This window comes from Vombatus ursinus, unplaced genomic scaffold (genome assembly GCF_900497805.2).
Source record: "Vombatus ursinus unplaced genomic scaffold, bare-nosed wombat genome assembly UNPS02003292.1, whole genome shotgun sequence".
NCBI lineage: Eukaryota > Metazoa > Chordata > Mammalia > Diprotodontia > Vombatidae > Vombatus > Vombatus ursinus.
The window spans coordinates 13,234,253-13,306,341 of record NW_020943070.1 but is presented as its reverse complement, the minus strand read 5'-3'; positions in this window follow the sequence as shown (position 1 = coordinate 13,306,341).

Genomic DNA, 72,089 nt, shown 5'->3' with positions numbered 1-72,089 from the left:
AAGTAGATATGTTAAATATTATTATCTGAAATTAGGGAGTGAGATGGCCTGGTGGATAGATATGGGAGTTTGGGAGACCCGAATTTGAATCTTACCTTATATTCTTTCTAACAATGTGATCCTGAACAAGTTTCTTAAGCTCTCTCAATCTATTCCCTTCCTATATAAAATGGGGTTAGTAAGAGTACTTACCTCACAGGGTATTGTGAAGATAACATAAGGTAACATTTATAATATGTTTTGCAAAATTCAAAGTACCTTATAAATGGGGAAAGTGGGGCCCAGGGAGGAAGCATTTGTTTGCAAATGTTTGATCTGAAAAGGTCAATTAGTCATGAGGTTAGCCTGAGGATTGACAAATTAAAGCTTGAGTGCTATGCTGGTACCCACAGAATGTTAAAAGACCCCAAGGGAGGCCTCCATCTCATTGGGTGGATGCTTTGTAGAGGCCCTATGAGAAAACCTGGACAAGAAAAGCACAGAATGAAAAGCACAGGTGGGTTGTGGTCTGCACTAACGGACGTAATACCTACATCGTTGAGATCATAGAGCCCCTGAAATATTAAAGCTGTGAGGGGATGACTTTTTTCTTCTTTGAAGAAATTATCTGTTCTTTTTGCCATATGTGCAGTAAAAGGTCATAGACAGTGTAATGTGGGAAAGACAGTATATGGAATGTTGGACATAGAATCAGAATGTCCTGGGTTCAAATCCCACCTAAGATGTTTACTAGCTGTGTGATTCTGGACAAATCACTTCACCTTTCTCAGCCTCAGTTTCCTCATCGAAAAAATGAAGATAATAATAGCACCTCCTTAGCAGGGTTGTTATGATAATCAGGTCCAGCTTTTGTTTCAACATTTCCATTTGTGATGATATATGTAAAGCCTTGTAGTGTAGTAGGTAAAGAACTGGCCTCAAAGCTAAGAAGATTTTGGTTCACATCCTGCCTTTGACACACCCTGGCTCCATGGCCCTCAAAAAGTTCTTTAATCGCTAAGTACTGTAGGCAGTTAAGACTAAGTTGTAGAGAAGGTGCCATCTTGCATTTGTAAAGGAAGTTTACCAGTCAGAAAGTTCTGAGTTCAATTTGGAGCTTAAGGCATTTATTGGATGTGTGACGCTGGGCAAGTCACCCAAACTTCTGTTTGCCTCAGCTTCCTCAAGTGTAAAAAAAGGATAATAATAGCACCCACCTCCTAGGGTTCTTGTGAGGATAAAATGTGATAATTGTAAAGAACTTAATATACCCCCTAGCACGTAATAAGTGCTATATAAATGTTAGCTATCCATGGTGGTAGGAAGCAGGATTTGAATTCAGATGTCTTTTGACTTCAAGATCAATTCTTTTTCCATTGCACCATAGTGCTTCTTAAAAACAACAACAACAACAACAAAAATCCCACAAAATAGCATATATTTGCATAGTACTTTAAGATTTGCAAAAGTACTTTGATCATAGCATCAGTCAGGGGTGGGGAACCTCTGGCCTCAAAATCACCTGTGGTCCTCTAGGTGCTCAAGTGCTGCCCTTAGACTAAATCAGTGCTGTGAAATTTGGATTAAATCAAAGGGCTGCACTTGAGCACCTAGAGGGCCACATGTGGTCTCGAGGCCACAGGTTCTCTACCCTGGTCTAGACCCAGATTGTGTTTTTGTGGTTATAATAGCCTAGGTGGTAAATATACATGGTTTCTTTTCTTTATCTTGGCCCTGTAGCTAGGCAAAGCTAAATAGAACTGTAGCTTGAAGTGTATTTCATTTGAGGCAAAATGCAGGAGTGCCGAAGGCTTCAATCCTACCCCAAATCTACTTATTGGTCTTATCTCCACATTGGGACCTGCAATTCTTTCTTTCTTTTTATTTTTTAAATTTTTTTTTATTTTTAGGCAATTGGGGTTAAAGTGACTTGCCCAGGATCACACAGCTAGGAGGTATCAGGTGTTTGGTCTGAGGCTGGCTTTGAACTCAGGTCCTCCTGACTCCAGGGTCAGTGCTTCATCTACTGCACCACCTAGCTGCCCCCAATTCTTTCTTTCTGTCCCTGGGTCGTTATGTCCTCATCTGTGCCCCTTTGGGTAAGGAAAGCACTTCTCTGGCTACCTTCCAATGTTCCTCTGATGGACTTTAGGAATTCTACATTAACCTTGAAGAAGACTTCTTTCTTCCTTCCCAAGGGACCATATGATCCTGGAGCCCCTAACAGTTACCCTGCCCTAATCTATTTTTCTATGACTTTTGTTTTGTTGACTTGCATTTACTAGCAGGTTGTTAAAGCTGAATTTATCTCATCTATTATTTTCAGATAACATATGAGTCTACGGTCCTAAAGTAGAACTCTGATCTTGTTGCTCTTCCGCTTAGAATTCTTCCATAGTTGATCATTGTCTACCAAATAAAACCAAAACTCTTTAATTTGGCATTGAAGGCTCTTTGTGGTCTACATTTCCAGCTATATCTTCCATGACTTTTCCCAAATGTCGTCTATGATCCAGTCAAACTTGACTTCTCTTGCTTCCTACAACATCTTTCCTCTGTTTGGAATGTTGTTGAAATCCTAACCATTTCTCATGGGCTAGCTGCAATGTTGCCTTTTCTAGGAAGCTTTCCCTCATCTTTCCAAGTTATCCTATCATAGAATCATAGAATATTAGCATTGGAAGGGAAATGAAGGAATTAGTGGTCAACCCCTTGTCCAGCAGTTCACAATACCCCTGACAGATTGACCACTTAGTGATGTCTAATAGATAGCTTGAAAAACAGGTTTGAAAATGGAAAAAAAAAACTCACTGAAATAGAATGTGTTCATCATATTTTATGTGTGTATAAAGATAACTCAAAGATGGCATTTTTGAGATACTGATAATCCTTCAATATACTCACAGTTCTATGATTCCATTGGTATTGGTACCCTTCTCAGTGGTACAGATCTCAATTTATTCATGTTATCCTGAACAACTCTTGCCTCTGTTCTCCTTAAAAATTCTCCACTGGTGAGAGAGGTTGTGGGAAGTTCTCATCCAATGTACTGGAAGGACTTCCTCTGGGTCTTTTAATATTAGAAGATCACCAATTAAGGACATGGGCAATCTACCAGGTATCCCTCAGTTTTGGTGTTACTGGTGTACTGTCCTTTCTGGTCATATATCCAGATATTTGATGATATCTTTTTATGTATTCATGTCATTACTGTTGTGCTACAGGTAACTTATGATCACCACCTGCCTCTTCATTGGCCTTTGGGGAGCCCTCAATATTAATTCTTTGGAGATTACACTTCATAATTCACAGCCATACCACGTATCTAGAAGGATACAGGTTATTAAAACACAGAGGTTAGCTTTAAGGAGGCATTCTAAAGTGCTATGGATTTTTGAAATTAATTCAGATCCTTTTCTTCCTGTTATTCAATTCTGGGCTCTTCATTCTATTTCTGCAGTGACTATTCAAGATATACATACAGATGGACCAGGTGTATGGGCTATCTATCCAACTGTATGATATATCAAGTTGTAACATCTGTAAGAAGTCTAGACTGTAAATTCCTTGAAGGTTAAGGACTTTGTCTCATTCATTTTCTTAAATTATCCTCTTTTCCTTTTCTCCAAGGCTGTCAGTAAATGCTTACTGAATTGTTGACCTAAAATGCAAGTATTCAATGTCTAACATCATCTTTTCCCTTATAAGTGTCTCTATTAAGCTGTGCAATATTCTCCCTTGTAAGTTAAATTGTTACCAGTTCAAGCACTTGTTCTAGAGAATTTTTCCTCTTGAAAATAATTTAAGAGTGCAGTTGCTAAATGTCCAATGTCTTTCTCTCTAGTGCTCATATTTAGTCAGTTTTCTGCTTAGAGTCTCGTTGACCAACATACAAAAGGATGAGAGAAATAGCCTGGCATAGTGAGAAAAGCACAGGATTTGGAGATAGAAGACCTGGGTTTGAATCCAAACCACTTCAGCTGTCTGAGCATGTTTCTTAATTTGTAAATTAGATAGAAAATACAATCTCTGAAGGCTTTTCTAAATTATGTGAACCAATGAGATTTGTGTTGGGGGTTAAGCTCAGGGTGGGTTGGGATAGGAGAAGCCTACAGGCAAATGGTTGATAGAATCCTTTTCTGAGGTACATGAGAAATGTGGAGGGATGTAGTGGAGGAAGGGGGGCCATCTCTCCCTTGTGCCCAGGGAATGTGAGTTCTTTGAGGAGAGAAAGGAAATAATCGGGTTTGTTGAAATATAAGCAATTATATACTGTTGTTTCTATTCTTATTCCTCTAGGAAGCCAAAGGAGCCTTTGGACGTGGCCTCTAACCAAATTAGCAGCAGGAATGGACTGGGGAGTGAGTTGGGATTTCATTCTTGTTTGCACATGTGAGATTACTTGTCCTATAGACTGGTCTTTAATACATGCTTTCAATCAATCAGTGATCAACAAACATTTATTAAAGTCATCCTGTATGTCAGGCTTTGTGCTTGTTTATGGGAATACAAAGGCAAAAGTGATGTATATGTGTATGTAGGTGTGTGTATATATACATATATAAATAACAATTTACAAAATAGATATAAGATAATTTTTGAAGAAAGATAGTGGCAGCTGGGGAGAAGGGGCTAAGGAAGGCTTCATGTAGAAAGAAGGTGATACTTGAATTGAACCTGGATGGAAGTGAGGAGGTAGAATAGAGAAGGCAGTGAATTCCAGCAATGGGGAACCATCAGAGAGGGAAAATGGAGTATCACATGCAAGGAACAATGTGGTCAGTTTGGCTGGACCATAGTGCATGTGAAGAGAAATAATGTGTAATATGCCAGGAAATATAGGATAGGACAAGGTTGAGGAGGGCTTTAAAAGCCAAACTGAGAAGTTAATATATGATCCTGGTGATAATAGGGAACTATTGCAATTTATTGAGTAGGGGAAAGACATAGAACTGTGTGTTATGGAAATTGCTTTGGCAACTGAGTGGAAGATGGATTGGAGTCAGGAAGGGCTTAGGGAAGGGAGACTAACGAAGAGGCTATTGTAATTGTCCAGGTGAGAGTTGTTGAGGACCTGAACTAGGGTTGTGGCATTGTGGGTAAAGAGAAGGGGTGGATGTGAGAGAGGCTGTGGATCTAAAAATAGCAAGATTTGGCTTTTGATTAGATATGTGGGTCGAGTGAGAGTGAGGGGTGGAGGATGATTCCAAGGTTTCAAACCAGGGTGATCAGAAAGATGGTGCTTCCCCTAAACAAAAATAAAGAAATTTAAAAGACAGGATGATTTTGAGGGAGGGGGAGTGAACTGAGTTCTGTTTTAGACATGTTGAATTTGAAATTCCTACTAGATATCTAGTTTGCAATGTCTAATACCTGATTCATGTAACATAACTAGAGCTCCAGAGGGAGACTAGGGATGGATATACAGATCCAAAATCATCAGTGTAGATGTAACAAAACAATGGTGAGCCAATGAGGTCACCAAGAGCAGGTATATAGGAGATAAGAAGAGGTTCCAGCACAGAGCCTTGGGGTTCACTCACAGTTAGGGGATAGGATATGGATAAAGATCCAGCAAAGGAGACTGAGGAGCTATCACACAAGTAGAAAGAGAACCAAGAAGGAACAGTGTCATGAAAACCCAGATTAGGGAGAGAATCCAGGAGGGGAAGGTGGGCAACAGAGTTAAATTCTGTGAGAAATTAGGAAGGATGAGAGCTCAGAAAAGACTGTCATGTTTGGCAATTAAGAAATCATTGGTGATGCCTTGAGAGAATTTTCACTTGAGGGATGATGTTGGAAGCCAGATTGCAAAGGGTTGAGAAGAGAGTGAGAGAAGACTCATGAGTGTAAATGACATTTTTCAGAAGTTTGGCTGAAAGGGAGGAGCAGTATAGGATGATAGCTTGAGGGGATGGTCAATCCTTTGTTGGGTTGTTGGGGTTTTTAAGGCTAGACAAGGATTGGGAACATCTGTAGGCTTCAAAGAAGGAACAAGTAGATGGAGACTGAAGAAAATGGAATGAGGGGAGGATTATTGTAGGTGCAAGTGATTTCCTGAAGAAGACAAGATGGGGTGAAATCAAGGATGCATGTGGTATGTTTGGCCTTAGGATTGAGAAGGGCCACCTCTGCATCAGAATGTGATGATGACTGTTCTCTCATAGCAGTTATTCTGAGCCAATCATGTTATGCTTTACTATCTTAGAGGCATCTAGATAGAACAGTGGATAAAAAGTCAGGCACATAGTCAGGAAGACCTGAGTTCAAATATGACCTCAGACACTTACTAGCTATGTAATCCTGGGCAAGTCACTCAACCTCTGCCTGCTTCAGTTTCTTTAACTGTAAAATGGGGATAGTAATAGCACCTACTTTGCAGCGTAGATTTGAAGATCAGATGACAAAATATTTGCAAAGTGCTTAGTATGATGCCTGGCACATCGATGGTACCTAATAAAATTTGTGTTTCCTTCCTTAGAGTTGGAAGGCCTTTAGAGATCTCCCAATAGATGATGAACTTTTTGAGGGCCGGGACTGATTTTTGTTTTCTCTTTTTATCTTCAGTGCTTAGCACATTTTAGGTGTCTAATAAATGCCTGTGGAATTGGACTATATCTACTCTAATCTCTTTATTTTACAGATGAGGAAACTGAGATTGCAGATTAAGTGACTCATCCAAAACTAAAGAGTTAATCAATGCCAGAACAAGGGAAAAACAAGATTTCTTGATTTTCGGTCCAGGGCTCTTTCACCTGTATATCTAAGGACTCAAAGACAGAAGGTTGAGTTCTTATAGGCTATAGCTTATATTGTTTTGTGTTAACCAGATGACCAGTTTATGAGAGGTACAGCTAGGGCTGTTCCTAAGGAAATTTAGTTAAAGCTTCCTTTCGGTATTCTTTTCCTTTCCCCAAACCCAAGTATCCAGTACCTTCCCAGCTTCCCAGGAACCCTCCCTAAAATGCCTCACCCAGCCTTACGCTCTGTCCTAGATTTTACCTTTCTTCCTCCTAAAAACTTGACTTACATCTGTTCTGTTGCCTCAAGGTTTTGTCAGATGACTAAAGTGAAAAAACATTTGTGCTAAGATATTATTAAATGATAATGACTTTAATGTGTTACTTATTCCAGATGACATGTTTCAATTCCTTAAGGATCTTTAATATTTGATGGTGTGGAGATTCCCTCCACTGATACAGATTGCAACTCCTTTATAACATGGTAGATGTTCTTCAGCAGTTGCTATGGACAAAAAATTCTTTTTTGGAGATGATCTTCTCCAAAGTGGGCTAGACTAGTCTATGGACAACAGCTATCATTGGCCTGTACCCCAGTTTTTCTAGCTTGGTTGGGGCTTTGGTATATTCTTCCAGCATCATCTTTGACATCCTAAGATTATCATCGACCTCTGTGAAGATTCTGAGTAAGGTCTTTGGCTTCAGGCCCCTATCTCAGAGGAATGACACTATAGGACTATGAAGAACAAAGAGATATTTTAAAGTTTATTGGGGCCCCTTAAATCATGCCAGTTAGGTAAGTGGTTGCTTGTTTATTCTGCTTATTTACTTATTGTATACATTATCTAAATTTCTTTGAAAATATAAATTTATCTGTAAGAGGTCAATGACCTGGGGGCAGCTAGGTGGCATAATAGATAGAGCACTGGCCCTGAAGTCAGAGGGACCTGAGTTCAAATCTAGCCTCAGATCAAACACTTGACACTAGCTGTGTGACCCTGGACAAGTCACTTAACCCCAATTACCTAAAAAAAAAAAAAAAAGAGGTCAACGACCTGCTCAAGAAGGAAGTTCCATGAAAGCAAGGACTATTTCATTTTTTAAAAATCTTTTTATCTCCAGTGACTAACCCATAGTGGTTGCTTAATAAATACTTGTGAAATGGTCATGGCCTTAAAGGTAGAGGTACATGCCTCGCTTAGGTATATTTGGTAGCATAATACTCTGATTACTTGTTAATTCCTTTTGCAACTGGCATTCCTCCCATCTTGTATATTTGTATAGGACAGGGTTTGTTATTGTTGTTCAGTCATTTCAGTTGTGTCCAATTCTTTGCGACCCCTTTTGGGGTTTTCTTGGGAGAGATACTAGTGTGGTTTGCCATTTCCTTTTCCAGTACATTTTATAGATGAGGAAACTGAGGCAAGCAGGATTAGGTGACTTGCTCAGGATCTCACAGCTAGTAAGTATCTGAGGCTGGATTTGAACTGAGGTCTTCCTGACTCAAGGCCCAGTGCTCTATCCACTGTGCCACCTAGGATCAGAAGCTCAGCTAAATTCTGTCAACATCTAGAGTACAATTCATGGATGTGGAGCTGGAGAACATGGGTTCAAATCTTTACTGCCTGTGTGACCTTGGGCAAGTAACTTTCCATTTCTATAAAATGAAGATGTTGGAATAGATCAGGAATTCTTAACCTCATTTTGGGTTTGGCACTCTAGTGAAGCCTATGGATCCCTTATCAGAAGTATGTTTTTAAATGCAAAACAATCAAATACATAAGATCACAAAGTAAATCAAATATATTGAAGTAGTTATCAAAATACACATGTTTTAAAATTCATAGAACCTATACTAACAAATCCTGGATTAGATGATTTCTAAAGCACCTTCAAACTCTGAAATCCTATAATTTTGTGCTTCTTTAAACACAGTTGAAAGTTGGAGTACTTGTATATCTATTCAGCACCTCTGGCACTTGGCTTAGAATTTCTTTCAAGGTACTCAAAAGCGTGTTCAGGGCTTCTCTTCTAATGATTATTATACAGGTGCCAAATGAACCTTTCATTGTAAGATTTCCGTAAGGAAAAAAAAAAATCTCAACCATTTTCCTCAAAGGCATCAGATTACTAGCTGGTGAAAAGGTGATTTGGTAACAGCAAGATTGTTAAGGTTTACTCTTCATTGCCACCTGCTGGTAAATGAAGTCAAATCTGGTTTGACAGAAGGGGGAAAAGAAGTCATTTCAGAATTCCAGGGGAAAGGACATACAAATATCATACTACATGGAAATCTTATCCCACTTACTGGAATCAATCTGGAAAATGGTGACTTGATCTTTTGCAACTAGGAAATTCATTAGAAAAAGATCTGTGATTACATACCATTTCAAAGGGCTTTACCCATGTTCTAGATTTCAATCTGCACATATTTAGTACCTGTCATGCTAAGTGTTGTGTGAGCCTTTGGGAAATACAAATAGATTTAGGACATTTTAGGAAATTTCCCCTGCCTTTAAGAAGCTAAGAATCCAGCTAGGGACACAAGAATAATGTACTTGAAATAACCTAAGAACAATTTATTATGTGGAATTGACTATAAGAAGCTGCAATCACTTTCTTCTGAGGAGGATAACTAGGCTGGTGGAGAGTCTCAAGATCATGCCATGCTGCGTTTGTTGAAGGAACTGTCAGTGTTTACCCTGAAGAGGGGAAGATTTAATGAAGATGTGATTACTGTTTTCATACATCTGAAGGGGCTATCGCACGGGAAAGGGTTTTTACATGTAATGCTTGGCTTCAGAAAATGAAGCTGGGACCAATAGATTTTTAAAAACAACAACAAAAAAACCTTCCTACTTAATAGAGCTATTCAAACGTGGAATGAGTGAAATGAGTCTTGTCAACATCATGGAGATTCCTTCCTCCCCAGTAGAAGTCTTCAAGGAAAAGCTGGACGGCCACGTGATGGGTATGTTACAGGTAGCTATGAGTTGGAAAAGATGACTTTTGAGTTCTCTTACAAGACCAAGATTCCATGATCCTAATTCAGGGAAGAGAGAAATATGAATGTGGGTTGGAGTGATTAGAGAAGATCCCTGAAGAAGCCCCCTCAGAATTTAGCTGAAGTTCCCATATACACAGAAATCATGGACAGCTTTCTGAAACCATCTATGCTGAATATACAAAACCATAGCCTAGAGTTTCTGTGACTCAGTTCTTAGCAGGGGGAGGAGGGGTTACTTTGTCTTTCCAGTTTTGAAATGAACTATCAGATATAAATGCAATGTATCAAAGAGCTTTATGACTACAAACAAAGAAGCATGACTGACTAGGAATCTCAATGACAATTCTCATATTCATATAGCAGTGTTTGGAGAGGGCTTCTCTCACTACTGCACGAAGTGTTGTGCAAGGCAATCTCAGCCGGTAAGTAGAGGAGATGGGACCAAGGGTGTGCTGGTAACAGCTCACCCTGGCTTTTGATGGGGATTGTTACATTTTCAGTATGGGCATTTATAACACAGTAATTGGCAAACACTACAAATCAGTAGTTTTGTTGATTGTCTAGACTTAAGAAAGTAATGGAGAAAATGTTAGTAATGCAGATTAACCTTAAAAGTATGTCCTGCATACATTTTTTGAGAACTGGTTGTTAAACATTTTATAGGCACGCTCCCAATGTGATTCAACCCCATCTCTTCTGACTTCATGTCTATTGTTCATTACACTACATCCCAAAATTACCAAGTCTCTATCAGCTTTACACAATTATCCCCTGTTGGACTAAACAGAGCAGTTACCCTTTCATATTCATAGAGGCCCCTTTTGATTTCTAAACCATTTCTTAGAGAGCTCATCTAAAAAGTAATATCTAGTTCATGACAGCCTCCTGTAGGTTGCAAATTAAGTTCTCTGTGACCTCCCAAGCCATGGCATTTACACACAGGCTGTGGCTGAGTTTCCTCAATCAATTTAAACATATTTCCTGGGCAACATCATTCCTGTTCATCCAGTGGCTTTCTACCTTGATCAAGGACCTATCTCACTTAATTTCAAGATTGAATCAATGCAAGGGTCTAGGCCTTGTTCACACCTACTTCATATCTTAGACTGAGGGATCCAGTTGAAAAGCCCATCTCTTTGTAATTTTTTTTTTATTTTTGGTGAGGCCATTGGGGTTAAGTGACTTGCCCAGGGTCACACAGCTAGTATCAAGTCAAATGTCTGAGGTCGGATTTGAACTCAGGTCCTCCTGACTCCAAGGCAGGAGCTCTATCCACTGTGCCACCTAGCTGCCCCTCTTTGTAATTGTTGAGGTAGGGATGTGGGATACCCATCACACAGTAAGAAGGGGTCAGGTTGCAAAGAGATTTAAATTTCAAACAGAAAAGTTTTTATTTGATCGTAGGGGTAACAGGTTGTTGCTTGAGTTTATTGGATGGGGGTGGAGGGGCAGTTACATATGCGGGTGGGGGGATGTTACATATGATCAAACCTGTGCTTTAGTAAAATCACTTTGACATCTGTTTGGAGGATGAATTAGAGTGGGGCACCATCACTGCAGTAGCGGCAGAAGGAAGTCACTTAGAAACAAGGACCACTTCACCCTTTTGTGGGTTGCCTTCTCCAAATATCTTTTATTCTTATATTTTTATTTTATTATTTTTAATTATTTTGTTTTATTATATTTGCCTCCTCCAAATATATTTTATTTTTGTAATTTATATTTTTATTACCCAAATATCCAAAAATCACTTATTAGCTAACCTGCTGGGAGTGAGTCTCTCCTTACTTAGGCTGATTCTTGGACAGCAACCATGGTTCATCATTAGGACTATACTTTGGGAAAATCACGTAATATTCTCCCTGTGCTTCATTTTTCTCATTTTCAAAATAAAAGGGCTGGAATATATGGCTTAGGACATTCATTGTAGCCATAACTCTATGACCCTATGTCCTGTGATCTTCTGAGCTAGTGAAGATGTGTTTGTTTGCTGCCAATAAATGTTTTAAAAATAGGAACATTATTGTCTGCAACGGCTCACTTCTTATGATACTTCACAATAATTTTCATTTTCCCTTTTACTTTTTAAAAAAATATTTTCTTCTTTTGCTATTCTTCAATAGTGCCTTACCCATACCAGACACTTAATAAATTGTTTGTTTTGAATTATTTTTTTTTTTCTGGGGGAAAAGTAAAGAACTGGGCAGAAAAAAAAAAGCTGTTCTGATTGTGCATCTGAATATCTCTGGAACCAAAATCCAGACTCCTCACACACCACACTCCATTTTCCACCTCTATGCCCTTGCACTGACTGTGCTTCAAGCCTCGAATACTGTCCTTCCTCACTTCCCATCACTAGTTTCCTGAACTCCCTTCAAGACTCAGCTTTAATCCCACCAACTGCAGGAGGCCTTTCTGACCCACCCAACTCCCAATCTCTCAGAGATTAATTTCCATTGATACTGTACATATTTTGCATATACCTAGTTACTTGCATGCTGTTTTCCCCATTAGAATGTCAACTCCCTGAAGGTGGGGATGGTGTTTTTGACTTTCTTTGTATCTCTAGTGCTTAGCACAGTGCCTAGCATGTCTTATGTGCTCAATAAATGCTTGTTATCTGGCTGACTTTTTAGCATTTTTGGCAGGGGTTGTCTATGACTTGGCTGTTCCTAGAGCTGGGAGTCACAAATTCTCTTTTCTCCTTTGCCATCCCAGAATCAACTTTTTAATAGACAGAATAGGCATAAGTTTTTAACTTAAGAGTAACCTCTTTGCCCCTATCTAAACTCCTATTTACTTTAAATCAGATAGATTTAATCAGATTGCTTTCTTAACATCTAACACAAAGCTATGAATGGTTCATATCCACCCCCCTTTCTTCACTTGCCATAATCCTGCTGGGGATTTTGTTTATAAAACCAAGTAAATTTTTCATTGGCAGGATAAGGCACAGTGAGGTGATAACACACCTTTGGGAGAAGAAGATAGGGAAAATCTCCTTCTAGGTAAAAAGTATCTTTGAGATCCTCCAAGCTTCACTGTTGACTGATGTTTTCCAGTCCCCATCCTCCAGAAATCTGGTAGACTTAGGCTGTCCTAAACCATTCACTTTAGCCTCATACCTGAACCAAAACCTGTATGAGTTTGGGCTTCACTTTGTTTCTCTGGACCTCAGTTTTCTCATCTGTAAAATGAGGGAATTAGATGACCTCTAAGGTCACACTGCCAGAGCGTTATTACAGATTACAGCAAACTTCCAGTATTTTTGGGAAATAGGTTCTGAAGTGGCTTGTTTTCCCATTAAAGGACTCTAGCTGGGGACTCTTGCGGACCAGATTCTGCCCTTCTGGAAGTCTGGCCCAAAGAGAGTGAGGCTTTTCATATTTTTTTTTTCTATCTCTTTCTTCTTGGGTTTATTGGTAACATACCAAAAGCTGATGATTTTTGAAGTACAATTTTATATTTTGTATTTCACTGAAGTTATTGTTTCTATTCATTGTTGAATTTCTCGGATTTTCTAAACAAACTATCACATCATGGGCAAAAGTGATATTGTTGTTTCTTTTTTGCATGTTGTTATTGGCTCTGTTGTTGTTGTTGTGGTCTCATTGCTATAGCTGGTATTTCTAGAGTGATATTAAATAATAGTGGTGATGATAGATAGTCTTGCATTATACCTGACTTTATTGGAAATACCTCTAGTATTTCTCTGCTACAGATAGTGAATGCTAGCTCTTGATTTTTGATAAATACTGTTTACTATATTTAGGGAAAGGTCTATGCTCTGTGTGTGTGTGTGTGTGTGTGTGTGTGTGTGTGTATTTAACATAAAAGGGTGCTACATTTTGTCAAAAAGATTTTTTTTTCTTTTTCTGAACTGAGGTTTGGAGTTGATGTTTACAGAGGGCTTCAAACCTCAAGCAGCTTTTCTGGGGACTGACATGGGAAGGGGTGCCCCAAATAAAATATTCCCAAATCTGAGATTCTATGATTCTTCTCTTCTGTCTCCTAGCATTATGGAGACTGGATTCAAATGATTGAAACTAAAATTTTTACCCTTTTGAATTAATACTAATATCGTACTTCAGTCACCAGCACACCTCCAAGTGCCAGTGCACGAAACAAACTTTGTTGATTTCCCATTTCCCTTGGGATAAGGTGCTCCCACCTCCTGCCTCTTAGACACCCAATGCTCTCCAAAAGTTTTATCATTTTCTAAAATTCTCCAACCTAAGCAGGCCTGCTGTGTAATGCTCCACATTCCCCCCCTTAATCCTCTTCTCCTCCTCAATTAAAAATGGCATTTTCCTGAATGTTCAGCAGCCCTCAGCCAGGTGTGAAGGGTTCGTCTAGCAAGGTAAGCCAAACTAAGGTGTGAGTGAAGTTTAATCTTCCCAGGGTGAATGTTTGCATTTTAAAATGGACTTTGTTAACCCAAATGATTCTCTAATTGCTTTGCTTCAGCACCCTAAGGACTATGGGACCTTTCCATCTGACGTGCAGCTGAAACTTCCTATTTGTTTTCAAATGTGAGCCCTGTGAGAGCAGAAACTGTTTGCCCTTTTTGATTTGGATCCACAGCTTTGCACATTGTTCACACTTAATAAATATGTTTTTTAATTAATTCACTTATTCTAGTTGCTGGAAAGAGGGAGTTCTTTGTGAGAAGGGTCAAGATACGTGTAGCTCACCTCTCCTACTATCAACAAGTTAAAAATGTGGAGGCCACTCGTAGTCATGAATCATTTACCTCTTGCTGCTAATTCAGTTTTGCAAGGGGAACCCGCAAGGCTCAGGAAAAACAGAGTCATGGGCCGGAAACCTCAATCCTCAGTCAGGAGGGCCTTCGGATGTTTACTAAGTCTGAGGGAATGGAGTAGTGAGGAGGAAAGGCAAGAGCCAGCAGGAGGTCTGTGAGCAAGGGGCCTCAGCTACCTGCAAGCAGCAAACAGACAGTGTACATATGTGTCTGTTATGGTGAGGAAAGCTGCTTATTAACTGTGATTATTGGGGAGGAAGGGAGACAGAAGAAAAGAAAGGAGACAGAAGAGAGGAACTAAAGTGTAGAAATTACCAGGCTTTGTTCTAATTGCACCTTGGAAGACCTGAGTTCAAATCCAGCTTCAGACACTTCCTTAGCTGAGTGATGATCCTAGGCAAATTACTTAACCTCTTTGTACCTCAGTATCTTCATCTGTAAAATAAGGATAATGATGTCACCGACCTCCCAGGTGTTGTGAGGATGAAATGAGATAATATCTGTAAAGTGCTTTGCACTATTTTCTCTTTCTTTGTTTCTTTTTTGAGTCTTCTTGTTCAGAATGACTAAAATGAAAATGTTTTACATGATTGCACGTGTATAACCTATATCAGATTGCTTACCATCTCAGGAAAGGGGGGAGGGAAGAAGGGATAGAATTTGGAACTCAAAACTTTTTTTAAAAATGTAAAAAAAATTGTTTTAACTTGTAATTGAGGAAAAATAAAATATATTTTTAAAAAGAAGTGCTTTGCAAACCTTAAAATACTAACCATATGCTGGCTATAATTTATTATTAATATTATTATTATTTTAAGTTACTTTCACAGTAGCCTAGGAACCTCTGCCTTCCCCATCTCCCTTCGAAAAGAGTATAGTTACTCTTAGTAACTATGTAGTATCTACATTGTATCTCTTAGTAATTAGTATTCACTAATTCTTCATAGATGATTAGGATCATAGATGGAGAGCTGGAAGGGACCTCAGAGAACCATTTCATCCAGAGCTTTCATTTGCAGATGAGGAAACTAAGGACCAGGGAGATTGAGTGATTTGCCCAAAGTCGGACAGGTAGTAAGCATCAGGGATCCTTCAAGGTCATGAAAAAAATTACCTTTGATATAGTGAAAATAACACCTCACTTTTATGTAGCTCTTTTAAGGGTTGCTAGCATCTGTATAATACTTTTAAGGTTTGCAAAGTACTCAGGGTACCTCATTTTAACTTTACAATAACCCTGGGAGGCAGGTGCCATTATTATCCTCTTTTAACATATGAAGAAACTAGGACAACCAGAGGCCAAATGACTTGCTCAGGGCCACACAGCTAGTAAGTGTCTGAGGCTGCATTTGAACTCAAATTTGTCTGGCTCCACTGTGGTGCTACCTAGATATCTAAGCTATCTATCATGCAACATTGTTTCTCTTCTTTAGAAGTGTTGTGTTCTAATTCTGCTCTCCAAGAAGAAAATGCACCAGCCACTGTTCTTTGAGAAGTGGAGGGCCATGGGTGTGGAACATTGCATAAACTATCAGACCTGGTTGATGTTTTAGTTTTGTGACCTGCTTTTTTTTTTCCTTATTTTTTATTCCCTGCTACACAATGTGGTTTTCTGATTGGATGAGTGGGAATAGATTTGGAAATGAAGGTGATATAAACACAGTAAGATGCAGATTAACAAAAAATTTTAAAAAAAATTTGATTGTTATGAAAAGTGTTGTAGTCTGAGGCTGGTTAAAACACTTAGATGAATAGTTCATCTCAAGTATGAAATTGTAGATTTATAGTTTTGGGGACTTCTACCCTCCATAGGAGGAATCATAGCTTAGGCAAGGACCACAGGACCATAGTTGTACAGCCTAATAGGCTCTCTAGCATCCAATAGTTTAACCTCTTCTTTTATAGATAAAGGAATTGAGTTTTAGGGAGGCTAAGTGACTTACTCAAATTCACATAGATATTAAGCATCAGAGATGATAAGACAGAAAATCATATTTCTAGAATTTCTATTGCTATGCCAAACTTTTGTTTTCCTTTTTTACATGGCATATGTGTGGCATATGGGGTAACTTAGATATTTATTTTTAAAATGTTCAAAACATTTTAAAGTGTGATTTTATTAACTCAAAGAACTAATTTTTTTTCTTAATGAAACACTTTTTTTTATAAGAGAAGTCATTGGGAAAATAGGATCTACTTAATGGAAATTTACTTTAGATCTAGCTTTGTTGGAATTAACCTGTTTTATTAAATGAGAGTTATATTCTTAGAACAGACTAGATAAGGAAGGATCTAGGAAAATGAATAACATGACAACCTTAGAATATATTACATTACATTTAATGTAATTAATTGATATTACATTGAATATAATGTAAACATAGAGTAAAGGATAGGACCCGGACCTATGATTTTATTGATACAGGGAACTTTCTCTGCTAATTCAGGTTGACATCTTTTCTGCAACTTAGAGTCTTAAAGAATTGCCTAGAGGACTAAATAATATAAATATATTTAACATAATTATTTAAATTATAGTTTAGGTAAACTATAATTCTAAATCCAGATCAAACATCATGCTTTTGAAACTCCAGCAGATTTTGTATTTCTTGTGGGGGGGGGAGGAGTCTTTGAGAGGAGACCTGCTCTTAATATTCAGATACTCTTCAAAATTACCAGTGTGAATGGAAAGGAAGGAATTTGCATGAGAGAAGTTGCCAAGGTACAATTGATAGGATTTTGCATCTGATTATATGGGGATGGATGAGGGGATAGCAGTGGGGTAGGGAGTTAGGACTCAGAGGTTTTTAAACATTTGCCTGGGCAAATGAAAGGGTAGGGGTACCACCACCAGAATAAGAAGTATGAAAAGAAGGGCAGGGTTGGAGAAAGAAAATGAATTCACTTTTACACGTCTGAGGTGTGATCAGGTGGAGATCTCTAGTGTGCATTTAGAAATGTGGTACTTGTGCTCAGGGGAGAAGTCTGGACTCTGGGTCTATAGATGTCGGAGGCATCTGCAGAGAGATAATAATTGAGGCCATGTGACTGGATTAGATCACCAAAGAAGTGGGTATAGAGGACAGATTTGTAATAAGAATTGGAGAAGCAGAAGGTTTTTAAGCTCTAGTGCAACTAAGAGAAATTTGCTCATTTCAATATTCAGGCAAATCCATACAAATACTACATAAACCAGAAGGGATTGTTAAGTATCCATTTTTGAGAGTAAGTATACTACATCTCTATAGATTTATAAGTTCAGTCACATCAACTTTTATTGTTTTTTTGGGAGGGAGGGGGTTCAGATTATTATTTTAAAGTTTATTGAATATAGATATTGCTATTTTTCAAAGTTATGTAGTTGTTGTTGAGATCAATTACATCCAAATTCATTTAAAAGAGTTACTCAATTCTTTTTTGGGGGGACTAGATCAATGATTTTGTCAGTGTAATGAGGTCTCAAAGAGGAACTATACCAATGCAGATTAGCACCTTCTCCACAATTTAAAATCTCCTAGTGTTGTTTGGGGGCACTGAGAAGTAAATGACTTGCTCAGAGTCACATAGTCAGGGTATGTCAGAAGTGGGACTTACACTCAGGTTTTTCTTGACTCTGAGGCTAGCCCTCTGTTTACTATACCAGGCTTCCTCTAGTTGCTTCCCTCCTGCCCACCCCATTGATATAGAAACATAGATACAGGTTTGTAGAGGTCACCAAGGAGACTGAGGCAATAGGAGCTTAGATGATCTGCTCGGTGTCACACATGCCATAAGTAGCAGAGATGGAACTATATCCAGTCCATTCCAGTATAGAGATGGATTTTTTTTTTAAATGAACTAAATCCTCTAGCTGAGAGTGCTCATTATTTCGTCTTTTTGGCTACAGAGCAATAGCCTCCTAACTCATTTTCTCACTTCTAGACTCTCTACTCTCCTATTCAACCTGTAAAACTCTTCCATATATAATTTTCTTTTTTTTAATCAGGCAATTGGGGATAAGTGACTTGCCCAGGTCACGCAGCTAGTAAGTGCCAAGTGTCTGGTCTGAGACCAGATTTGAACTCAGGTCCTCCTAACTTCAGGGCCAGTGCTCTATCCAGTGCGCCACCTATCTACCCCCATATATAATTTTCTTTAAGCTCCTCTTGGAACTCCATCACTCCCCCGTGCAAAAGACTTCAAAGGATCTTCTTTGCCCACTCAAGGAAATCCAAACTCAAGCTGACATTTAGGGACTTGAAAGTCTGGAAAATGATGTGGCATGGGGGAGGGGAAGAAAGTGGCTTCTGGAGTAATAGCGAGAAGGGAATAAGCATTTATTTAGCACCTACTATGTGACATACTGTACAAAGTGCTTTACAAGTAGTATCTCATTTGATAATCACAATAATCTTGAGAGGTATGTGCTGTTATTATCCTCATTTTACAGTTGAAGAAACTGAGGCAAACAGAAGTTAAGTGGCTTGCACAGGGTCACACAGTTTGCAAGCGTCTGAGGCCAGATTGGAACTCAAGTATTCCTGACTCCAGGCCCAGGGCTCTATTCACTGTGCCAAAGGCTGCCCCAATGGATCAATGTTTGAAACGTAATTATGGCATCTATTCCTTGTGTGCCCTTGGGCAAGTTCCCTTCTCTGCATTTCACTTTCCTCATCTGTAACAGAGAGTGTTGGACTAGATAAGCTCTGTTTATGTCGATTTTTCATAATCCAGCACCAATGTCTGCCCTGTGCATAGCACCGGTCTACACTTGGGGGGATATATAAAGTTTAGCTAAATAATGCCCTCTGACCTAATGGAACATGCAGTCTACCTTTTCAGCTCTGCTTCCTGCTACTACATATATATTTTTTAAAAAGTCTGAGCCAAACTGAACTACTTGCAATCCTCAGATACTTGTTTCACTAATACTGTCTCCATTCATTCAATTCAATCCAATAAACCTCTATCTATAGGAACCTACTGTAGACATACAATCCTTCTGCCTAAAATGTTCTCTTATTGCCTTACCTCTCCCTATCCTATAATCATTGGATCGTACATTTAGAGCTAGAGGAAACTCATAAGGCACTGAATCCAACCCCTTCGTTTCTGTAGTGAGGAAAAGAGAGCTAATGGGGAATGAATTACCTGCCCAAGGTCACATAGGTAATAAGTGGCGGCACTGGAATTTGAATCCCAGAATGCTGATTGTTATTGGAGAAAAATTCGCTAATTAAGCAAGCAAGCTAGCAGTTAAAAAATGCCTACTATGTGCCAGTCCACTGTGCTAGGTGCTGGAGATTAAAAGACAAAAACGAAATGTTCCCAAGGGCAAATCTTGTCCAACTATGAAGAAAAGGGCGTTCTAGGGAGCCTTACTTGACTTGTGGGTTATATTAATTTGACAAATAATATCATGTGAGAGACCCTGACATTTTTATCCTCATACTTATGGTTAGAGACCACTGCCTCAGATCTGCCTTGCCTGATCAAACCATCATCCTAACTAAGGCTTAGTACATTTATGATAAATCATCCCATGGAAGCATATTTGTTTAATATCTCATCCTCCCAGAGCCCATTAACTACGTGAAGAAATGAATCCTTATAAGGAGAGGTCTAGACAATTACTCCTAGGCAAAACATATCAGTCTTATTAACAGCAGCCTTCTGGAAGCAATGATCTTACCTTTGTCGTCTAACATATTAGCTACTCAAATCATGGGAGTTATGAGTCAGCTAAGAGCCCTGGGAGATAACTTTGTGTAGGTGTTAGATAAATTGGTATAGGTAGGTGAGGAGAGCCTTCTAGAGGCTTTCAATTAAAGAGCTATCCCCCTGCTACTGGCCTTAAGACTCATTCTGAGGAAGCAAAGTTTTCAAACCAAAAAGGGATAAGGAATGATTACAGTGTAAGGAATCACCAAAGACCAGACACCCACACTGGAAACCTCACAATGACCCAAGACAAGGCAAGACCATAAGCCAAAAACAAGATCTTGCAAAGTCAGATAGCAAAAGTTGGGAGAAAATATCCAAAGTTAGATGGACATGGAATTCTTTAACTGCTAAATGAAAGAACATGCAGTGCTATAGAGTTGGGCACCACAATAAGTTTTGCATTTGCAATTTGCATTTGTTAATTGATTTTGACAGTTACTTTCAACTATAGACATTGAATACTGACAAGCAAAAATGCTGCTAGCTATTTATGACAAGATGTACAGTGGAGTGCCTAGGAGAACTGGCATAAGGTCACTCTCTTCCATGTAACATTGGATTAGTTCTATGGAGTAAGGTAAACAGCATGCTAATGAAGTCCAGAGATGACCATAAATTGCAAGGAAAGTATCAGCACAAGTGAGGACAGATGAATAAAATTAAGAGGCCAAAAAAAAGTTAAATATGAGGGTGAGAAAAATACAATATGATTTGACTTGGGGGAAAAAAACTTTCTAACATGGGAGTGAATGTGTGTTTGAGAATATCCAGTGGATGGGGGAGTTTCAGAAAACTGTTTAATGCTGAAAGAGAAGTAACAAGTCCCAAAGTCCATTGGTATGAGGCTTTCTCCTCATTGGTGGAGTTCAATTCCTCAAGCCTGGGTGAGGGGCAGGGTGGAGTTGTTGAGAGAAAAAGAGACAGAGACAGACAGAGATAAGATAGAGCTAGAGACCGAGAGAGATAGAGAAGCATTGGTGTCCACTAATGAGGAAAGAGTCGAATACCAATGTGAAATACATCAGTAAGAGAAAAAACTATGACTAGCTTTTGATATTTAAGGCAGTGTGATATAGCGGCTAGAAGGCTGGAGTTGGATTCAAAAAGACCTAGATTCCAATTCTGTCTCAGAAACAGAATGGCTGTGTGATGGTGGACAAATTACTTAATCTTTTGGTTCCCCAGGCAATTCCTTAAGATAATAGGTTGCAGACCTGGTATTGTGGTATTAATCTATATCAGTGGAGGGAATTTTCACTTTGGGAGTTCACCACATTGTTGAAATCATAATTCTAGATTAAAAAGATTAAAAATCTCTAGGTATTTTGAACAGATACTTTCTGAAGGGTTAAATGAAATGTGAAATATACATCAAAACTAATTTTTCATTGAAATTAGAAACATATTTCTACTGAAAAAATGTGGGGATGGATAGTGGGAGTTGAGGAAATGGTGTCAAAGGAGCTGTATAAAGGGAGCAGCATGAAGATGTTGACAATTGGTCTGCAGGGTCCATCATGGCCTGTGATAAGAGCGGCAAAAGGGAAAGAAAGAGGCAAAAGTGTAATTAAGGGACCAGGGTTACTTTTCCTGTTCTCTTTGCTCTTCCCGCTCTTGCCACACCTGGGAAAGATTTGTGAACTCTTATGAACTCAGAACAGAGAGAGCAAACAGGGAGCAATTACGCCATTACCAAAAAGCAGATGGGAAATTCAATTCCATTCCTAAGGTTATAGTGTAACTTAGTGGTTACATGTGTTTATACTGATTTCCCTGTGGGCAAAGGGAAAATGAGTTTGAAACCCTCATGGGGAATTCTGGGAGTGGTAGTCCTAGAGATGGACAATGTTCTCTCTGGTTCCATCTTGAAGTCTGAGCTGGGCTGGGGTGGAGTTGCATGAGGCTTAGTGTTTGAATCTCTCTGTGACAGAGAGGCCAGATTGGAGGAGAAAGAAGGAGTTGGGGGGAGGATAAAGGTGGACAGGGAAGAATTCTGATGGAGAGAACAAATGATACAAATGGGCAGTGCATAAATCCTATCAATAGGGGCTAAGACTATAATGTTGAGGTGTATGTTTTAACAGACAGTCAAATCCCTGACTTAGAGGTAACTCAATTCTTTTTCTCTAAGAAGCTAAGGAAACCAATCAGCTCTCCCCATCTCTTTTGTTTTTATATCTTCCTGCAAATGACAGGCATTGACTACAAAATTTTCCTGTTCTTTAAATCTGTTTATAGTTTATGATTTAATTTGTGTCTTTGAAAGCATTTTCCCTTGACACAAAATCTATGATCATTTGTAACTGCTTTGTGATGAATGTCTTTATGTTAATTCTATATCATGGAGGGCAAAATGGAGGATGTCAATGACTGGATGAAAATACATGGAATTTCTCCAGAGATTTTAACTCTTCTACAAAATGTTAGTTTCTCCCTAATTTAGGGCTTCACAAAGTGAACTTCATGGTTATGCTTTTCTTAATAGTTTTTTAAGCTCTTAAAATAACAGACAGACTGAGACCAAACTTGGGTCATTCATTATTCTAACTAGAGCCTGATATAGCTATTAAATATGGACACCCCTGGGAAATTCCTGCCTCTGAAGAGAAGGGGTTGGAATTAGGCACAGACTAAGGGTAGGTCAAGTTCCTTGGGTCACCTAGTGGGAAGAGAAGAATGCCCACTACCTCTGGAGGCAGGGAGAGTTATTTGGAATTTTAGCAGTGGGAGGGAAATGTCCTCATACATATAGCCAAACAATGTCCCACATTGACATCTGCTGGTTATAATAAGAGTGTAGATTTAGAGGTTGAAAGGACTTTTGAAGTCATCTAGTCCAGTGGTGTCAAACTCAAATAGAAATGGGTCACTAAACCATATACAAATGGATCCCTGCTAGCTTCATGTTGATGTAAAAACCCCCACATATTTATATATTTATTTTTTAAAATTAATAATAACACATTAAAATCAGATAGGAACTACATTTAATCTGGTTTGAGCCCCACATAGGAACGTTGTGGGCTACATGTGGCTGGTTGGCTGTGTGTTTTATACCTCCTATCTAGTCTACCCCCTTCACTTTATAGGCGAGGAAACTGATACCCAGAGAGGTGAAATAGTGGCCCAAGGTCACACAATGACTGGCAGAGGCAGGATTTAAATGCAACTCCTCTGTCTCCAAATCAATCACTTTTTCCCTATTGCAATTCAATTAAAGTTCAATTAATATTTCTTAAGGTCCTACTAGGTCATAAGACACTGCCACAGGAAGTAGAGATTCAAAGATGAAAAATTTCACAATTCTTGTCCTAGAGAAGTTTATAATCTAATAGAAATATAACACATATGTACACGCATGCATATATATATGTGTGTATATATATATATATATATATATATATAGAGAGAGAGAGAGAGAGAGAGAGAGAGAGAGAGAGAGAGAGAGAGAGAATACCAAGTAGGCTTTGCGTTGCAGGCAAAGAGAAGGTGTGGACAAAGTGCTCTCAATCTGAGGAAGGAGTGATCATTTTCATCTGGGTAGGGGGCAGAATGGGGATCAGGAAAGGCTTCACTGAGGAGGTGACATCTGAGCAGAACTTTGAAGGAAGAAAAATATTTCGACAGAGATGAAATAGGGGCTATTCCTGGGGCTGGGGGCAGGCACAAAGTATAGTTTGTTCCCTGTACCCTGTATAGCCGTGGGAACTTCCAGTGTGAGTTGTCCAGTTTGGATGGATTGTAGAGCACCAGAATGCAGGTAGTTAAGAAATGAATCTGGAAATGTGAATCAGAATCAGATTGTTGAAGGTTTTAAATGCCATGCTGGGAAATTTGTATTTAATTCTACGGGCCACCCACTTGGCCACTGACAAAGTCACAGGGAAGCTTATGTTCATTTTGTCTTTCCTTCAGCTTTATTACTTGAAGAGTCACAAATCCTTCTGAGCAATGTAATATATAAAATCTTTCCCCTATTTTCAAAGTTATATTATGACTAAATTCCTCCATTGGGTTTTTATGTAAAAATGAATTCACTTGGAAGTCTTATTCCATTGAAGCACTATATAAATGACGTTATTCTTATTATTGCAAAAGAATGACAGTGACTTTACACATCTGGTTGCAGAACTCAACCTCCCCTCCCCCCACCTCCAAAGTATATTTGTAACTTTGAGATCAGGTACCTTATTTCAAAGCACAATAGAGTAATAAAAGAACTGTAAAGTGATATTTAAATCCAAAGTTCATTCAGAAAGGTTAAAGGAAGCAAACAGGTGAAACCTCTCTAGAAAACAGCTAATAAACTACAAATGCTAGAGAGAAAGAAGAAATGTCATGCTGAAAATAAAAGAAAGGATTTAGAACTGGGGAGGGATATGATTTCTAATATATAAGCATGGTTTCTAATAAACAGCTGGGTTTAAAGGAAAGACTAGTCTTTTAAGTGGAGTATTCCTGAAAATTAACAGTGCAGAGCACTAAAGGACATCTAAAGTTTTTTTGAACCCTAGAATTCTCTGAGTCTGAGATGATATTTCCAGCACAAAGAGAGTTGTTCAGTCATTTTTCAGTTGTGTCCGACTCTTTGTGACCCCATCTGGAGTTTTCTTGGAAAAAATACTGGAGTGCTTTGCCATTTCCTTCTCCAGCTCATTTTACAGATGAGGAAACTAGACAAACAGGGTTAAGTGATTTGCCCAGGGTCACACAACTAGTAGGAGTCTGAGGCCAGATTTGAACTGATGAAGATAAGTCTTCCTGACTCCATACCCAACACTTCATCCACTGTGCAAGGAGATAATAATATGGTCTAAATTCAGGGTAAATAGGCCCTGAATACTAGTACGCTATCCAGAAAGAAACTCCAATGACAAAAACACAAAAGATTTCAGTGAGGAAAAAAAAAGAGCTATTTAAGGAGATAGATATGAATGTTCAAGGAAATCATTGATCAAATTAGATAAAAAAAGACATATGTGTGACCCCGGGCAAGTCACTTAACCCCAACTGCCTAAAAAAAAAGAGAGACACAAATAGATAATGTTGGCAAGGGCAAGTAGCTGAGTATGAATACAAAAGAGTGGCACTGTCCTGAAAGAGTTTCATCGGGAAACACTAACTCTCCAAATGATTTGAAGATCAGAATGAATGGTAAAGATGTGGGGGAAAGCTTTTTATTTTTCTTAGCTTTGTTAGATGCGAGAGAAATATCAAAAGGGAATAAGACCATTGTTCAGAGTGGAGGATACAATAATAGCAGCCTATGGAGAGACAGCAAAGCTATTCATATCTTAATTTGTGTTCTCAGAACAATTTGAAAAGAATAAAATAAAAATAGTTATCAGGAAATTGAAACCCAAGAGAAGTGAGGAGATGATTAAGAGAAAACCTCCCAACAGGTTCAGCTCCCCAGTCCTAGATGAATGACATCCCAGGACGATGGAATTACTGGTAGCTATGACCCAACAGCTGGTGATTTTGGAAAGATCATGGAGAATGGGAAAGGTCTCACAGGATTAGATAGAGGATGCAGTCTTAATTTTTTTTTAAAAAGGGTGTAATAAGTAAATAACCATAATACATAGCATGCATTGATACAGCATTTTCAAGTTTTCAAAGCATTTATGCAGGTAATCTCATTTGATCCTTGCAATAATCCAGGGCAATAAGTAGTACTATTACTTCCATTTTAAAGATAAGGAAACTGAAGCTGGGAGAGGTGTAGAGAATTGCCCAGGCCAGGGTCACACAGCTAGTAAGTGTCTGAGGCAGGTTTCAAATTCTGGTCTTCTCTCTCCAATCTATCTACTGAACTACTCTGGATTCACTCTGATGCTATTTATGTGACAACAGTAAGTCCCTTACTCTTCCTGGGCTCCACTTTCTTCATCTGTAAAATGAGAACGTTCTACTAGCTAGCCTCTGATGTTTTTTCAACTTATATATTCCTATAAACCTATGATTTTCACTTTTCTTCCCGGTAAAATTGCAAAATATTGTTAAAGGAATGGTTTGTTAGCATTCAGAAATGGAAGCAATAATCATTGAAAGCCTAGCATAAGTCAGTAGGTCGTGTTAGGCTAGCCTCATTTTGTTTTCTGACAGGCAGCGAGGCGGCGCAGTAGTTAGAGATCTGAATTCAAATCCATCCTCTGAAACTTGCTAGCTATATGACCTTGGTAAGTCACTTAACCTCTGTTTACCTCAGTTTCCTCAACTATGAAAAGGGGGTAATAATATCTCCTAAGGTTGCTGTGAGGATAAAATAAGATAATATTTTTAAAGCACTTAACACAGTGCCTGGCACATAATAGGTGCTACATTTAGTATTCATGTTGATAACATTCTTTGGATCACCAGGAAAATCATGTAGATACCATATATGCAGGTTTTAGGAATACCTTTGACAAAATCCTTAATGATAACCTTATGGAAAAGACATAAATATGTGGGCTAAGTGGTGGTACATTAGGTGAATTTGGAACTGGTTGAATAACCAGAGCCCACAAGTAGTGATTAATGATCTATGTCAACCTGGAGGGAGGTCCCTCCCTAGTAGAGAGTGCCAGGAATTTGTCCTTGCTATACCATGCAACATTTTTATCAGTGATTTGGAGAAAGGCAGAGTGTGATTATCACATCTGAAGATGACATACATCTGGGAGAGATAGCTAGCACATTACTCAAAAGATTCAGGAAACAAACATATTCTGCCAAGTTAGAAAATTAGGCCACATTTATTAAAAAGTGAAATTTAATAGAGAAAAAGTCATATGCATGGTTTTTTTAAATCAACAGTTTATGTGCAAAAGACATTTAAAGTTTTAAGGGAACCCAAGATCAATTTACATCAACTCCATGTCAAAATCCTTTGGCTCTAACATGGTAGCTAAAAAAAACCCCATATTTCAAACTTTTGCATTAATAGAAGCATGTTAAAATTGTATCTTGCATTCCTCCCTTCTTGTCAGTATAGTCAGTATAGTAAGATTGTAAGTAACCAATATAAAGGGGCAATAACAGGGAATAAGATTGCAAAGGGGAACCTGGAAGTCACATGCCAACTGTCCCAAAGATCAAAGGAGCATAATTTACAAATTGTATCATATATTAGCCAAAATTCACATCCTGGTAATATGTGCTGAATCAGCAGAAGCCATTTAGGCACTGCTGTCAGGCCTTCTGGTTTTATGATATGTAAATCCCAGACAAATTCCAGATCTCCAAAGTTCCAGATCAGCATGTTAACTCTAAAGTTTTACAGATAACTTTGAGATGATTTGGCTATGCTAACAAACTAACCCTAAGATAGCACAGATAAGAGTTAGCCTGTTCCTTCCAAAAAATCATGTAAAAGAGAGACCTTGAACTCCTGCCCGCCCCCTTCCATACTATTCCATCTCCATTGGGTCCATGCGGCCTAGTGCATCCAACTCTAATCCATGATAATGTCAATGATTCTGTCTGCCTTTCCCCCGCTCCTAATCCTCTTCCCATGCTCCCTGCCTCCCTTTACCATCCTATCCCTTTCCCCACCACATCACCATGCAGTCTGCCTCTGTGCCCCTTTCCCAATTGTCTCGGTAACCTCTGTGCCTAAAGTGTGACTATAGCTCAACTTCCTACTGCTTTCGTGGACTTTCCCAGTACTCAAAGAACTAGGTGTGCCATAATTTCATAAATTAATTCTCACTTCAGAGGCATAGCTACTCTAAAGCATAATGGGAAATAATATGATGGTACAAGCAAGGTCCCACTCTTCAGATTAGGCATGAGTGGAACACCCCCACCATCCTAAGAAGAAGATAGCTTCAAAGGAGAAGGTTGAATTTCACTAAAAGTCAGCTCACTGGACTGTCCCCATTCAGCTTTCTCCCCACCTGTCCTGGCCTTTGGTTTACACCAACTTAAATCTCAAGTTAAGGCTCCTTTATTTCTTTCATCAGGAAGCAATTGCCCCTGGCCACCAGTGACTGTACTATAATTATTAGCATTATGTGAACTCACTCAAGTGAGGAAAAAATAAACTCAGATTCCTTTAACAAGCTGCCTATGGCAAAAAATGTAAGGTCCCCTGATTATAACAAAGTTGTTTGGTAAAGGACTCTAGGGAAGGAAGAGTTGCAATAACAATGGGAAAAGACATAAGAGAAACAATGTGGTGGAGTAGAAAGAGTTGAATTTGTAGTCAGACTCAGAGTTCAAATCCTCTCTGTCAATTACTACCTGGATGACCTTGGACAGGTAACTGAAGCACCATAGGCCTCAGAGTCCTCATCTATAAAAGCAGAAAGTTGAACTATAGAACTGCTAAGGTCCCTTCCATCTCTACAGTTGGGATCTTGAATTTCTGTGATCCGTTGAATTGGCTGCCCTGTGAGGTGAGTTCGCTACTCTTTGGGAAGCAGCCACTTGGTTCAGATGGTGCTTGGAGTCAGCTGACCTGGCCCCTGACACCAGGGGTAGCTGGAAGATCTCTCAGGATTCCTGACTCAGTCCAAGTTGTCCAATCCCTTTTATCACCAGGATTTTTGGACCAAAGTGATTATTGTAGGGTCCCACCTAATGAGAAAGACTATTCACCATACTGGCCCCTATCTCACAAAACATAGTCGCCTATTAGACAATACACAGGACCATATAAGGTTACTTCAGAACTCTAGTGTATGACCTCAGAAACTTGAGGAAACTTTTGACTTGCTCTTTAGAGCAGAGATTGGTAGCCGGCAAATTTGCCAACTCTAGCACAGGTGGAGAGGACCGTGATAAGAATGTGCCAGTGTCTTCTAAGTCACAACTTGGCATGGACTACTTCATCCTAGTGTATCTATTTTTGGAGGGCTTGGCCATGCTCCTACGAGAGGCACTGTGGTGTAGTGGATATTAAACTAACCCTTGAAGACTGGAAGATATGGGTTCCAATTCTGCCTCTGATAAATACTTTCTGACTCTCTCAACACTCTAGGAAAATCTCTTCTCATTTGCAGAGAAGGTACAGATTTGGATGGGTACCCAGTTCCTACTCTCCTCCCTTCAGAAAAAAGAGTATATGGCTACTGATCTTCCCATAATTATCTGTCAACATGCATACAACCAGTCCTAAGGTGGGTTACAGTTGAAGCTGTGTAGGGTCCTCCATTACTTTTCTAGTTCATATGTCAAGAGATAATGTTAAAATAACCCATTGCTGCTGAAGTTCTGGTCCTACTGGGCTTGTCCTGCCCTCCTTCCTCCTCATCCTGCCCCCTTTCTCAGTTGTAAGGTGTCATTTTGGTGGTGGTAGACATCCCTGACCAAGGATGCTGATTTCCTTCTCCGTACTTGGCTCCTCACCTTGGCTGAGGCCACTCAACTATCTCTGAAGGAAATTTTGCTATTCCGAGGTCTTCTTTCTGGTTTTACTTTGAATCACGGTCACTGACTTATATCATATTTCTGAACTGAACAATTCATAGCCATCCAGGTAAAGGTTCATTTTTACCACAAGTGTATTACTAATGAGTGTTCCTTACAATGGAAAGAACACAGAAATGAATCCTGGAATATTAACTTCATTATTAATTTCAAATATTAACATTTCCTACCATCAAGAAAAACAGGGAAATGATAGATTCAAAGAGAGCCAGCTTTACTCCATAGTATGCTGGCAGTGGGGTGGGCCTAAAGAAAGGACGTGGGAGTCAGCACTCAATGTGCAGGCTTTAGTGCCAGTAAAGGCCTTTCATTAATGCTATCATACAAAGCCAAACTCACAGACAGCACCTCACCCCTCAAATTGGTATTGGAATGGTAGGGGTGGTATCTATACCATAGCTCCTCTGATGATGGGACAATACCCACACATCCAGGTAGGTATGAGTGGAAGTTGCATCCCATTGGAATAAAAGAAGAAAGCTTTGAGGCAAAAGGATTAGCTAGAGCTAGCTTGAGTCTTGAGTATGATTGTTAAATTTTCAGCTTGAGCATTTACACTTTGGAAATCAGCAAACACTAAAAATCAGGAGTTTATTAAATTTTTGTTGTTGGTGAACACCTCGACTTAAGAAAGCAGTGGAGAAAATATTTTTTTTAATAATTCAGATTCAGCTTAAAAATGTATCTTATATTTTTGGAGAGCTGGTTGTTAACCATTTACCAGCAAGCCCCTGTCTAATGGTAAAGATTGAAAAAGGCAGCTTCCTATATCTTGAAGCACATTTTTTAAGGGCATTGAAAGATCATTTTCAATTTTTAAAGCTATATTAAAGAAAGAAAGACTCCAAAAGAATGAAAGGAATCATAGATAGTTTTGCTTTAGGAAAAAAAATTCAAACCAGAAGACATTAGCAACTACTGACCCATATACTTACTTTCTCCTTCTTATAAAATCTTTATGAGAACATTCTACATATATTAAAGGTGTCCTCAATTAAAATATGAGAAAGGAATGGACAGGTTTGCACTGACAGTTCACTACAGAGACTACATCTTCATAATCACATAATTGAGAAGATGTAGAGAATAGAAAACACTACTATATCTATTGCTTTTTTATTACCAAAAAAATTGACTTAGTAGAGCAAAATTCAACTTACAGGCTCTTCTCTAACAAGGTGTCTCTCATTCATATGATAAGACTTCAAATGAGTCAATCAGTCAACAAGCAACTATTAAGTACTTGCTAGTGCCAGGTACTCTACTAATTGCTGGGGATAAAAAAAGATGAAAAAGCAAAAATAGGTCTGATTGTCAATGGTTCCTTGTCTTTGTTCCATGATCTTCTGAGTATCAGTATAAAATGAGGTGTTAAATAGGGAGACAAGTTTATCAAATGTGATTGCTAGGATCATGGGGGATGATTGGTGTAGAGTCTAAATGAAAGAGGGATTCCTATAATGATAAGGTTTTCCAAATGTTCTTCTTTGTGGATGACATGCCATAAACTGCATGTACCACAAGGCCTCTACAATGGGATCCACTACCATTCCTCAAAAGTGATTGGTTTAAGGGTGGAGCCAAGATGGTGGATTACAGGCATCAATCCAGCCAAACTCTCCCAATATTCCCCTGCAAACAACTTTCCGAGTTGAATTTTGGAGCAGTAGAGCTAACAAAAGGTCAGGGTAAGCATTTGTCCAGTAGGAGGTCAGCCGGTGAGGTCTATGGCACCAGGTGACTGAAGCACCACTAACAGGTCTTGGAAGTAGCCGTGACAGAGACAGCTACAGCTTTGGCAGCTCTCAGCTCAGAGATGGCAAGGGGTCAGACAATTGGTCAGAAAGAGATTACAGAGGACTCTTTGCTAGCACAGGGTGAAGCTGGTGCTGATTGGCAACTATTGTCCGTGCACAGTTGTGGGTTTCAGTTCCAGGGTAGAAAGGAGCACTTATGATTAATGGATCACAAAGGAGCAGAGACCCTGTTCACAGTTACAAAACAGAAAGGAGCACTAGAGCTTGTAGTTGCAGGAAAGCAGGGGACCTGGTCATAGTTCCCAGACCAAGAGGGATGCTAACACTTGTAGCTACAGAGGAGTAGGAGTTCTTCCTGGGTGAAGATCAGAGTAGAGAATGGGAGAACAGTGACCACATCTCTCCCTGCATCACACTACACTGGAAGCACCTAAAACTTGCAAACTTGCAGAACTAGCTCTGCAAACAGCTGCAAGAAAGAGCCTGAAGCTTGGGACAGTGCCTCCCCACCCCAAGGTGAGCAGAGACCAACTTTAACATAAAGTTTAAAGTCAAGAAATAGGTTGGAAAATGAACAAATAACAACAGCAATAAAACCTTGTTCATAAAAAGCTACTACAGTGACAGGGAAGACCAAGACACCAACTCAAAAGAAGATAACAACATGAAAACAGCTATAACCAAAGTCTCAAAGAAAAAATGCCAATTGGACCCAAGCTTAACAAGAATTCCTGGAAAAGTTTTTAAAAAGAGATGAGTGGTGGAGGGAGAACTAGGAAAAGAAATGAGAGTGACACAAGAAAACTATGAAAATAGAATTAACATCTTGGTAAAAGAGGCACAAAAATACTGAAGAAAATGACACCTTAAAAAACAGAATTGGCCTAATGAGAAAAGAAGCACAAAAATTCAATGTAGAAAAGAATTCATTCAAAAGCAAAATTGGTTGAATGGAAAAAGAGGTACAAAAGCTCACTGAAGAAAATAATTGCTTAAAAATTAGAATTGAAAAACTGAAAGCTAATTACTTCCTGAGACATCAAGAAATATAAGATAAAGTCAAAAGAATGAAAAAAAATAGAAGAAAATATGAAATATCTCATCAGAAAAGCAACTGACCTGGAAAATAGATCAAGGAGAGATAATTTAAGAAATACTGAACTGCCTGAAAACCATGATCAAAAAAAGAGCCTAGACATCATAATTCAAAAAATTATAAAGGGAAACTGTCCTGATATCTTAGATCCAGAAGGTAAAATACAAGTTGAAAGAATTCACCAAACACTTCCTGCAAGAGATCCCAAAGTGAAAACTCCCAGGAATATTATAGCAAAATTCTAGAGCTCTCAGGTCAAAGAGACAGTACTTTAAGCAGCCAGAAAGAAGTAATTCAAATATTGTGGATCCACAGTAAGGATCATACAAAATTTAGCACCTTCCACATTAAAGGAGTGAAGGGCTTGGAATATGATCTTCTGGAAGGCAAGGGAGCTAGGATAGCTTTTTTTGCATGATTTCACATGTATAATTGATGTTATATTGCTTGCCTTCTCAGTGGGTGGAGGAGGGGCTGAAGGAAGAAAGAGAATTTGGAACCTGAAATTTAAAAAAAATGCTAAAAATAAATAAATAATGAATCTTTAAAATTTTTTAAAAAGTAATTAGTTTAGCAATCCATATAAGAAAAACCAAGTGGATGAATAAAGCAGGTGTTTGAGTTAGTTCATTAGCATATTTATATTGGGTAAATATTTCAGATGGACAATGAACTGGATCCAAAATTGAATAGGAGAAGAATGGACTAGACTGTACTTGGGAATTACTGCAACACTTTCAATAATTGCGTGTCATTTTTCTTATAAAAGCCAATCTTTTTCTTTTCTTTTTTATACTAGATGTCACTCAAACTGGAAGTGAAGGGACCCATTCATGGACCTAATCCCAATACTGATTTGCATTGAAGCTTTGATCTGCTCCATTTTATTGACCTGAACTTGTTAACCCTTCCCTAGGCATCCTGATAGCCCTATACTTCTGGGGGCTTACCATATTGGTGTTAGATAGTGCAGATTTATTCATTCATATGTATCTGTAGTATCTGCAACCCAGTCCTTCTGCAACTTACAACTCCTGAGCTCAAGAGATCCCTCAGACTCAGTCACCCCCATCTATGGGTGTTGCGGGAATGAGCCGCCATGTCTGATCCAAGCTTATCTTATTAAAACACCAGTATTTTCCTAGAAAAGCTATGTGACTGTAAATCATAGAATGCCATCATCAATGAATGAAAAAAATAGCATTTACTGTGGACTTACTACAATACAAAGCACTGTACTCAGCATTAGGAATACAAATAGAAAAGAAAGTACTTGGCTCACAGAACTCCCATTAGAGAGACACAACACAGTCTTAGAAGAATCAAAATTGTATTTGGCCTCAGGGACAATAGAAAAATGTATGTTGTATTTAAGTATGCTATATATTCCCAATGACGAGCTATTCCTAAGAAGTGCCATAAAAGATCTCACTAAACATATGTATGACCATAAAAGGAGGCAGGATGGTCATGTAGAGATATTGAAGAAAGATGGATGGACAGCCCAAGTATTGAATTGGTATCATGCTAAGAGGCCTTGAGAAAGACCTTGGGTGGATCCTCTAAGGAGGATTTTTTTGGAGGACGTGCAGAAGATTTGCACAGGATAAGAAGGCACAAATGAATTGAAGTTTGCCCTTGTGGAGGGAGTGCTCACATCTACGAGATCAAAGATCTGTTGGAATATCAGATTGTAAGTTGGGAATGTACAAAGTTTGACAGAAGAGTCTCAATGAAAACATTTAACATGTAATGCACATCAAAGTACCGGATTTAATGTTTAAAGATCTCCCAAAGTCAATGCTTTAGATGAGAATGAATGGATGGATATTAAAGAGAAGCCAATTTTTTTCAGCATAACAAAAGAACTTTCTAACAATTAAATTTATATGAAAATGGAATGGGTTGTCTTGAAAAGTAATGAGATTCCTGGTACTGAAAATGGTGAAACTGAGGCTTGCTGATTGCCTATCCAGGGATGTTTTAGACAGGATTACAGTTTTAGGTAGGGGCCATCTCCAGTAATCCTGATTGATATCTGGCCACTGGACCTAGATGGCTCCAGAGGAGAAAGTGAGGCTGGTGACTTTGAACAGCTCTCCCTCACTCAAATCATATTAATTTGCAAGTCATGTCATCATCTCCCTGATGTCATGGTCCTCCTTGAGAATGAAGGACAAACCACATGGATGAGAAATAACTTCTGGCTGTGAGATTCTGCAATTCTGTGAGGTTCAGAAGCAGGGCCATAATTACCAGGAACCATGGGGTTAAGATAACAGGTTGGTGTTTTCTAAATAACCTTTTCTAAAGAACTTCTTTCAGTTCATGACTCTTCTCAGCCCATCTTTGTATTGGGTTCAATCCTGATTTCAGCTCTCAGATTTTAGTGCTGTCCACTAACTCCTGCAATTAAATTACTAGAGGGTTGATTGTAGGATCTTTTTCTATAACCTTCAAGTGTCTTCATTAACTCCTTAAAAGTCAATGATTCTGTTGCAAAGAATAATTTGAGCTAAGGCTGTAATATTCAGACCTGTGATGTCATGGGAGTGAAATGCACAGACAAACCATTCTTTCCCATTAGTAATGCAGGCAGCTAAAGGTAAAATGAATTCTCCAGGCATCTGAGGAAAGGATTGTTTTTGATATTTTACTGCAAATACATCGTGCAAGACAGAAAACTTGTCATGAATTTATTAATATAGTTAATATATAACTGATTAAATGACTAATCAGTACTCTATTTCTTTAGTAGAATAAATTCAATTATTTTGGAAAATATTTAGTAAGATCATAAAACATCCCCATATGTCATTGCTGCATTCTAATGTATAACTGTTGAGTTTGTGCAATCAGTCTTTGTGTTGCAGACACTACAGATACATATGAATGAATAAATCTGTAGAAAAATGTAGCAATGACAATAAATAAGATAATTTTTAAAAATATGTGTCTAATTCTAGAGTTGTATCTAGGAATGATAGCCCCTGGGACAAATTCATTTGAGCTGAGGTTAGAGGGAGGGATGAATGGTGTGAAAGGCAGTGTCTAAGGTTTGACAGCTCCTTTGTGTGGATGAGGTCAATTCAAGACAGAAGTCATGGGAACTGAAGAGGTTAAGGAACCAGGAGGCCAAGATCTCCGAAGGGTGCTGGGGCTGGGATGAAGAAGACAGCATGTCAAAAACAATAGCCAGCTAGCATTTATGTAATGCCTTAAGTTTAGCAAAGTGCTTTACAAATATTTCATTTGATCCTCACAACAACCCTGAGAGGGAAATACTATTATTATCTCCATTTTACAGAGGAGGAAACTAAGGCTGATAGAGGTGCAGGGACTTGGGTCACATAAATAATAGGTATCTGAGGCAGGATTTGAATGTGGGTCTTCCTGACACTAACTATAGTGCTCTATTCATTCAGTCACCTGGCATGGTAAGAAGGAGGAGTTGGAAGTCCATATGCAATGACAATAATAATAATTAAATTTATATAGCACTTTGAAGTTTGAAAAGTACTTTACATATGTTATCTCATTTGAGACACAACAAATTTGTGAGGCAGGCACTATTGTTATCCCCATTTTACAAATGATTAAACTGAGGCTAAATGACATCTCAAGGTCACAAAGTCTGGAGTAAACTTTAAACTATGAGAGGTGGTTGCTGAGCAATGGTGGTGGTGGTGGGTACTCTGAAAATGGCAGAGGGGAGCAAGGAGTCTGCCAACACTTCCTCCTGGCTGTATTTGTCAGGGGGTGGGAGAAAAACTCAATCATGGGTGCTAAGGGATATAGTGTCTTTAGAAGAAAGCTAAGTTTCTATGAGCACCAGAAGATCTGAGAGGAAAAGAAAGAGCCAGGATCGTATGATCATAGACACCCAGTTGGCAAGGACTTTGGAAGCCATTAGTCCAACCTTCTCACTTTATACATGAGAACATTGAGGTACAAGACATGAAGTGATTTCTTCCAGATCATACAGGTAGTAACTGCCAGAGACAGGATTTGAAGTCAGATCCTTCCTGTGATTCTAAATCTAGCAATCTACAGTTATGCCTTCCACATTACTACTTTCCCCATCATGGTTTCGATATATTGCAGGTCAGCATAAGAAATTAAATGGGAATTTTGGGAGAGTTTTGCTGCAGATGACACACAGAGGCCAGCAGACAACATAGAAAAAAGTTTAGAAACTTAGAAATGCAGATATATATACACACACACACACACACACACACACACACACGCCCGTATACGTATATGTATATATGGTATTGTATAACATCAACATATTTTATCTTTTAATACTGTAAACACCCCATAAGAGAAAAAGAAAAAATTCAGACTTCTTCTCTGGTACAAAGGGAAGGCCAAAAAATTTTATGTGGATTTTCCAGATTGCGGGGGTGCTGTGACCCTGACCCTGGAGATGTGAAGGGATAACTGTATATTGTATCATAATGAAGAATGAACTCACAGGGCTCAGTAGAAGTAGAGGGCATCAAAGTAGAGTTACTGGGGATGAGCTATGAGGCAGAGTGTCCTACATTGTGGTGGGATGGGAGGTAGTGGTAGGTTTGGACAGCAGAGATGCTAATTCCCCTCAGCTGATCTTACATAGACCCCAAGAGAGGGTTTCCCCAGGCCAGGAAGCTCATGAAGGTTGGGGGTTCCTAGGGTGAACTGGAGAGTGGGATACAGTCAGTCAAGAGAACTGGCTGGTCTCATCTTCTCTCTTTCCCCTGCCCCTTCCCTTCCTAGAGTGGCACATATGGATGTCAACATCTGGGGCACAGACAGTATCACACTGTTCTAGTTCCAAATCTGACTAATTTACATTATAGTCTATATCTTAAAAAAAAACTGCTATTGCACCCCAGGGGCTAGAGTACTGTTTCACTCCCTGTTCTAGGGCATTTGCTTGGACCAGGTTGTCATGGGATACTGAACCCTTAATGAGATAGGGCTCCCTGTTCTCACACTCATTGGCTTGTTAAATCCACTATTCCAGTGTTGCAGGGACAATTTTACTTATGCCTCACATCTGGGGCATTGCCAAGAGAGCAGAGAGTAAAAAGGCCCTTATACAATATGAATCAGATCTGTGACAGGTAATTTATTCCTACATACAAAACAGGCTAAATCAATCAATCATCAAACACTATGTGCCAAACACGTACTAGGCACCAGGGGAGACAACACATACTATAGAAGTATGTACATATATAACTATATACAATAAGCATATGTAAGTATGTATGTACATACATATAAAGTAAATAAATATAAATATATGCAAAGTAGTTAAATATAAGCTAGTTTAGTAGGTAAGGTGCCAGAGCTGTGTCTTAAAGGCTGAGGGATTGAGGGAGTACATTCTAAGTGTGTGGGATGGTCAGCATAAAGGCAGAGAGATGGGAAGAGGGAGAATTGTGTGTGAGGAATGAAGAGAGGGCCAGTTTAGTTGGGTCCCAGAGCACTGGAGAGGGAGTAATGTTCAACGAGGCTAAAAAGCTAGATTGGGGCTAAATTGTGAGCAGCTTTAAAAGCTAAATTTAGGAGCTTATATTTTATCCTGGAGTTGATTGAATAGGGGATCACATAGTCAGATCAGTACTACAGAAAAATTACTTTGGCAGAAGAGTATAGAATAGACTGGAGTGGTGAGAGATGAGGTGGGAGCACCAATCAATAGGTTGTGGTGATAATAAAAGCAAGAGGTTAGGAGGTCAAGAGTTAAGGTGAAAGCTTCGTGAGTGGAGAGAATGAGTGGGTACAAGATAAAATATTTGCAAACATGCATTAGCAAAATAGGATTCAATGTCTTAATTTATAACTTATTATATAATCTACTGGGAGGATGATACTTTAACTTCACCAGAATGTAAAGCAGTTAGTGAGATTGCTGGTTGGGCATTTACCATATCAACTCAGCCATGTTGTATCATTGCACTTCAAACCTGAATCTCCCCTGGGTATCACATTCACCTGCTTCTGTAGGTAACTAGTCCTATGTCTGCCGTAACAGACCATTTCTCTTATTGAACCTTGTACCTCTCAACTTCTTGAATTCTCAAGGTCACCTCCAAATCTGGTCAAGTGTACCTTGAGAACTGTTTGGTTACCTACTCAGGAAAGGACATAGAAAACAGAAAAGAAAACCAGAGGGCCAGAACAATTTTGTTTAATTGAATCCATGCTCCACATGGGTATTGGTGATAGAGGTGAAAGGAACAAGTGACCCTAATTATAGACCCTTTACATAGGAGTCTAGTGAAAGAAGGCACTGCTTGCCGCATACAAGAGTTGTAGCCAAAAGGAGTGAGCTGGAATTGGTCAATTCTTTTAACTGATTTAATGTCCCATCCCCCTGCCACTGTCATGGGGAGGTGGGGAAGGGGGTTGACCAGGGGATCACTCAGGGCAACAGTCTTACTAAAACACAAAGTCTTTTCATTGCTGGGCCACCACCTTGCTAAAAGTGGGCCCCCAAACACCTATATGAACACCTGAACCAGGAATCTCAACAGTGGGCATGCTCCATTGGGGTTAGGGTGGGGAAAGGTGCAGTTTTTATGGATGGTCGTTACTATATTCTTCCCTGAGTTAAATATTTGCCATTTCTGGAAAATATCAGGTTGAGATTAGGCATAGTGGTGTATGCCTATACATAACAGTAATAATAATAATAATTAATAGTAAGGTGCATTTATAAAGAACTTTATGAATATTATCCCATTTGATCCTCACAACAACTCTGGGAGGTAAGTGCTATTATTATCCTCTTTTAGAAATTAGTAAACTGAAGCAGGTGGAGGTTAAGTGACTTGCCCAGGGTCACACAGTTAGTAAGTTGTGTGAGGCAGAATTTGAACTTGGGTCTTCCTAACTCCAGGTCCAGTGCTCTATTCACTTTACCACCTATCTAGCAATAGGGAAGGCTGAGGTTGATGAACCTGGGAGTTCGGAGGTCCTGTAAACTAAGTCTTGTCCAATTAAGTCTAGCGCCAATATGGCAGGCCTCTGGGAGGAAAGTTGTGTATGAAGGAGCACCAGACTATCTAAGAAGCGATGCATCTGTCTAAGTCAGAAAAACGGAGCCAATGAGCAGTGGGATCAGGCCCATGAGTAACTGTTGCACTTCCCGCTTAGGTGAGATAAGGAGAACAAGTCTCAAAAAAAGGAGGGGAAAAAAGAAAGTTTTAGGTTAGATGCAACTAACACATTTGTCCATGTTTCAGTATGGGGAGGCTCAGTATTATCCTTGATATTTTGCAAAGTTCATCATACCTCATTACCTGCTTAGTGCGTTTTTAAAAGTCTTGTTCCAACTCAAGAAAATAGAGAAAAGGAAAACAAACAAAAAAGAAAATTGGAATAAACAAACAACTAACAAAAGGAAAAAAATTTAAAGGAAAAAATAATTTAGAACCAAGTTTCCCCTTTCAGAGGGAATAGTCCCCAGTGAGTTCACAGAACATATGTGCTTTAGGGATCACAGAGATTGATCCAGAGTCCATTGGATGTCAGCCTCCCTCCACCTTCACATAAGATAGCAAACTTTTTGTTACTGGTTTTTGTGCATTTCAGTTGTGTCTGACTCTGTGACTGCATTTGTGGGTTTTTTTGACAAGGATACTGGAGTGGTTTGCCACTTCCTTCATTAGTTCATTTTATAGATGAGGAAACTGAGGCAAGCAAGGTTAAATGACTTGTCCAGGGTCATATAGCTAGTAAGTGTCTGAGGCTGGATTTGAACTCAGGAAGATGAGTTTTCCTGTTTCCAAGTCCAGCATTCTACCCTCTGTACCACCTAGCTGCTCCAGAAAGCAAACTATCCTGGGTGAAAACGCGTCCATGCTTTCTTTTAGCGCCTAGGGTGATCCAACTGGAAGTTTGGACAACATTTCTCTAAGTATTCCTTTTATACTGTGCAAATCAAAATTTTCCCCCAGGGATCCCTGTACAGATAATGAGATCCCATTGGAGGCCCAGGCAAAATTTTTTTTCTCTGAATTGTAGAGTACCCCAAATATCCCCATTGGATTTCTGCCACTGCATAGGACAACCCCCATGCTGTTCCTAACCCATCCAATGATCTGACAAGAAAGATTCAGGTCAAAAAAGAAGGAAGATGAAGTCAGGTGAATTTGGAATTGATTGATTTCAGACCCTCAAAATTCAGACCATTCCACCAATCTAATCAAGGGGCTGGAGTTATTACACTTGTACCCATATGGTTATCAAAACCAGGAATAGCAACACTGAGCATGCCCTGTGGTGGATAAGGTTCTCCCTCTCCTCATACATAAAATATAGCACTGTATAATACAAATATTAGGCAGCATTGAAGAATAAAGTATATTTTAGACCAAATGCAATCGAACACTATTTTATATACATATCACTCACTGAGGATGTACTTCAATTTATCAATAATCTCACCAGCTTCAGGCTGCTTAAGCTCACCCGCATCAGGGCTTTGCCACGTCCAGTTATCCTGCTTGATTCTGGTTTTTCCTCTAAATCAATTCATTAAACAAACATTTATTAATCATCATCTATGTGTCAGACATCATGCTGGACATTAAGAACCCAAGGACAAAAAGCAAAATAATTTTTACCTACAAGAAGCCTGCATCATTTAGAGAAAAAAAAACAACCAAAAACACACAAAATTAAATATGTATAGACACAAAGTATTTCCTGGAGTAACAATAACAATAATCATGATAATAATAGCACATTTATATACCGCTTACTGTGTGCCAGGCATTGTGCTAAATGCTTATGATTCTCACCTCATTAGACCCTCACAACAACCCTGTTAGGAAGATGTTGTTATTAGCCCTATTTTACAGATGAGAAAACAGAGGCAAACAGAGGTTAAGTGACTTGGCTGGAGTCACACAGCTATGAAGTATATGAGGCTGGATTTTAATTTAGGTCTTCCTGATTTCAAGCATGGCTCTCTATCCTCTGTGCCACTTAATAATTGGGAGTGGGAGAAGGAGACTTGCAAAAGAAGGTGACACCTGAACTAAACTTTGAAGAAAATTAGGGATTATTAGAGGTAAAATCATTCCAGGCATTGGGGTATAGTCTTGGCAAAACCATGAGGTCAGGAGATGGAATGTCATGTAGGAGGAACAGTAAGGAGGCCAGTTTAGCTGGAATAACCTGATAAAGTATGATGAAAAGTACGTAATGTACAATAATTCTGGAAAAGAAATCTGGAAAGTTTCTCAGATAGAGGTCTTACCTCCCAGATATATACGGGAACTAATTCAAATTTAGAAAACAAAGAGCCATTTCCCAATAGCCAAAAGGATAGAAACAGGCAGTTCACAAGGGAAGAAATGCAAGTTATCTATAGCCATGTGAAAAAATGCTCCAAATCATTCATAACTAGAGATATGCAAATCAAAGCAACTCTGAGGTTTCACTCCCACCCAACAGATTGGCAAAGATGACAAAAGAGGAAAATGTCAAACGTCCAGGCTGTGGGAAAGCAGGCAGATGAATGTACTCTTGATGGAGCAGTGAATTGGTTCCAGCCATTCTGCAAAGCAATGTGGAATTTTGCCTCAAAAGCTACTAATTACCTTTGACCCAGCTCTATCATGACTTAGCCTATCCCCAAAAGAGATCAAAGAAGGAGGGAAAAGATCTATAGGAATAAAAAATATTTATAGCATAGTAGTTCCTTTCATAGTAGTTCCAAACTGGAAACTAAAGAGATGCTCTTCTGTAGAGGAAAGCTAGATAAATTATAGTATACAGGAGTAGTATAATATTATTGTGCCATAAGAAATGATGAAATATAGCTTCAGAAGAAAATGGGAAGACCTCTATGAACTGATGCTGAGTGAAGTGAGCCAGAGAACAATTTATACAACAACAACAATATCATAGAGAAAAATAACTTCAAAAGACTGTAAAACTCTGATCAATGCAATGATAAACCATGAGCCCAGATGGCTGAACATGAAACATGCCACTTTCTCTCCTGCCAGAGAAGTAATGGACTTAAAAGGCAGAATGACACATATATTTTTGAACATGGCCAATGTTGAAATTAAAGTGGTTTGTTGGGCCATGCATATTCGTTATGAGGGTTCCACTTATTTATTTAGTTATTTAGTTAGTAATTACTTATTTGTTGTTCAACTGGGGAGCAGTTGGTGAGAAAGATGATAAATACTTAAATGAACAAGCAGACAAATAAAAAAGGAAAGACTGGAGCTAATATTGTGAAGAGCTTTTAAAGCCAAATAGTGGAGTTTGGGTCTTATTCTGGAGGCAATAGGGAGATGTTAGAGCTTTCCAAGGAGAGGACCAAAATAGTTATACATCAATTGGCATCTGTGTCAATGATGGATTGGAATGTGGAGAGACTCAAGGAAAGGAAACCAATTAGAAGACTGCTGTAGTAGTATAAATGAGAGGTGACGAGGGTTTACACAAGTATGGTAGTTATGTAAGTGGAGAATGCGATATACATAAATAATGTGTATTTGTTTATCCCATTTTTTTATCCCACATATGTGTATATGACATTTCATATATATATGTACATATCACATGTCTTATATATATATGATACACATATAAGTTATATGAATATGCACATATATGAGACATATATCCATGTATGGTATATACCCATATTCGTATAAGAGATGTTGTGAAAGTAAAAGCAATAAGATTTGGTGCCAGGTTGTATATATGGAATAAGTGTGAGTAAGGACCTGAGGGTGGCAATGAGGTTGTGAGGCTGGGTGACTAGGAGGTTGGCAGTTAATAAGAAAGTCAGGAAGAAGAGAGGGTTTTGAGGGAGGGAATAAGGAGTCTTGTTTTTGGCATATTAATTATGAGATACTCATTGAATACCCAATTTGAGGTATCCAAAGAGGTATTTGGTGATGTGGGACTGGAGTTCAGGAGAAATATTAGGGTGAGATCTGGAATAATTTCCAAATCAAGATTGTGGTTGACTTCATGGGGACTGATGAGATCACTAAGCAGGATAGTAGAGGAAAAAGAGAAGAGGGGCCAGAATATAGTGTTGGGGGGCACCCATGGCTAGTGGACATGAGCTGGATGAAGATCCAGCAAAGGAGACTGAAAAGGTACAATCAAAAAGAAAGGAAGAGAAACAGGAATAATCACTGTCACAAAAACCCAGAGAGGAGAGTGTATACCGGAGAAGACAGTGATCAATGGGGTTAAAGTTTGCAGAGAAATCAAGGATGAAGATTGAGGAAAAGTCATTAGATTTGGCTATTAAGAGATCATTGGTGACTTTGGAGAGAAAAGTTTCTTTTAATGATGATGTCAGAAGCCAGAGTGCAGAGAATTTAGAAGAGTGGAGAGGAAGGAGAAACATTGATTATAGATGACTTTCTCAAGGAGTTTAAGAGGAGAAAAAATATTTATAGGATGACAGCTTGTGTGGGAGGCTTGAAGAGGAATTAAAAGGTTTGGAAAAGTTGATGTGAGTGAGATGAAAAACTGATTCAGTTCAGTCATTTTTCAGTTGTGTCTAACTCTTTGTGACCCCATTTGGGATTTTCTTGGTAAAGATGCTGGAATAGTTTGCCATTTCCTTTTCCAGCTCATTTTTCAGGATGAGGAAACTGAGGCAAACAGGGTTAAGTGACTTGCCCAGGGTCACATAGCTAGGAAGTATCTGAGGTCAGATTTGAACTCACAAAGATGAGTCTTTCTGACTGCAGGCCTAGCACTCTATCCACTACACCACATAGGTGTCCCAGACAAATTGATTAAGGAGGTATAAAAGGATTACCTCACTACAGTAAGGGCCAGTTGAAATTATGCAGCAAAAAAAAAATGGTAGTGCCACCAATAGGCATGGTTACATGATTTTCTACAGCTCTATTCAATAGTAACTGAATAGGAACAAAGGAGATAGACAACGATAGTAATCCAAATTGGGGTTTGGCAATCGTGTGATTAGTAATAGGACAAGGAATCTGAGCATAGAAAATGCTGTAGAATTGAGTTCATTCAGAGGTTGAAAAGGAGAAGGGAGGAATATGTAGCCAGTGTAGGAGGTAATGGCCTATGAAAGAGCTGAGAGATGAAAGGATTGGAGATGATGGTAAGGATGAAGAACAGAGTTATGGGTCATAAGATATAGGGAAAAGTGGAATGATAAAGGATTATGAGTTTCAGAGTTTATGATCATGGGAGTGGGATATTTGTGAATGATGGCAAGATCAAGGGTATGACCATTTCTGTGTGTAGCTCAGGTGAAATGGAGAAATTGAGCCATGAAAATTGATTAGACTGAGGAATTAGGAAGTTAGGAGAGTCGAGGAAGCATCAATATGTATGTTGAAGTTTCCTATGAGAGCAGGAGAGAAAAGCCCTGGAGAAAAACCAGGTACTGAACTCATTGGGGAAGGAAGGAGAATATCTTGATGGATCATTGATTAATGTTCTCTAGGATCTGGTTTGGGTGATGAATTTGGGTGGCATAGACCTCAAAGGAGAAGAAGTTGTTGAATGATAGTAGTAGAAAGAGAGCCTGGAAGTTGCAGTGGGGAGCAAGAAATACTCCAACTTCCCCATCATGATTGTAATGAGGCTCAGCCTGAGTTAAGTGACTTCTCCAATTCACACAACTTGTAACCATCTGAGGTGAGATTTGAACCCTTGGGCTTCTCAACTCCAAATTCAGCTCTGTATCCACTATGCCTTGCTGCCTCTCTCTCCGGGGTAGAGTAGTAATTTTCAAACTTTTTGGTCTCAGGATTCCTTTACACTCTTAAAAATTATTGTTGACTCTCTCAAAGAGCTTTTGTGTGTGTGTGTGTGTGTGTGTGTGAGTTATATGTCAGTCAGTCAATAAGTATAGTTATCAGTATTTACCATATTAAAAATTAAAATGTCTTAGTAGAATTATGAAAATATTTTGACCTCACAGATCTCCTCAAGGAGATTCAGGGACACCCCCCTCCATCAGTCCCCAGATCATACTTTAAATACCATTAGTACAGAGACTGAAAAGAGTCCAGGAATGAGCCTCCACAGGTAAGAAAGTTTTGTTTTTTCCCCCTGCTTTTATTATACTATATGGATGCCAGTTAAACAGGCTGTCCATCTGTTGTGCCTCACTCTAACTGTATAATCATTTTACTTCCTTTTCTTGTCATATATGTCTCTGATATGGAATTTTACCTTTTATGCCAATCTTTACTGGCAATATTCTGCAGTCTGCTTCACCTTTTGGTTGCTAATAACTGTAGTTCTTATGAGATCCTAATGTCCCATAATGTATGGTTATGAGGCATCAGTGGGGATATACTGTTTTTTTTAATGTGCTTTTGTGGCTGTGGCTTATGAATTAAGAGTGTTGTACCATTTCCCAAATGTAAAACAGCCTATTTACCCATTGTCCTGAAAGAGTTAAATCAGTTGCTAATTCTCTTCCATTGAATGGCTTATTCATTCAAAGAATCTGGCTTGTTATCTGGTTATTATGGATTATTGGAAAGAAAGATGCAGTGGTTAGTGTGTGTGCTCCCCAAAATTCTGCCCCTGCAAAAGGCTGTTTTTCACTGGTGTCCTTACATTGGGTGAAACTGTAATGAAACACAATGAAATCAAAATGGTTTTGAATGCCCAGTTAATCACAATGGAAATAAGGTACTGAGTGATGTTAATTGTCTAGCTCTGCCAGCTTAACAAAAGAGATAGTGTGAAACTAGTGAAAAACTATAACAACAGAAGGCTATAATTGCTTTTCCCAAAGATTAGTTCTTCAATTCAATTCTAAAGGCATGACATTTCATGTATGCGGATTAAAAAAAAAGTTATTTAAGAGGCAGAAAGGGTAAATTTCATAGGCTTTTCAAAATGGTGCACTTACAGGAAGTACCATTTTAATAAGTTCATGGAAATGGCAGATGTGGGGGGGAATGACAAAATGCCCATATCTTATTTTCTGCCACTAACATTCTGAAAATTTGGATAATAGGATAGAAGGATACTGTGCCTTGTCTACCAAATACCTAGAGAAGGCAATGTTGCATAGGAAGATTTGAACTCAGAGGACCTAGATTTTAATTCTGGTTTTGCCACTTCCTACTTTGTGATGTTAGACAAACCACTTTATCTCCTGAGGTCTCAGTTTCCTCTTCTAGCGGTCATAGAGGTGGAATGGACTGCATCTCGTGGAGCCTTCCTGGTTCTGGTTGACCATGAAGGAGCTCGGGGACTTCCTTTCAGCCATGTGATGACTCAGTGCTAAACAGACTTGGTCTTAGTATCAAGTGGCAAATTCTGAATGGTCCCTTGATCTTCCCTGCCTTTTAACAGCAGTAGGGATACAGGGTGACACATTAGTTAAAACAAGAAATAACTTCTGACTCACTCTCTTTCAACTTTCCCATGTGGCAAAAAGTACACTCTGTTTCTAGAGGAGGCAGTTGAAGGAATGGGCTGTACTCTTTCTCCCATCCCATTGAAGTTCTTTGCTTTAAGGCCCATGCTACCTTTTCCACTTTATATTTACTTTGCTGAGTAAGAACCCACACATGTTTTTTGAGGTAGATATATCTAGACTTACAGGTGACCTCATGAGTTCTCAAGGTACAGAGGTCTTGAATCTGACTGGCAATGAGGAGAGTATCTTCAACAGAAAAGATGACAAGAGGATTGAACCAAGCCTGGCTGTTTTTATCAGTAAACATGAATTTTCAGTCATTCTTCTAGCCTTACTTCTTAATTTGAGACTTTGTGTTAGGGCCAGTGTCTGTGCACTTCTGGAAGGAACTTTGGGGCCTTATTTGGTCTAGATCTGAGTTATTAGGAATCCTGCTACTGCTTTACCTAGAAAGTGAGTGCCATATTCCTCAAGGATTTCAGAGGTGACACAGGCCACAGATCCAAACTTTCAGTGTGTCCTAAGCAATCTAACCTAGGGTACATTCTGATTGTTGAGCTTTTCAGGCTGTCTAGTCTAGTTTGGGTCTGGGTAACATGACTACAGGCTTTCCCCTGTTTAAAGCTCCAGTAGGCAATTGCTGGTCCTAGTTCCTGTTAGTTGGCTAAAAAACCCTTCAGGTTCCGAGTGAGAAAACGATAGGTTCAGATCTAGTTCTGCTCCTTGTCCTCTTAAATCAGCTGAAGACCCTTACTATGACTGGTGGTCCAAATATTCATCATGCTCCAGAGTTGAAGCTACAGAGCTACAGGTTCTCCCCTGGTCATACTCCTTGTCCTATACATAGCCACAGTCCCTTACCTCTCTTCCTGTCCTTGATCCTGCTCCAGAGGCAGAACTACACAGCTGCTGGCTCACTCATGCTATCGCTACCCCTGCTTTCAAAAATTTGCCTAAAACACAAGTTCTGCCCCAGCCCCTCATTTTAATTCATAAGTGAATCTTTATGTTTCAACTGTGTTTGTTGTAAACAACATGTTATTAGATTCTTTTTCCTAATTCTTTCTGCTACTGACTTCTCTTTTATGGGTGAGTTCTTCCTTCCATTATATCTTCTTATACTTTTTCCTCTTTTCTCCCATCTCCCACTTCTTTTTGCAAAAAGTAGGAGAAAAAAAAGAAAAGGAATCTAATCGACATGAGAAATCTATAATTAAAGTGACCTGATCTTTTTCTGCTCCTCTTCTCAGTAAGCCTAGGCTTCTATCCCTGAGTTTGACACTTTCTCTTTCTAATTCCTTCTTTGTGATCTATCTTTCTATGTTGACATTTCTTTTGCTGGTGCAGATTCCCTCTCCAATTCTGCCCTCACTCTTAAATCTCTCCTTCCTGTCCCCACTGTTTCCCTGTTGAGTTTAGTGTATTGCTGAACCAGGCTCTTTATGCATATGTGTGTGTGTGTGTGTGTGTATACTCAACCCTCCTTTGACCAGTTCAAATAAGAATGAATTTCATGAGATGCCACTACCTCCACCTTTTCTTCAAGTTTGTATGCTTTTCTTCTGCCAGCATACTCCAATCATGCAGAACAGTGAGTTTCTCCCTCTTCTCCCTCATGTTTTCCTTATAAATACCTTTCCTCATCTCTTTTTTATCCTTTTAAAATGAGCAAAATGGAACAAAATCTTATTGAAGCCCTGTGTTTTTTTTTAACTTAACTCCTGTGTCTCTTGAAATCAGTAATATTCTAAAGAGATAGTTGTTTCTTCTCCCCCATTAGAATATAAGAGCTTCATCCTTGTTTAGCCCTTTTCCAACTGTTCAAATGTATTTACCTAAGTTTCTCTTATTGCCTGTATTTATATTTGCCCATATAGGATTGTATTTAATTTTTTCAGGTTAAGTTATTCCTGGTGGTAAGCCTTCATCTTCTGCCTTTTGGAATATCATATTCCAAGATTTTCTGTCCTTTAAAAGTAGTTTCAGCATAGGCTTGTGTGATCTTGACTGTGGTTTGTTGGTACCTAAACTCTTTTTTTCTGGCTATATGTAGTTCTCTCCTGATTCAAAGTTGAGAATTCTTTCCACTATGCCACATAGTCTTACCCTATACCATACTTCAATTTAGATGATATCTATACAATGTCCAAATAATTATTCAATTCAGTGAAAGCCTTGTAGAACTTGGTGTGGCCAGTAATGTTACAACTAGAATGTGAATAACTAGTTTCACTACCAAGTACTGGGTACAGAATATTGAGAGACAGGCAAATGTTGGAAAGAGAGCTTAAATGCATAAGACGAGTTGATATGGTATACACTATAGTTATTATCTAACTTTAGCATAAACGGAACTCAAATATAAAGACAGACTTTTATTTTAGACTGAATTCCTAAAGAGACCACACATACAAACACATATACTTCATAATTTTTTCTACTATATGAAAAATGAGGGGATTGGATTAAATAATCTCAAAGGTGGTTTTTGGGTTTTTTTGCAGCTTTGGACTCTCAAGCACTCTTAAAGGAAAATAAACCTTGTTTTTATATTTTATGTATTATATACATATGTTATGTATTATATTTTATGTATTATATACATATATAGAATGAAGGGGGATTCTGTCAAGGAAATTATTATGTTTACCTATGTGATCTTGAATTTTCAAAAATTTTTAGAAACAGTAAAATCTAGGATAGGTTATGTCTTTGTGACATTAAAACAGCTGTTAACTATGGAAGGACAACTATATCTTAATCCAAGGATGACAAAACTTAGAGATTAATGATAATGCTATATTACTATTCCTTCAGCTGGTAGAAACAACTGAGCCTAATGGTAAGCAAGAATAATTATTTAAAAGAGGAAGCTACAAGATATTAGCTTTCTCCTAGTTCCCCAGTGTCTGAACCCAAGTGAATTGCTCTCGTGCCCGAGCCTTCTCCAGTAGCTGCCTCATGGCACTATGTTGTCTTAGAATCTTGCAAAAAATCCAATAGAATGAAAACATAAACTGAATCAAATAAGAAACAGAAAGCTTGTGCAATGTAATGAATAGCCTTTCAAATTTAAAAAAAGCTAGTTTTGAGAGCCTTTCAGAAAATATCTCATATTTCAGAGACTTCAGAGAATGTTTCAATGGATCTCATTTTTAAAAAATTATTCAGATGCACCCCCCCTAGAGACGTCACACATCATTCTCACTCACATTGCCAGGGTGGGTCCCCAGAGAGGTAGCCAACCGCTATTAACTGTACCACTAAGAGGCTGGGTTTCAAATACTGTTAGTGCGCTTAATATTAGTAGCCAAAAGTCTCATTTAGCTTTTAGCAAAGATACTTACTAAGCTGGTATAGTAAGAACAGTAGTTACAAAATAGTCCACCCAACCTAGAGTACTCAAAAGGTCCCTAAAGAAAGTGAGGTCAGACTTAAAGTACAAACTCCACTCCTTGTACAAATAACTTACTAACAGGTCTCTTTCAAAATGGGTTGACTTTCAAATTTATTTGAAGTGATTCAACAACAACAACTAAAAATTATTATATTATAAAATTAAATTATTATACTGTATTATGGAAATACTTATTTTATTCCATAAATTAAAAATAAAATAAATTAAAAAAAATAAAACAAAATTGATTTTAATAGTTGAAAAAAAAAACCCAATCGCTTAAATTTTAAATTTCTGATTATGGGCAAGGATGATCAGCTCCTTTGAAAATAGATAAATAGGATTCTGAAAGTCCAGTCCTCATGCATAGATTGAATATTTGCATGGTGCTACAAGGTCCTACTTGCTCTTAAATATCTTCCCTCTATCGTGATGCTACCTTGCTCTACTACTTGGTTTGAAATTACCATTAAGGATGGCTAACCTAATTTTTAAAACTGGTTGGAGACAGCTAGGTGGCGCAGTGGACAGAGCACTGGTCCTGGAGTCACAAGGACCTGAATTCAAATGTGACCTCAGACACTTGACACTTCCTAGTTGTTTGACCTTGGGCAAGTCACTTAACCCCAGTTGCCTCACCAAAAAGAAAAAAAAAATTACCATCAGGAGAGTATTGCTAATTTGCAAGACAAAAAGAGCTTGAGTATAGTCTTTAGATTTTGTTGTTGTTCTGGTATTTCAGTCATATCCAACTCTTTGTGATTCCATTTGAGGTTTTCTAGGCAAAGATACTGGAGTGATTTACCATTTCCTAGATGAGAAAACTGAGGCAAGTGGAGTGAAGTGACTTGCCCAGGGTCACATAGCTAGTAAGTATCTGAAGCCAGATTTGAACTCAGGGAGATGAATCTTCCTGACTCCAGGCCCAGTGCTCTATCTACTGTGTCACCTAGCTGCTTTATCTGTCTCCAGATAAACCTTTAAATTCTATGTTTTACTTAGAAATAAAGAAATCTGTCTAAAAGGGGAATGAACCGTCTCTATATGCGTTTAGCATACCCCTCTTTGAAGGTCTTCAAGTAGAGACTGGACAACTATGTGTTGCCTGTGTTATAGTGGGGATGCCTTTTGTGTATAGGTTGGACCAGATGGCTTCTAAAATCCCTGCTAACTGTCAAATTCTGCAATTTTATGAAGAGGGTTAAGGGTTAAGGAAAGTTAAAGAAAGTGGGTGGTATTTGTTCTAGCCCTTTGTCATTAGAATGAATTGATTTATCAGATTAGCAACTCAGGCATAGAGATTTTAGTTCTTTGGGGATAAGATGCAAGGCAGGTAGGTTTGAAGAGGATAGCAGGACCTAACCCTTTTCTCTCCAAGCTCCTCTAGCGTTCTGCTTAACGTGTTTTAATTCTGTCTATGTCAGATAGAAGGTGACTACTTACCCAAAATGATTCCTAGCAGAGAGTCAATATTCTGCTCACTTCAAGTTACCTGGAAAAGTGCTGCTACATGAGGTTACTCTATTTCATGTATTTTATCTTGCACCTTAAATTACAGCCCCAGAGTAGTCCTGTCCCTTATTTCAAGCTTAGTAGGCACATTTCTGAAAAGGTAGAAGGATAAAAACATGGATGTAAACACACGTATGAGAATGTTGATACACAAGCAAATTTTGTGTATTATCTGCAACCAGTTTTAAAAATTAGGCTATTTTATCCTCCCAATTCAAAGGCACAGTGAGTGGAGCCATAGGGCAATCAGTTGTACTAGCCTTTCCAGCAGCAATTGTATCATTAATTTGATTATTTCTTCCAGAGCAAGAAACGGAAAGGGAAGTGGTACATGATGGCAGGGCAGATGATGAAGTGTGGGTGTTGGGTAGGCCCTCAGTTCTTGGTGGATAGTTAGATGGGATGAGATCTGGGACCAAATGGGTTAGGTGAATTTTCACTCACCCACCAATCAGGGTGGAGTGCCAGAATTGAGTAGATTAGCTCTCTCAAGGTGATGAGCCTTGTTCCTCTTGGGAAGGGGGCAACTTTAGTGGAGATGGCAAGATGCCTAGGCTGGAGAGGTTTCCTTGTGGATAGCTAGATCACTGGCCAATCTTCCTCAGTAGGTTTTTTTTTTTTGGAAGTCCTTACCCCAGTGAAATTCCAAGTCAAAATATCCCCCATCCCAAATAATAATGCATCACAATGTACTTGATGATGTTGATGAAAATTAACCATTGATTCTCCTTTTCCCCATTAGAATCTTAGTAAGTAGTGTTAAGAAACATTGCTTGTAGCATTCTTTTATTATTACAAAACTCTACAACTCACACTAATCCTAGTGAATGTATTAAGATTCAGACTCAGATTTGCCAGCTTTTCTCTAAGGGCAGCAAATATGAGAGATTGAAGAGGATAATAGATTATTACAATGTAGGCTTAATCTCCCTATCTCCAATAATCATATAAAAATTTAACCTAAAAGCTTAGTTCAAGGTTAAAAGTACAATACACTGACTTTTTCAAAAGTGAATTTTTATATTTGTTTAAAAAATAATTCATATCTTTTTTTCCCCTTCTCTGTCTCATAGTTTCTTTTGTGAATCTGAGATAGGGTATCCATTAATCTTCTTTTTACAAAAGCAAAAACTAACTCTACCTACTTCTGATAGTATGGTAGCTAAATAAAGGGGAGGCATTCTGGTACAATAGAAGGTATGGTTCTGAAGAAGGTGGTTCTGAAATCAGAGTACGTGGGTTCAAATCCTGGTTCATTAGTTATTGGTTAAGTGACCTTGGACAAGTTGAATCTAATGGGATGAAATTCAATGGGCATAAATTTGAAGTCTTATATTTCAGTACAAAAAAAGTGAGTTTAACAGGTATAAGTGTTAGAAGAGGCATGGTTAGACACTAGTTGTGCAGAAAAAGATCTAGGGGTCTTAGGCAAATTCAATGAATCATTAATGTAATATGGCAGCCAAAATGCTAACGAAATCTCAATTGTACTGAAAGAGGCATGGCTTCTAAGAATAGAGAGGTGATATTCCCACTGTACTCTGCCCCTCTGCCTTATACCTCATCTGGAGTATTATTTTCAGTTTGGGCCACTATGGTTTAGGAAGGATATTGATAAGGTGGATACTGTCCAGAAGAAGGCAACCAACATGGGGAAGTACCTAAAGTCTATGTCATACAAGGATGAAGAAAATGGGGATGTTTAGCCAAGAGAAGAGAAGACTGATAGCTATCTTTAAGTATTTGAAAGGCTACTCTTTGGCAGAGAGATTCACCTTCTACCATTTATCTCCTGGCGGCAGAATCAGGAGCAATGAGTGGAAATTACAAAGAGGTATATAGAGGCTTGGGATGTCAGGGAAAACTCCCCACCAGTTAGAGTTGTCCAAATGTGGAATGGGCTGCCTCAAGAGGTGATAGATTCCATTTGCTCGAAGGACTTCTAACAGAGGCTATACAATTAGCTGTTTGGAATGTTAGAGTGAAGATTCCTTTTGTGGATGGATTGTTTTAGATGCCCAATGAGGTCTCTTCTGACTCTCAAATCATGTGATTCTGTGAAGTAAACTCACCTCTCTGGACCTTCTTTTCCTCACCTGTAAAATTGGTGGATTGGCTAAGTGACCTTAAAACTCCTTCCAGGTTGGAATCTGAGTTCTAAAGCATTTGGGAAGAGGCCTAGGGGGCAGGGAGGGAATGGGGGATATGTTTTCACAAAGACTTGTTTGATATCTGTAAGCAAGGCTCCCAGTAGAAGATTCTTAGATCAGTGCTTGAAAAGTTTTATTTTAAATTAATTCAGCTGGTTTATTGGTTCCCTACTATTTACCTAACATTATGATGGGAACTGTGGGGAATAAGAAGAAAGAAGAAAACATGGCCCCTGTTTTCTTTCTTTTTCTACCCTCCCCCCCAAAAAATAGGATTTTATTTATTGATTTAAATCTACATACATTTTATTTTCAGATGCATTTATATTTTTTTCCAATGCCATATGACAACTATATAAAATACCATAAAAACAATTGTAAAAATATCCATTTAATCTCCCTCATTCATTTACATTTCAAATATAGATTGTTATTGATATGTTTTGTTTTCACATCATCTCCATTTCCCCTCTGTATTTTTCCCCTTCAAAATCACCAGAGAGCCTTGCCTTATGACAAAAGACTTTTTAAATATTTGGGAAGAAATGAAAAAAATTCAACAAAACTAATCAATACATTAGAAAAAATCTGGTGTTATGTGTAATACTCTACGCCCATGGACCCCCACACTTCAGAGAAGGAGGTCCCTTTCAATATTGTTGAAAGTTGAGATATATACACAGGATCAATTGCATAAGATGAGGCAGAATTAATTTTAAAATGTTCAGATTACTTTAGGAATGCAGAAGAGCTAATTTTCATTATCTGGTGATTGGGGAAGGTTCATGGAATAATAGTAATAGTAGCTCACATTTATGTAGGGATTCAAGGGTTGCAAAGTATGTTACATATAGTATTTCCTTTGATCCTCACAACAACTCTGTAAAGGAAATGAATGCTTTACTTTAAAGTAATGTGAAAGTGCAGAGGTGGAGACGGAATATTGGGTACGGAGATCCCAAATAGGTCAGTTTGGCTGAAACATAGCATATACAAAGGTGAATAATATGGAAAAAAAGTTTAGAAGGACAGACTAGGGCTGGATTACTTCAAAGTAAATGCTTTTACTTCCATTTTACTGAAGAGAGAACTGAGACTTTGAGGTGGGATCTGAACCTGGGTCTTCATTCTAACTCCAGAGTTCTATCCACTATATCAAAGTCCTTCTAAGAAGAGTAGGATTTACATGGGCCTTGAAGAACAGGTGGAATTTTGACTGGTAGACATAAAGGAAAGGAATTCTAGGCTAAGGATAATATAATCCATATTCATAGAATTTCAGAAGGAGTAGGGACTCCTGGAGTTATCTAGTCAGAGGTCATGTCAGTATAACCCATATTCGAAAAGGAATCCTATCACATTCCTGACAAGAACTCATCCTTTGTTGTTGTTGAGTTGTTTCAGTCATATCTGATTCTTCATGACTGCATTTGGGGTTTTCTTGTCAAAGAATACTGAAGTGGCTTGACATTTCCTTCTCCAGCTCATTTTACAGACGAGGAACTGATGCAAATAGGGTTAAGTGACTTGCCCAGGGTCACATAGCTAGTAAGTGTCTGAGGCTGGATTTGAACTCACAAAGAGGAGTCTTCCTGACTCCAGGCCCAGTGCACTACTCACTATGGCACCATCTAGCTGCCCAAGTAGTCATCCAGCCCCCACTTAAATGTTCTCCAGTGAGGAACCTCTTTATTTTTATTAAGGAAACCACTCTTTTAGTCACCCAGGTTTACAACCTTAGAATCATCATTGACTCTTCTCTCTTTCTTATTCCTCTCACCTTATCATTGGCCAAGTGTTGCTGATTCTATATATCCTTCCCTCTGAGTTTATCTCCAATTTCTCCTATATTATCCTGCTTTTGCATAGTCGTTTGTATTGTTGTCTATCCCAATTAGACTGTGAACTCCTTGAGACCAAGGACTGCCCTTTTGCCTTTCTTTGCATCCTCAGTGTTTAGCACAATGCCTGGCATAGGTGCTTAATAAATGCTTTTTGACTGACTGTTTTGTACCTGCCACTCTCTGCAGTACCCAGCTTAGTGGCTGTTATATAGGCAGTTTTCTCCTCTTCCTTCCATTTTCAAGGATGATGAATAGATGTTTCGCTATAGTTTGTATAGAGGAATAATGGATTATGGAAGGTAGGATCCAGATGGTGAAGGGCTTTGAATGCAATCATAAGAAGTTTGGACTTTCTTTTGTTAGTGATTGGGATTCATTGAAAGAGATGTTTGTTTATTTTTTAAATGAGTGGGGTGACCTTTTCAAAGGATTTTTTTTTTAGGAAATAAACACAAACTTAGATTTCTTTAGTGCTTTATGATTACAAAAAGCTTGCATACAACATTATTTCATTTCAACCTCATAATAACTCTGAGATAGAGAACATATTGTTATCCCAATTTTGCAGATGATGAAACTGAGGCTATGAAATTTAAGGATTAGAGAAGGGAGTAAGCATTCATATAGCACCTACTATGTTCCAGGCTCTGTACCAAGTGCTTTACAAATATTATCTCATTTGATCCTCACAACAACCCAGTGAGGTAGGTGGTGTTATTATTCCTATTTTATAGGAGAGAAAAAAGAGGCAACCAGGAATTAATTGACATAGCTGCTAAATTTCTGAGGCCAAATTTGAACTCAGAACTTCCTGACTCCAAGCTCAGTGCTCCAAACTACAAGAGTAGTAAATTGTGGAGTTTGAATTTGAACCCAGGGCTTCTGCTTTCATGTCTAGCTCTCTTTCTGCCATACCCTACTCTATTCTAGGGGTAGCTAGATGGTGATAAAATGCTTGGCATGGAGTCAGAAAGATCTGAGTTCAAATCTGGCCTCAGACACTTACTGTGTGACCCTGGGCAAGTCACTTGACTTTTGTTTGCATTAATCCATCGGAGAAAGAAATGGCAAACTACTCCAGTATCTTTGCCAAGAAAACCCCATGGACAGTATTGGTGTGCTATGGCCCATGGGGTCACAAAGAATCAGACATGACTGAACTACAACTCTATGCTAAGCATCCTAATTCAAAATTAAATGGGAGTGATTAATTTTTCACCGTATATGTGAGGGTGAGGGGTTTCAGAGTAGATTCTAAATCTCTCCACTCCAGAATGACTACCACGATGCTTGTGGCATGTCTGTGCCTTAGGGGATTAATCTCTGGGGGTATGGAATAATGTTGTCCTTGTCGTGGTATAAATTGTCATGGTTAATTTATGTCCTTATTTGCTCCAACTCTAGCTGATTAAGCAGGTGTGGAGTATAAAGAATGCTGGGCTTGGAAGCAACAGGGTCCTGGGTTTGAGTCCTGTCTCTAACATTTGCTAGCCAGGTCACCATGAACATATTCCTTAACCTTTCTGAGCCTTGGTTTCATCATCTATAAAATGGGGATAATAAAATCCATAGTATTTTCTTCCTACAGTTGTGGTAAGGATGGAATGAGATGATGTCTGTAAAGTATTTCCACAAACCTCAAAATGCTACAGAAATATCAGTTATTATGTAACATAGATTTCTCTACCTGTCTTTTCTCCCAGGAATAGTGTTGGCTTTTGCTGCCAGTCCTATCAGTTCTTCTCCCTCCTGTCTGATTTAGGTGGTTCAAACCGTACCAAGCATATGGTACAGTGGAAAGAATGCTGGACCTTAAGTCAGGAGAGATCTGGGTTCAAATGGTGCTTGGTACTTACCAGGTATGTTACCACGGACAGATTACCTCATGCCTTAGTCTCCTCACCTGTAAGATGAAGATGATATACCTGGAGTCCCCACCTTGCAGGGTTTTTGTGACAAACGAGTGAGATTACAGGATCATACCAGAACTGGAAGGAACTTTAGAGGTCACCTAGGCTAACCTTGGAATAGAAGGGTCAACTGAAACCTAGAGAGGCCTAGTGACTTCCCCGTGGAAATATAAAGTATATAAAGTACATTACAAAACTGGTCACCACACACACACACACACACACACACACACACACACACACACAGTCCCAAAAGTCTTAGTGCACTAGACTCTTGAGACACCGTATATTTGGTCTGGATCTCTGCTTTCATCCATGTAGAGAATCCTAATCTATAAACTTCCTTGTAGGATTAAAGAATCATATATATGAAGCTTGGAGGGCCCTTAGAGGTCATTGAGTCCAATTTCTTCAATATTCTAGGTGAGGAAATGGAGGTACAAAGAGTTTAAGTGACTTGCCCAATGCTGCATACTAGAGAGTGTCTAAGGTGAGATTTGAAGTCAGGGCTCCCTAACTCCAGGTCTAGCACTCTATCCATTATTCCACCTAGTTGCCTATTGCTTTGTCAGTCATCAGTAATTCCCATCATTGATGACGAGCCATTTAGATGCAATTTACAGTCTTTGAGAATCACCTCAGTATATTGAGATGGTAAGTGACTTGCCTAGGGTCAATGAGAAGTCTTGAACCCAGTTTGTATCTGATTCCAAAAGCTGACTTTCTGTAGGCTATGTCACTTGTCTCTCAAAGTACTGTATGAATATCAATAAAATACCAAAAATGACAAATTCATTAATTAATTAAAAGCTCTGAGCCAAGAGATTGGTATAATTCTGTCAATTCCTAGTTCCATAGAACATTTTGATGGAATTTAAAATGGTTTGAAATTGTTCTTCTCCTAAGTCTTGTTCAGGTAGATTGGGGGAAAAGGTATCATTCCAAAGGAGAATAAGCTTCAAGATCGCTCAAAACTATTTACAGAGAGAGAGAGACAGAGACAGAGACAGAGAGCCAGAGAGAGAGACAGACACATACAGAGAGAGGCAGAGAGACAGAGAGAAAGTTATTGCACAAACAAGAATATCTATAATTGCCATGGAAAACAATTTTTTTTTTTTACAATTCTCTATTATACTGGGAGCTCTTTTAGAGCAGGGACAGCTTTTTCTTTCTTTTCCTTCCTCCCTTCCTCCCTTCCTTCCTTTCTTTCTCTTTCTCTCTTTGTCTCTTTTTTCTTTCTTTGTCTCTTTGTTTCTTTATCTTTCTTTTCTTCCTTCCTTCCTTCTCTGCTTCCCTCCCTCCTTTCTTCCTTCCTTTCTTCCTCTCTTTCTTTTTTCTTTCTTTTTGTCTCTTTTTTCTTTCTCTCTTTATCTATCTGTTTCTTTGTCTTTCTCTTTTCTTTCTTCCTTCCTTCTCTCCCTCCTTTCCTGCTTCTATCCCTCCCTCCTTCCTTCCTTTCTTTCTTTCTCCATTCCTTCCTTTATCTCTCTGTTTTCTTCCTCTCTTTTTCTCTTTTTGTCTTTGTCTTTGTTTCTTTGTCTTTCTCTTCTCTCTCTCTCTCTCTCTTTCTCTCTCTCTCTCTCCCCTTCACCAGTACTTAACACAGTGACTGGCACATAGTAGGCACTTTATAAAGGCTTATTGTCTTGTCAATTCATAATTATGTAAACCTTATAATCAATGATTGATCTTTAATCACAAATCAAAAATGTTTTTGATTTGCTGATACAATATGTGCACTTTGTATAGTGCTTCAACCATTTCCTGAGACACAGACTGGTCTATCATTAGATTTATAATTATCCCAAAAGCCTTCTCCCTATTATGTACTTTCTTAAAACATTTATGAAAAAGCTAATAACTGTATGATGGTGCTGAGATAATTGGACACTTTGGGCTACCTAAAAGATACAACTCAGCACCCTTCTCTGAGACCCTCTGTGCTGTAGATGGAATCACACCTACTGTTAGAAGGTGCAGGCTTTGAACTGCAAACTCCTTTCATGTTGAATGAGAAAACACACAAACCCAACAGGGGAGTTACCACTGCTATTTGAATCTTTACTCTTGAGTCTCATGTTTAGATTCTATTTGAGAATCCAGACATTCACACAGGGATTGCAAGAGCTTAGGCCTCAGAGTGGATCAGGAGTGAGCAACACAGCAATGTTGTTAAAAAAAAAAAAGAGTATGGCTCAGGGTACCAGGTAAAATGAAAGAGCTATAATTCTTTAGTTTCATTTAGCTAGTTCTCATTTGGGTGCCACATTCAGCACTGGGTCCACTATTTAATAAGGAAATGAGATGAATAATGAAAGCTGAAGGACTTGAGATAATTTATCAGAAAGAAGGGACTACTAAAGGATTACTTAATAATATTCTTTAGATAAAGCTTTATTATAGATAAGATAGTGGCTTTTCTCCATTATCATCCTAACTAGAAAGACATAAGATGTACAGAGTTATTGATTTATTTATTGAGTCTGGGTCTCCCTACCTTGCCTAGGCTGGAAGAACAGCAACCACTCATTGACCAATACCTCTGCTGAAGCTTTGACCTGCTCCATTTCTGACTTGGACCAGTCTGCCCCTACTTTCACGCTCTGCTCCTAGGGGCTCACCATGTTGGTGTCTGACTTTGTGAGATACCCGAATGGCGTTAGTCCTACCTACTGCTGCTCAGAACTTTCAAGCTCAAGTGGGCCACTAGCTTAAGTCTTCCCAGCAGTGGGGATTAAAGGATTGTATCATTCAGTCACATACACAGATGGCAAGGTTGTGTTTGGTGATCACCTGAACTTTTTCTTCTGATACCCATCAATCAAACAACAAGCATTGACTAAGTACCCATTACATTATAAACTCCTTGAGGGCAGGGACTGTCTTTTGCCTCTTTTTGTATCCACAGTGCTTAGCACTGTGCCTGGCAATAATAGGCATTGAATAAATATTTATTGAATTGAATTGAAGTACTTGCTACGTGCTAGGCAATGTTAGGCACTAGGCATGCAAAGACAAAAATGAAACAGTTCCTTTCCTCAAGGTGGGAAAATCCAACCTCAGGCACTCACTTAAACACTGCCTGCCTCAGTTTCCTTAACTGTAAAATAGGGATAATCATGGTAAATATTGTGGTGAAGCCATCAAAGGGATTTGGGCTGGGATACTGTGAGATTGGACAGCCTGTGAAAGTTTGAAAATAGACAGAGAAGGGGAATAAAAGAATTGGAATTAAACTAGGCTTTCTACCAGCATCGGGAGTAGTGGGAGAGATGGTGCTACTACAAAGAGATAGAGTGATGAGGTCCAGTGCGCAGCTCAGCCAGACGCTCTATGCCCAGGAGGCAGCCACGACAAGACTGGGAGGCAAGCCTCAGGCATTGGCCAATGCACCCTGGTCACTAAATCCAGTGCATTGGGGATTGAGTTCTCTTCCTCTTCTACTTTGTCTTCCCCAACACTCCCATCCCTTTAAACAGAACTTTCAACCCAAAGAGTTTTACATCGGGTTAAGCTATTTCCTCAGTAAACGGAATTTTGTATGCCAGATTCCTCAGTAAATGGAATTTTGTATGCCAGATTCCTTTATGTAGTTAGTTTAGGTAGCTGTTCCCACATTGTTGTGCAAATATGTCTTTCACAGTAAGCAGGGTATGCACAGTGGGAGAAGGAAGCTCTGAAGGGTTTTACATTTCACAAATTATATTAGCTAGGACCTGATGTCCTGGCCTGACAGTCAAAGAGGCCATGGGGGGTGGTGGAGGGGGAGGGGGGAGGGAATGTCATGAGAGAATTTTATTATGTCTTTTATAACTCTTGAAACTCCCCAAGAGCAGAAATGATTCTCCATGGATCTAGACTATTTACTTTCCCATGACCAAAGCAATCCAACTTCCATTGTCTTTGGTTTTTTTTTTTTGTTTTGTTTTGTTTTGTTCTGTTTTTTTTTTTCTGTGAGGCAGTTGGGGTTAAGTGACTTGCCCAAGGTCACACAGCTAGTATGTGTCAAGTGTTTGGTCTGAGGCCAGATTTGAACTCAGGTCCTCCTGACTTCAGGGCTGGTGCTCTGTCCACTGCACAACCTAGCTGCCCCTTCCATTGTCTTTGTAACCACAAATTGTGCTTACTAGGAGAGTCCACATTAGAGGCTAAGGTTAAGGTTCTTCTCCCACTTTGATCTAAGCAAAGTGGGGGGAGAGAGGCTGAAGTAAAAGAGGAGTAAGTAGGGAGTCTTATCTCCAAACCAGCCTAGCTTCCACTTTCAGTAAGTGCGAGTGAGTAGACTACACGCCTCTCACTGGAGAGAGGTGGTTAGCTAGGCTTGAGGGGTCAGTCCTGCCCTACAGAGAAACTTAGAAGCAGGGATATGCTGGAGTCATCTCAAAATGCCTCCAAAGAGAAGATTGTTAAATGTTCAGTGTAAGTATTTTCGTCTTGGAAAAATAGGCAAAAGTTACAAAACCAGCAGAAGTTACAAAACTTGATTTGTTTTGTTGATTGTCTAGTTTTAAGAAAGTGATGGAGAAAAATTTAATAATGCAGATTAAACTTGAAAGTATGTCATACTTTTTGGGGTGGAGCGTCAAACATTTACTAGCACATTCCTGCCTAGAAGTTATACATATTTCAGATAAGAGGATTACGAGATGATATCTGAAGTCATGGGTGGAATTAGAGCTGGAAGGAATCCTGTCACTTTATAAATGAGGAAACTGAGGAACAGTAAGTATATGAGGTGGGATTCCAAACCCGGGTCTTCTTTATTCCATTCTCATCACCATTCCCGAGTCCTTTCTGGCTCTGCAATTTTATTCATCTTGTATCAAATGATCACTGGAATTCATGGCAATGCTCTGATAAGACTGTGTTGTTGGTTGTTGGTGGTGTTTCTATTGACCAGTCCCTTCTGTAGTTTGCACTGTCCTTTGAGCCTGACCATTTGCTGTAGGTGAGAAGGTGCAATGGCGACAGCTAGGAAAAGGGTTCGCTAATTACTTTAAAAGCTAGCATATGGTCTTTTAAACACTAAAAGGAATGGTACTGTTTTGTAAGTTTCTGCAATATAATAAATACTTAATAAATGCCTGTTGACTGTCTAATTGTCATACTAGTGAGTGTAAAGCTCTTAGGGGATTCCAGATCAACAGTTGCAGTGGCCAGAGAAAAAGCTATAGTTTCTTCCTTGAATTTGAGGCTCTGGTGAGTGCTGGATTGAGGGGTAGCTGAAAAATCTATGCAGATGGCTTTGGAAGAGATACTTCTCTGGGTTCTGCTGTTGTCATCATACTGGGAGAAAGGCATAATGGTGCCACCCTGGTCCATCTGCACTCGTGACCTTGTACAACACAGAGGCAGAGACAAATCTTGATCCAACTTTATAGTTCACAGCAATAACTAATTTATGCATATGGACTGTACAAAGCTTTACTTCCCTAGGGTGCATTAGTTTCTAGGGGGGGCATGCCTTTGCCTCCTCTTTCTAGATTTTTCCCAGAGTAGTCCCAGGTACTTTAAGTGACCAGGGGAAACACAGCGGACTAAAAGTAAGAGAATGGTGTGCTCTCTAGCCTACATTAGGGGATTTTACCTCTTTATGTCATGGACTCTTTTGGAAGTTTGGTGAAGCCTATGAAACCCCCTTCAGAAGAATATTTTTAAGTGCATAAAATAAAATATATAGGACTATAAAGAAAACCAATTTTATTGAAATGAAGTTATCAAACATATATTTTTTATCAAATATATATTTTAAAGACTCTTGAATATCCTGCCTAGACCCATGGGTGATGCTGTTATAGGCAGGATATATACCATCCGGGGACTGGTACAGAGAGGGCATCAAATTTTGATTCCATTCTCAGTCAGCGTGCAACTAGGGACAGAGATACACCTTTCCTATCCTGCCCCAACCTCTCTGCTAACCTCTAACCTCTCGTCTCAAAGTGTCTTTCAGTCATATAGAACTGGATGTCCAGCAGACCTCTGAAATCAAACATGTCCAAAACAGAAGTTATTATCTTTCCCCCAAAACCCTCCCCTCTCCTACCTTCCCTATTACTGCGGAACTCCCATCCCTCGGTCTGGCAGTCTATGGGTCAGCCTAGATGCCTCATTGTTTCTTACCCCCTATATCCAATCTGTTGCAAGGCCTGTCAATTTTGCCTCTGCACCATTTTTCTTATATGCTCTTTTCTTTCCTCTAACACTGCCACCACTCTGGGGCAAGCCCTTATCACCTCATGCCTGGACTATTACAATAAACTACAGGTGGGTCTGCCTGCCTCAAGTCACTGCCCATTCCAATTTATCCTCAATTCCGGCACCAAAGTGATTTTCCTAAAGCATAGATCCAACCATGTCACTCCTCTACTCAATAAACTCCAATGACCCGTTGTTGCCTCCAGGATCAAATACGAAATGTTCTATTTATCTTTCAAAATCCTTTAAAACCTAGCCACCTCCTACCTTTCCAGACTTCTTACGCCTTACTGCCCACATGCTCTTGGAGCTAACGGCACCAAACTCCTGACTGTTCCACAAACAATCAGCTCTGTGCATTTTCTCTGGCTGTCCCCCATGCCTGGAATGCTTTCCCTCCTCACCTCCTGCCTTCCCTGGCTTCAAGTCCCAGTATAGGATGCCTTTCACAATCCCTCTCAATTCTAGTGACTTCCCTCTGTCAATTAGTTTTTATTTATCTAGGATGGATATTGTTTGTGCATGTTGTCTCCCATATTAGATTGCAAGCTCCTTGAGGGCAGAAACTATCTTTTACTTCTCTTTACGTGGCACTTAGCAAAGTGCCTGTCAGAGAGTAGTCACTCAATACTTTTTGACTAACTGACCCAAGTTCATGGACTCCGGGTTAAGAACCTTTGACCTAAAACTCTGGCTAGTTGTAGGTTAAGTGTGGTGGCTAGTAGTCTTAGTAAGGATTAAAAAAGCTCAGCTCAGTCATGTCAGGGAGAGGATTTCTAGTTACCACACTTGAGAGGATGGGAACTGAAAGAGAGAAATGGCCCAGGAGAAGCCAGAAGCAGGAAGTACAGAGAGACAGCAATGGCAAGAAAACGTGGAGGGAAACTCAGGAGAGAGTTACAGGTAGCAGCATGATGACATCAAAAAGGACATTAACAGCCATGTAGCATTGAAGGGGTGAGTTGCCTTGGCCGTGTGTATGCCCTACATGCAAGCCCTCCATATGTATGCCCCTGCCCTACTGGGTTCTAGTATGCAGTCTTTTACACACAATCCATGGTCATATGTGTTCCCCACTTGTATGTTCTCCATGCATGTTCCCTGGTCATATGTTTTCTCTATGTGTGTGTCCTTAACACATAGTGTTAATAACGTAGTGGAGAGAGAATTTACCTAATAAGTACATAGGTAGGGCCTGGGAGGGATGGTGAGGTAAGGGGGGAATATATTTTATAATTACATTTGCTATGTTATATGATGCATTTTTTCTTAGCAAATGTGTTGGTAAAAATAATCACATTGGCAGGGGCACATGACTTATAGTTTTGATTGGGTTATGACTCAGAGTGCCTGACCTGGTACAAGTCATTCTTGGGTCCTTTTAGACGGGGCATGTCCCAGGTGCTATAGACACGAAAGCTTCCAAGGTTTGGTGCTCTCCCAGAGAGACTGTTTCCTTGATACACTGCAGAAGGTCCTGGGATTCCCTGCAAAAGGGAGACTGTCCAAGCTACGGAGACAACTGACGATAACCCACCCTGCCTCCTCAGGTTGTGTAGTCATGACTACAGAGATACTCATCACCCTGTGGCTCATAGCCACACCTGAACACTTAGTCTTACTTCACAGCTCTAAAATGGTGCTGGGTGAAGCTGGATCCTTTTATGGTTACAACTCAAGTGCCTGTTGGCAAACTGGGTCCTGCTGCTGCAGGACCTTCTCTCACCTCTGGGCTATAGCAGATGCTTCATGTCTCAGGATATGCACTAGGACTATAAGAAAAAGAAGGAAAGCTTCAGGTCTAAACTTAGTCATAGTATAAGTGGAGTCGCATGACTCAAACCATAGAATAGCTTATGCCCCAGGCTAAGAGAACTGCTGATAGGACAAAAAATAAATCATAAAACTGAATTGTGGGTATGAAAGAATCATCCTGTTTCTTTTAAAAGGTCAAGCTTGTTCTCTAGTTTCTTCTGTAGGAGGAATTAAATCTCATTATTTGAAGCACTCATGTTTTGTCTTTCTGATGGAATTCAGGATGCTGATCAATAAATCAAACAACGACCATAATTATTTGAATTTTTTTCCTAGTACTACCCATCAACCCATTTTCCCTTCCCTGCTACACCCAACGAGAAGAGCTCTCTTATAGCAAATATATATATTTAGGCAAAACAAGTCAACACATTCAGCATGTTGGAGAACGAATGTCTGGTTCAGAACATCTACTTCTTTGCCAAGAGATGGAAGATAGGTTTCATCATCAGCCTTTTGAAATTGTGATTGGTCACAGATTTGTTTGTTTATGTTCTGAAGTCTCTCAGAATTGGTTTTTTCCCTCACAGTATTTTTGTGATCAGTATATAAATTGTTCTCATTCTGCTGACGAGTTACTACAAATCTTTTCAGGTTAATCTAAATCTGTCACATTCTTGATTTCTTATGGTGCAATGTGACTCCATTACTTTCATAGAGCACAAATTGTTCAGCCATTCCCTAATTGATGGACATCTTTTTTGTTTCCTTTTTTTTCTTTGCTACAACAAAAGTGCTGCTATAAATATCCTTGCATATGTAGGTTCTTTGTTTCTGTCCTTGATTTCTTTGTGGTACATACCTAATGTTAGTATCATTGGGTCAAAGAGTATGCACAGTTCATCCACTTTTTAGCTATGGTTCCAAATAATTTTCCAGAATGTTTGAAGCAAATCACAACTCCACTACCAGTATACTTGTGCACCTATTCTTCCAAAGCTCCTCCAGCAACTGTCATTTTCCTCTTTAATCATCTTTGCCAATCTGATGGATATGAGGTGAACTTTAGGGCTGATTCAGCAATCATTTTTCTCATTAGTGACTTAGATCATGATTTCATGTTGATAGATTACTTTTCTTCCCCCAAGAACTTCTTGTTCATATTCTTCAACTGTTTGTTCTTTCCATTTATGTTGTTGCAGTCATATATTATATATATATATATATATACATATATACATATATACATATATACACACACACACACAACTTGGCAATGATCTTTCTCACAGCTGATAAATTGTAATTATTTATGTCTATTTTATTGCTTGTTATATCATTAATAAATGGTATAGTTAATATCCTTAAATGTGTATTTGTGATGAGGGGATTTGGGTGGGGTAATTGATGCATTTTAAGAGATGAGCAAATCCTTGTGGGAAAAGAGACTTCTCCAGTTTATTAAATAAAAACATATTTAATAATCTGGGGTGGGATTTAGAGGTGATTATTTAGTGAGAGCAATGTTTCCATTTTAGTAATTAATGTGGAAATATCAGAACTGTGACAGCAGCAGTTAGAGAGATGGGGTAATCTCCTCACCTAAGCTACATGTAAGGGTTGTCATTCCTAACCCCACTGCTATATTACTGTATTAAATTAAACAATGAGCTCTGTATTCTTCACTACTTTACATCTCCAAACCCTTTGACATCATTTCTCATTCCCTCCCTCTTTATTTTAGTCCTTGATGAAGAGGTGGCCCTTCTTGTCAAAGGTAACCCCTGTACTTGGACCGTTGATCCTCTCACCTCCCATCCCTCATCCTCCTCCCTCAATCTTCAGTATTTCCTTATCTACTGATTCCCTCTCTGCTGTCTACAGACATGCTCAGATTTCCCTCATCCTTTAATCCTGCCATCTCTTTAATCCCTCTCTTTTTTTTTTTCCAGCTAGGCAATGGGATTAAGTGACTTGTCCAGGGTCACACAGCTAGTAAGTGTTATGTGTCTGAGGCTGAATTTGAACTCGGGTCCTCCTGAATCCAGGGCCGGTGCTCCATCCACTGCGCCACCTAGCTGCCCCCATCCCTCTCTCTTGATTCTACCATCTCTTAGCTGTAGTATTATAGTTCTCCTTGGCTTCCCAGCCTCCATTAATTTGCTTCTTCTCACTAACTTCATAATGCCTTGGGCAATATGACTTCTGACCTTCACTCAACTGAGACTGCTCTCTCTAAACTTATCAATGATCTCTTAATTGCCAAATTCCGTGTCATTTCCTCAGCCCCCATTCTTCTTGACCTCTCAAGATTTGACACTTGTTTACTACCCTAGATACTCTCTCCTCTCCCAGTTTCCATAACACCAGTGTTTCTTGATTCTCCCCTACATGTCCATCACTCCTCTTAGGTTTCCTTTGCTGGTTCATCATCCATATCCTGCCCCCTAACTCCAAGGTACCTGGGCCCTCTTTTCTTCTCTGTCTATCCTCTCTCTTGACATATGGCTGCCAAACTGATATTCCTAAACCATAGATCTGACATATCATTTCTTTGTTCAAGAAACTTCAGTGCCATCCTCTTGTTTTGAAGACAAAAGACAAACTCAGCTGTTTGACATTTAAAGTGCTTCCTTCCTTGGACGTAACCTTTTTTTTCAGCCTTTTCATTTATTACTCCTCATCCCATTCAGTGGTCAAGCAAAACTAAATTTTGGACTTCCTCTCATGTCATATTTCCTTTCTCAAATTCATGCCTTTGCGCTGGCTGTTTTGAGACCCTGGAATTTGCTTGCTTCTTGCATCTGCCTAGTAAAACCCCTAGTTTCATTCAAAGCTCAGCTCAAATGCCAATTTTTAATGCTTTCAGTCCTTGATTTGTAGGAAGATTTCCCCTCTTCTTTTGCATAGTCTTGAAATTTCTCAGAGCAATAAATCGTTCTGCTCTTCTAACTCAATGAGACATGCCTATCGTAGCTGAATGATCCTGCATTCTGAGTTGAGTCCAAATCAGAGCTTGTTTTCTTTTCAGATTAAATGCCATAATTGAACTGTATTCAGTGCTGACCAAGAATAGGGCTTTGGTGTACATGTGTCACGTCTAGCCTGCCAGAGATAGTTAGATAGGAGTTAACCTCTGAGGCCTCAAGCAGACAAGCCGCCTGGGTCACTGGACCTCAGAAGCAGGAACAGGTTCAAACCTAAAGTCCAAGGCCAAAGGCCGAGCATCCAACCAGAGAATCAGGCAGAGAGAAAAAATCTCCAGACTAATGAAGACGGCAAAAGCAGAATTCAGAGAGTCCAGGCCATGCAAGGGTCAGCAAAGAGACAGAAGCTGAGTGATGAGGAAGCACTGGAGTAACCCAGGGCATCAAGAGTCAAGGAACGCTAAATCAAGCTAGAAACAGAGCTACATTGTGGCTGACAGTTTGATGTACTCAGTGTGTACCTGAGTCATAGCTCCTTGTAATGGCAGGTCAATTCATGTCAATCGTCCATTTTTCTACTTCTTAAAGGGACAGCACTTGCAAAGGCCAAGACCTGAACAGCACACATACTGTTTTCTATGTTTCTTGGATGTACTTTCTTTCTAAAAAATTCTTTTTTAAATATATTTTCTTAACGGGTTTTCTAAACCAAATCTATACTTATTTGCTGTTCAGTTGTTTCAGTCACGTCCGACTCTTTGTGACCCTATTTGGGATTTTCTTGGCAGAGATACTAGAGTGGTTTGCCATTTCCTCCTCCAGCTCATTTTACAGATGAGGAAACTGAGGCAAACAGGGTTAAGTGACTTGCTCAGAGTCACACAACTAGTAAGTGTCTGAGGCTGGGTTTGAACTTAGGTCTTCCTGACTCCAGGCCCAGAATTCTATCCTCTGCTCCACCTACTTGAACTTTATCCCCATTTTACAGATAAGGAAACTGAGGCAAACCAGGCTAAGTGACTTGCCCTAGGATCTGAGAGCTACAAGGATTAAGAAGATAGAGTAGATATACGGGCTCTTACTCTTGCTAGCTATGTGACTATGGCCAAATACATTAAACTCTTTCTGCCTCAGTTTATTCATTTGTAAAATGGGGATGATAAAATATGCACCAACAATTTCACAGGGTCGTTGTGAGGAAATCACTTTGTAAACCTTTAAAACCTTAGAGATGAGTCCATATGCCGTGAATTCCTCCTCTCTTTTCCTCATTTCACAGTCCCTTCATATTGTCCTGCCATGTTTTCTTCCTTTAATCCAGTCTCCTTCTCTTCATCAAGACTAACTCTGCTACACATACCATTGATCCTATCCCCTTCTCTCTCTTCTCTCTCCTTAATCTCTAACTACTGACAATTCAGTGTTTTTTGATGAAGGACACATGGGAATGTTTGTAGGTGGCAGGAAAGGAGTCGGTTGATACAACCACTCCTCCTTACAAATTTAGTAATGAACTCTTAATTAAAAGGCCAAATCTGGCCTTGCTGCCCACCTCTATCCATTAGGCAATCCTGTCTTTGTAAACAACCTGAATTCATTGTCAGAATTGTAAGACACAAGGACAATACTAACCATTATAGAAATAAATGATGATAGAGTGTGTTTGGGGAGATGCTGAAGGGGGCAAATTGGTTGTGAGAGGAAAGACAAGAACATGCCCCATGCTGTCCACTCCTGTGGAGTGGTGCCTAACACATCGGGGAGAGGAAACAGGGGTCCTTCACTTGAGAAGGAGCAGGAGCCTGGTGCTGATTGATGCTCCCATTCTGGAGGAAAAATACCCGTCCAGGACAAGCCCAGCAGGGCTGCTCAGCTTGAGGATGCCTCAGCTGTGACATTAATGCAAATTTAGCTTAATGAAAAAGACCTCATGCTGGGACCGCAAAGTGTGTCTTGAAAGCATTACAATACTATTAATAAAAACAAGATAATAAAGCAAGAATGCCTTGAGCCTGGGTATTCTAAAAATATAGTTATGACAGAAGGGCGACACGCTGTAATTTGGAGCTGGGATTAGTAGAGAAGTTGAGGTGGTGCCTGCCCTAGTAAATATAGATTCAGAACTGGGAGGGACCTGTGAGATCACCTAATAAAGACCTCTCATTATCCAGATGGGGAAAACGAGGTTCAGAAAGGTTAAACGATTTGTCCAATGACATCAAGATCAGTAATGTCAGAGCCACCATGTGAACATATATGTTTCAACTATAAATCTAGCACCCTTTCTACTATGCCACACTATTGCAGATGCACTAAGAGGGACAGGGCTTTGGTAGAGATGCCCAAAGACCTGACAAAAAGTAAAAGCCTATTCAAGCAGGAAAAGAGTAAGAAAACTCTTGGAAGTTGATTTGGGATGTGATTCTGTCACTCCCCTACTCAATAATCCTTAGTGGCTCCCTATTGCCAATAGGATAAAATTCAAAATCTTCAGCCTCCCATTTAGTGTCTCTACACTCTGCCTCCAAGTACTTTTCCAGACACTTCATGCATGCTATTGTCCAGCCTCCTTGACGCGTTTGCTGATCCTCATCCACAGTATCTCATCTCCCATCTCTCTGCCCTCAAGCACGCTATTTCCTAATCCCAGAAAGCACTTCCTTCTCACTATTGCCTCTTTGAATCCTTAGCTTCTTTCAAGGTTGATCTCAGGTCCTATCTCCTTATCCCCCTCCCCCAATTGTTTATGTTCTCTACCCCCATAAATTCATTTGTATTTATTTATCTATGTAACAGTTACATCCCCCAGTATAATGTAAGTTCCCTGAGGATATGGACAATTTTGTTTTCTTTTAATCTCTAGTGCTGAGTACAATTCCTTACACACAGTAGACCCTTAATAAATGTTTATTGAATTGAATCAAATTTGCTTTGCAGTTGCATCAGTAATATGGCTAAACTTATTTGTATGCATTCACACAGGATAATGTTTTCTACATTTGTAAAAAAATAAATAAATAAAATCCTAACTTCTTTTTTCCTATTTTTTCTCTAGTAATCTATTCAGCATATTCACTTACAACATGATGTCTTTACTCTTGAAAATATTTTCTCCCCCACCTCAAATACAAAGCTGGAAGAGACCTTAGAAATCATTTAATTCAACTGTTTCTTTTACTGATGTGACTTACGGTGATAATTATAAATTGTTCAAAATCACACAAGTACTAATTGGGAGCGTCAGAATTTGAACTCAGGTCTTTTTAGTTAAGATCTTACACTCTAGCATGGTACAGTACTGGTCCCACTACTTGTTTGGGGTTCATTAAGGGTTTGTGATGAGATAGAATAAGGGGCAGTTGCCCTCTGTACACATTTAAGAATTGTTCTGGATACTAAAGAAGTTGTGAATTCTAGCAGTGCAATGACTTTCAGTCAGCATTGCATCTGGACTTGGCAGGATCTTCTGTCTTTCCCGGAACCTTGCTGTCTCCAGCCTTGGAACCCCAGATGGTC